The sequence below is a fragment of the Gossypium arboreum genome, chromosome 4 (genome assembly GCF_025698485.1).
Source record: "Gossypium arboreum isolate Shixiya-1 chromosome 4, ASM2569848v2, whole genome shotgun sequence".
Lineage (NCBI taxonomy): Eukaryota > Viridiplantae > Streptophyta > Magnoliopsida > Malvales > Malvaceae > Gossypium > Gossypium arboreum.
The window spans coordinates 84,818,260-84,890,348 of NC_069073.1; the positions used below are offsets into that span (position 1 = coordinate 84,818,260).

General features: G+C 38.3%; 1 non-coding gene across 1 annotated transcript; it reads left to right on the forward strand.

The window, feature by feature from the left end:
* Window positions 1-23,455: 23,455 nt before the first annotated feature.
* On the forward strand, window positions 23,456-23,562 carry LOC128292489 (small nucleolar RNA R71). The gene has a single exon (XR_008282474.1). It is a non-coding gene; the product is annotated as a small nucleolar RNA R71 (small nucleolar RNA).
* The last annotated feature ends 48,527 nt before the right edge of the window (window positions 23,563-72,089 follow it).

Genomic DNA, 72,089 nt, shown 5'->3' on the forward strand with positions numbered 1-72,089 from the left:
AAACTTTTTAAACATCGTCATCGCCAGATGGTTCGCGAGGTGGTAGTGGCGATGAGATGTGAAGGTGCTGAGAAATCTGATGAAGAGTAGCATCAATGTGATCAAAACACTGAAAACACTGCTGCTCAAATCGAGTAAGGCACTTAGAGATGTCAGAGTATGAAGCTGCCGCCTGAACTGGACAATGGATGGGTGGTGGCTTGAGATGGTGGATCCTTATGACGTGAAGGGACATCATCAGTAATGTCCTCTAGGTCCTCCTCCTTGGTGGACTGGATGAGGCAGTACTGAGGAGGGTAGGTGCCACGTCATTTCTCGATCATCCTCATATATAGCATGCTTGAGATGCCCTATGAGGACATCTGGCCGATGAGAGTGAGGGAGGATGATTATGCCGCTGTGTTGAGGAGCCCGAAGTGCCGAGCCAATCGAGTCACATAGGGCCCGATAGAGATGAATCCTCTTCTATGTCACTCCGTCTGATGGCGGATGACGAGGGCAATGAAGTAGGCAAGGTCGAAGACATGCCCATTCGCCACACTCCACAAGAAATAGGCGTCGTGAGTGTTGATGACGTCTGTGCTCTCTCGCCGTCCTATTAGAGTGTAGGCCAAGATGGCGTGTAGGTATCGCAAGGATGGGGTGAGGGCCGATGCCTTAGAGCGACTAGGATCATAGGTGGTTGAGGCAGGGACGAAGTCCTTCCTGCACTTTGAGGGTGAGTAGTGGATATGCGATGGAGGGTGTCAAGTTCATTATCGTCTATGAACTCCTCCGTGTACATCCCAAGTGCAATTCCAAACTCCGGTATGCTCAACTGGCGCATTAGACCCCAAGGCAGAACTGGACCGTTCCAGGATTATCGAAGCTTGTCATGACGACTTAAAGATGAAAGGTCGAGCAGAGTTCCATTGTGAGCTCGAGGTATGTCAGCTCGATGATCTCAAAGAAGAGCCCCCACTATTCAGTCGTTAGGAGGACTCAGACCGTATCAGCCATCTGAATTTGTTCAAGTGTGGCCCAATCAATGCAGTGGCCCACACCTAAGGGTCGGGCCCGTAATATCTGAAGTAGCTCCTCTTGGGGTCCCAAGGGGAACTAGAGGAAAGGGTGATAGATCTCAGTGATAGGACCTGAGGAGGATGTTGCTCATTTCCTTTTCTTCGATGCGGGGATGGCGGTCTTCTTACCACGTGAGGTTGACATAGTATACCTACAATGGTAAGTTGAAATAAAAATAAAATTACTCCCCAACAATGGCATGTAAAAATATGCATGGTAAAACTAATAGAGATATTTCCTAGAAGTCAAGTACGAAAGAACAACTATGCTAAAAAAAATAAACCCAATCAGATAAATTATGTCATTACTATGAAAATGACTATGAGAGTAATGTTAACAGAAATATCTAGTGAATGAATGCATGTGGGTAAGCATGAAATCTATGGAAATAAGAAAAATGAATGAATGCAGCAAAATGTATTGACTAACATGGAAAATTTCTATCATGATAACTATGATTATTTGCTCAAAATAAAACAAAATATCATGAAATAAGTAAAAGAATGAATAAAATAGAGGGAAAAAATTAACAAACGCAAGAGGGAAGAGCTTTGGATCGTCGAAAGTGGTGTTGTAGTCAGTGCACTGGAGTGGCAGATAGGGCGTGTGGAGTTGTAACAACTAGGGTTAGGGATTTTGGGGAAGGGGATGATGAATTGTGAGGGGTTTATATAGATTTTGGGGCACACGGCCGTGGCGCATGCCCGTGTGCCCTAATTTTTGCCCATGTGTTTCGTAATTCTTTAAATTTGGGGGCGTTTGAGACTCGCTCACACCCGTGCTCTTTAGGCGTGTTGGTGCACACGGCTGTGTCACACGACAATGTCCTACTTTGTTCGCTTCTCCCACACCCATGCTCCAATACGCACGCCCGTGTTGTTTTATCAGTCTTGAGCACAGGTGGTAGGCACGCGCGTGTCGAACGCCCATGTTAAATTCTCAGTTTCAACCACGATTTATAGACACAGGCGTGTCGCACGCCCGTGTTGGTTTGACAGACTCACCCACTGTAACTCCCCAAATTTTGGGCCTAGATGAATTGGGCTTTGGGTTTGGGTTTCATAAAATTTTTAAGTGAGCAAGAAAATGACAAATGACATGTTGGCTTTAAGGGTTTAAGGAATTTGAAGTGTCTAGATGTGTTGGAGAAGTTCTGGGTTCTTTGTGGTGGAGGAATTTTAATTAAATTATTAAAAGAACCCTAATGGCAAGTAGTTGGGCTTTTAAATAATGATAGGGGAGAATGGCATCAAATAGCCTTGTGGAAGAGTGGCTAAGTACGCCATTTAGGGTGTAGGGAGGTGGCTTTAGTAGATAGCAAGGAGTTCGGAGGTTCGAATCCTAGCTTAGTATTTTTTTAGGAGTTAATTTTTGCCTTCTAAAAGGTTGGAAGTGGCGTGAGGATGGAGTCTAAGGGGAGTGTTCAGAAGATAAAATTTAGGAAATAGATTGGGGAGTTATCAGGGAGAAAATCGAGGAGATGAGAAGGGGGAAGTGATGAGCCGAATTGGGAATTGAGGGTCAGGAAATTTGGCTAGAGGCTATGAATATGTGCTGAGTTTGGGATCCTAGGCTAATGCCAAATTCTTCATTTTTTTAGTGGCGATTGGCTTTTCCATCTTTGCTGGCTGATTCTTTTGCCATTCTTTCTCTCCTCAAATCTCTTTTGATTTACCCTTTAGGTTAGCGAATTCTTTCTTCTACCCTTCTTCTTTAATTTGTGCCAAATAAACCTTATTCACCATATTAGTTTGAAAGCCAAAAAGCCGAATCTTCCTTGGGCCAATTACTCTTTTGGGGTAAGTACCTTATCTCTTTTCAGCTAGTAATAATGGAAAAATTACCAAAATGCCCTTAAGGGCAAAGATGACCAAAATACCCCTATGTGTTGAATATAAGTTTTATGGATATGACATGCATATCTGCTGCATACATATGATATTCTGCTTAGGTTGCATATGGGTTGGGAAATATGGAACAGAGGACGTATATGAGGATCGCATGGTTGCTTGATAATCGTGGATCCACCGATGGCTTTTAAGCCCAATGTATAAATAAAGGTAGTTTCGGAATAGGGCTACCATGGATGTGTAACGATTGGGTGGGTCAATATTTATATCCCCACATGATGTGTATCGGGGGACGGGGTTGGTGTGTAGCAGATGGATTATTGGGATTGGATTGCACTGGATTGCATTACATGTTTGATGTATGGTGTTTATTGAATGCTTGTTACTCGTCGAGGGTTGTACACACTGAGTATGCGAAAACTCACCCCCTCTTTTATTTTATTTTCAAGTGATGCTCAGTAGAAGGTTTGATGTTTGGAGGGACTCTGGGTGGCTATCTAGCAAGACAACCTTGTCTTGTTTTTCTTTTAAAAGCTTATAAGTTTCTATTTTATTATGTACTTTTCAGACCGGAATGTAATAAGACTTCCATTTTGTTATTACTTGGGTTATTATTTTTTTGCATTATATGAGAAATTGAACATAGACTTCCCAAATCATAGTACATTTTCTACGTTTCCGCGACTAAATTTTGAAATTACAGGTTTTCATAAAATCATATGTTATAAACAGGTTTTTATGATTGGAAAGAGAGTTTAATAAGTTTATTAAGGTTTCATATATTTTTTCAAGGAAGGGTTTTCAATGAAAATAAGGTTTTCACTAAAACACTTCAATATGATGTGCCAGATCCAGCCATAACGTCCAGGCTGGGTTTGGGGTGTTACATTTTGTGGTATCAGAGCTCGATTCCAAAACTTGGGCTGTGAAGTGGGCCTTATTATTATTTTTGTAACTAAATTTTGAAATGACAGGTTTTCATAAGCTTTCGGAAAATCATATGTTATAAACAGGTTTTTGTGATTGAAAAGAGAGTTTAATAAGTTTATTAGGGTTTCATATTTTTTTCAAGGAAGAGATTTAAATGAAAACAAGGTTTTCGCTAAAACACTTCAATGTGATGCGTCAGATCCAGCAATAACGTCCGGGCCGAGTTTAGGGTGTTACATTTTGTGGTATCAGAGCTCGATGCAAAACTCGGGCTGTGAAGTGGGCCTTATTATTATTTGGTTTCTTTTTTAAAAAAAAATCTTGGAATACACCGTTTTGGAAAAAAATCTTGCTGAGCGACACACCGTGTCTCTGACGTCGAGCTAAGTAAGTTCTTTTGTTCTTAAGCTTGTTTAAATTGTTATATAGTAGATAGTTAGAGGGCTACTTTAAATGATGTTGTTAGAGTGGAACCGAAGCCCGTAGGATCTTAAAACTGTAGAGGATTTTCGAAAAAAATCTTCTCTTTAAATATTTTCATAAAACATCAATTTAATTATTAAACTAACTAAAACCTCATAAAATTTCTAATCCAGAAATACACGAATTGACGATGAGTGCTAGAAGAGGTGCAAGGGGCCGCAGAAGTGTTAGGGCTACATCGTCAGCATCGGGCCATATGCCCGATGTTGGAGTAGAAGAGGCTCCGACCTCACCTATGGCTGGGAGTGGACCATATGATCGGGCTGTGGGAGAAGATGCATTGTCGCAAGCAATGCTGAGGATTTTGGAAAGGGTTGCTGGACCCAATAATGGCACAGGGAATCGAAGGTCCATTCCGGAGCGATTTTGTGCAAATGGGGCTGAGATCTTTAAGGGCGTGGCTCGTGTGGCTTCTAATGTGGCTGAATACTGGTTGGAGGTGGCGGAAAGGATAATGGAGGATTTGGACTGTTCACCTGAACAAAAGCTGAAAGGGGCGGTGTCACTACTTTGGGAAGAAGCTTACCAATGGTGGTTAACAGTGAAAGAGGGCACCCAACCTGAGTGGGTCACGTGGGAATTCTTCAAGGCGGCATTTCAGGGGAAGCATGTAGGTGCGAGTTACGTGGACGCTAAAAGGAAGGAGTTCCTGAACTTGACACAGGGAAACAAATCGGTGGCGGAGTATGAAGCGGAATTTCTATGCCTTAATAGGTATGCAAGAGTTATGGTGGCAACGGACTATGAGCGTTGCTTTAGGTTTGAGGATGAACTAAGAGATAGCCTCAGGGTATTGATAGCTCCACAAAGGGAGCGAGTTTTCTCGGAGTTGGTAGAGAAAGCAAAGATAGCATAGGAGGTGAAGCGCGCTGAGCACCTGAATCAGGAAAAAGAAAGGGGTAAAAATAAAAGGGAGGCTGAAACTCCCGGTATTGGAGAGAGGCCTAGGGCTAGGGTTAGAGATAATGGGCCAATTAGAATAGGGCCTCCTGCTATTAATCCAAGGGTGGCACCTTGTGCTGATTGTGGGAAAGGTCATGTAGGCGAGTGTTGGAAGAGGACGGGAGCTTGTCTAGCTTGTGGATTTATGGAGCATAGGATCAAGAATTGCCCTAGAATGCCAGCTCAGGTGCCAGGCTTAGGTAGAGGTGATGTACAGCTACTGAGGGGTGGTCAGCAGTCACCTAGAGGCCATGGTCAGGCTAGGGGTGGAAACGGCTTGGGCCATGGAGCACCAGGCAGAAGTGCTGGTCATGCTGAGGCGAGACAGCCAGCATTGGTCTAGACAGCACATCATCGAGAGTATGGAGAGGCTCTAGAGGCGAATATTGGTACGTACTTTAACCATAATGTGTTATTTACTTAGTTTGGAAATAGAGTACGCAAGGGGAGCGTGGTGTGGTAGTCTATGAGTGCACAGCGGGAGCGTGGTGTGGTTGTCTATGTTATGCAGTTGTACTAATAGTTAGAAATATTGAGGACGAAATTTGTTTTAGGGGGTAGAGTTGTAACGCCCTGAATTTTGGGCCTAGATGAATTGGGCTTTTCGTTTTAGGTTTCATAAAAATTTTAAGTGAGCAAGAAAATGACAAATGACATGTTGGATTTAAGGGTTTAAGGAATTTGAAATGTCTAGGTGTGTTTGAGAAGTTTTGGGTTCGAGTTTTGTGGTGGAGGAATCTTAATTAAATTACTAAAAGAACCCTGATGGCAAGTAGTTGGGCTTTTAAATATGTGTTGAGTTTGGTATCCTAGGCTAATGCCAAATTCTTCATTTTTTTTAGTACCGATTGGCTTTTCCATCTTTGCTAGCTAATTCTTTTGCCATTCTTTCTCTCCTCAGATCTCTTATGATTTACCCTGTGGGTTAGCCGATTCCTTCTTCAACCCTTCTTCTTTAGTTTGTGCCAAATAAACCTTATTCACCATATTATTTTGAAAGCCGAAAAGCCAAATCTTCCTTGGGTCGATTACTCTTTTAGGGTAAGTACCTTATCTCTTTTCAGCTAGTATTGTTAATACCGATTACTCCCCTCCCTCACTCTTTTTAATCAACGTTGGTAGGGAATTAGTATCGGATCTTAGATGTTAGCTCTCTACCGAATTGCTCCTTAGGTGTTCTGCAGTTTTGGTAAGTGTTCCTTTCTTATTGCCTAAGGTTAGCCGAATGGTCTTAAGTGAGATAAGGGGGTAAATTATGTTGGATGCTAGTCCCCTAGTATTTGGTTTTAATGAGTAAGATTAATGCAGATCTAGGGAGTACGTGATCAAGGAAAAGCTATTAGGGATTGGTGTTCAAGGTAAGGTTAAGGTGAGGTTTCGGTTTTTGGGTAGAATATGTATTAAGCATGCGATTAATTGAAGGGTGATATCGATTGTAGGTTTACGGCTAAGGAAATCGCAGCACGCTTTATTACTAGGTGCAGCACACTTTATTACCAGGTGTGTACATACACTGCGCACACAAGTAGATCGGCAAAAGTCCAAATGCCGAAAAGCCGAAAAGCCAAAAGTTTGGCTGCGGTAGTCTTGCAAGTGCACGAACACTTGTGAGGAGGAAACCGATAGGTTGTCTGAAGCCCATGGGCGATTCCATGGACTTGGGTTATGATCTGGCCAACTGGGCCAGAATAGACTTAATGGGCCCGATGGGCTGTTGGGCCCACAATAGGAAAAAATTGATAATTGATGCTATGTGATAGAAAATTTGTGTGTGAGCATGAATATAAGGTGATTTGGGCCTAACGGGCCATATAATGGTGATTTGGGCCTAATGGGCCACATAAATGTCAATTGGGCCTGATGGGTCATATAAATGAGATTGGGCCAAGTGGGCCATATGCATGTATGTAGGGGTTTTGGGCCTAGTATATGATAACTACATAAAATTTAATTAATATATTGTGACCGTGAACAAGTTATAGGGTTTAGGTGTGGCAATGGGTATATGCATGTCTAGGATTGGATCTAGAGAGAGCTTAGTACTTAAGCGGTCTTAATGACTCACCTCCTATTCTCTGGAATCCTACCTGGTGCATAGTATTCGTTCATCTTAGCTCACGGGATTTGCTAATGGGCCAAGCTAATTGAAAACCGTAATAATGAGAAAATTATCCAAATGCCCTTAAGGGCGAAGATGACCAAAATACCCCTATGTGTTGAATGTAATTTTATGGACATGACATGCATATCTGCTGCATACATATGATATTCTGCTTAGGTTGCATATGGGTTGGGAAATAAGGAACGAAGGATGTATATGAGGATCACATGGTTGCTTAATAATTGTGGATCCACCGTTGCCTTTTAAGACCAATGTATAAATGAAGGTAGTTTCGCAACTGGGCTACCATGGATGTGTATCAATTGGGTGGGTCGATATTTATATCCCCACATGATGTGTATCAGGAGACGGAGTTGGTGTGTAGCGGATGGATTATTGGGATGGGATTGCACTGCATTGCATTGCATGTTTGATGTGTGGGGATTATTGAATGCTTGTTACTATCGAGGGTTGTACACACTGAGTTTGCGAAAACTCACCCCCTCTTTTATTTTATTTTCAGGTGATGCTCAGTAGAAGGTTCGATGTTTGGAGGGACTTTAGGTCGCCAGCTAGCAAGACAACTTTGGCTTGTTTTTTTTTTTTAAAAGCATATAAGTTTCTATTTTATCAAGTACTTTTAAGACCGGAATGTAATAAGGCTTCTATTTTGTTATTATTTGGGTTATTATTTTTTTGCATTGTAATTACGAGAAATTGAACATAGACTTCCCAAATCATAGTATGTTTTCGACGTTTCTGCAACTAAATTTCGAAATGACAGGTTTTCATAGGTTTTCATAAAATCATATGTTATAAACAGGTTTTTGTGATTGAAAAGAGAGTTTAATAAGTTTATTAAGGTTTCATATATTTTTTTCAAGGAAGGGTTTTCAATGAAAACAAGGTTTTTGCTAAAACACTTCAATGTGATGCGCCAGATCTGGCCATAACATCTGGGCCGGGTTTGGACCCACGGCCACATCGCACGCTGTGGCCACTTATCGCATCCTGTGTTAAGGAAAATTTTACCCTATTTTCATACGGCCGTATCACACAGCTATTTCTCCTTTCGTGGTGTTAGCATGGCCTAAGGCACGCCCGTGTGCCCGGCCGTGTGGATTAGAAAACCTATGTTTCAATTACTCAGTTAGTAATTAGATGTTAAAAACTAAAATTTTAAAGAGGTTAACATCGTTAGTGCTCGGGTTGCCTCCCAAGAAGTGCTTATTTATAGTCTAAGCTCGACTTACCTTTCTGGTGCATGGTCATGGTGGTGCGAGGAGTTTACACTCCTCATCCCTACTATCAATTTTATCAAGATAAGGTTTAAGATGAGCATTGTTTAACTTAAAAGTGCCAAATTTGGGATAAATTACCTTGATTGTACCATATGGGAAAATACTGAGTACCGTAAGAGGGATTGCTCCGTTAGGTTCAAAAGTGGCAATACGAGGGTCTGCTACATCTAGTAGTACTTTGTCTCCAACCTTAAGTTGATGTGGTGTGACATTGAGCTCGTCATGACGTGGTTTTAGTTTATTGTGTGTCCTCAGTTTATGTGTCTGCCATTCATCTAGTTCGTCAATTTTTAGCCTTCGTTCTTCATAGATAGGTCCTTTGTTAGTGCTTGAACATGGCTCATGTAGGTTCTTCGAACTTGTTTCCTGCAAAGTAGGTTGCATCACTTGGTTAGTTTTAGTAGAATGATTTATTCAACCATCTTCAATTTTTGATGTGTTACTCGTATTACGAGCTTGAAGGGTGATTGTTTCGTCTCCCATAAAAAGTGTGAGTTCACCTGTGCCAACATCAATTATTGTTTTAGCGGTTGCTAAAAAGGGCCTCCCTAAAATTAAAGGAACGTTACTATCCTCATCTATGTCTAGAACAACGAAATCAACTAGGAATATAAATTTGTCAATTTTAACGAGTAAATCTTCAATAATCCCCCTAGGAAATCTCATTGTTTTATCGGCTAATTGAATACTCATCCTAATTTGTTTGGGTTTCCCAAGAACTAGTTGCTTAAACATTTTGTAAGGCATGACATGGATACTAGCCCCTAAATTAGCCAAAGCATTAGTAACATCTATGTAAGAGTATGCCCAAAGATCAGTCACGAGATGGTCGTAATAACATACTTGGTTTATCATGTTTATTAATATAAGGCGTTGCCATTATTATTTCAGTTTCTTTTTTGTGTGCATAAATAAACTGTTTTATAATAATGTCCTGAGAATAATATGATTATTCTTAAAAGATCCTTAGTCAAGTATTATTGTTGGCTAGGACAATAATAATGTATTAAGACTCACATGTAGTTGATTGATGATAAAGAGTTGTCATTGATATGGAGTGTCAGAATCAATGCATGAATATGCGTGTTAGAGAACAACATATTGGACTGACCCGCTATGAGTATGTTTCTTGGATTATTATGTAATTGTCACAATATTACTCATAGTGATTAATATGTATATGATCCTCATACTTGAGATCATCTTTATCCCAACATCGTGAGTTGTATATTTTGATACAGTCAAACAAACATTGTAACTGGTTGTTCTATAAAGACTGATGTTAGATATACCACAATCTATGTTGAGGGATATAGTTGATCAATATAGGATAAGTCCCTCCTACATAATGGGAGTAATATCTCAGGCCACTTGATTGAGTGATGCTAGAAATGCATGGCAATGCTCAAATAAGTTTATATGAGATGTCATACTTATTTGTGTATCATAGTCTACTCAAGGTATCAAGAAACATGGGATGGACTATGCAAGTGTGACTATTCCATGACTTGTGTCAATTCCAAAGATATAGGACTTAAGGATTAATGCATGAAAGGTTAATCATAAAAGGTTATGTCGAATCATGACTTCTTGTAACTTAGGTAGCATTGATTCATTGCTAGATGCCACTCATTGTTTGTAACATTAGATTCGTTCTAATATTACTGCTAACGTTATAAGAACCTATAGGGTCACACCTTATGTTTGAAATGAACAAGGTAAAATATAGTTGGTATATTGCTTGGTTGTCACATGAATTAAACTAATTATAGAATTAATTTAATTGGGCAATCAAATTGTTGAATATACTATATGTACAAGGATGTTGTGTGACATCCCTAAATTGACCCTAGCCGGAAAGTGGTTTCGGGACCACTAAACCGAGTCATAAAAATAATTAACCATCATAATTGATGCTCATTATATGTATACATGCATGTGTGAAAATTTCATGTTTGGATTTTGTTAATTGTAAGTGAATTTTTATCAAATAGGACTTATGTGAGAAAATTTAGAAATGTGCTAGGCAAATGTAAGGTGGCCTATTAATACATGTGGGAAGGTGTTGTCCTTGCATGTCAAATTAGCCAAAATGAAGCAAGATGGCCGGCCATGCTATGGGTGGAAACATGTCTCCAACATGTTAGACTAGTGATGCATGTAGGAAACAATAAAATAAGAAAGTTAGCATTAAAGAAATGGAAAAAAGGAAAATGATGATAACAAAAAAAAAAAAAAAAGAGTGTGGATGCTTTCCCCCCCCCCCTTGCCGTACATGAGAGAAACAAAAGCAAAGAAAGAAAAAAAAAAAAGTTTTGTTGCTCATCCTTGGTGTCTTGGCGAATAGAAGAGGGAAATTGATAAAGGAAGAAAGGAGAAATTTGGTTATGTTTTGTTCTTCTTGTCAAGAACTAAAGGAAGAGAAAAAGGGGAGAAGAAGCTAGGTATTCGGTCTTCTACTTGTTTGATTGAGGTAAGTTTTAAGTAAATTCTTTGAGATTTCATAAAATTTAGTTGATGGATAGGTCTTTGATTGAGCCCATGTGTGTATTTAGATCCTTGTGGTGATTTGGCCATTCGGCTAAGGTAGGAAACTTAGAAGATGATTTCTATTCCTTGTGTTTTGTGAGTAGGGAGCTTAGATTAAAGTTGAATAAGGGGAATATGTGTATTGAGGATTTTGGTAATATGGAAATTCGGCTATGAGAGTGGGCATGTGGTCACTTGCGAATGTGGGTGTTAAGGTTAGTAGGTTGGCCTAATTCTTGCATTAGAAACTCATGAACTTGATTTAAATACTTTAAATTTATGGTAGTTAAATGGAATTGAAAGGATCTATTCGACCATAGTAGCTATTGAGGGTTTAAGTTTGTGATTCGTGTTAAATTTGATGATAGGAAGAAAAATTGGCTTGTGTATGTGTAGTTGCCGAATGTGAATTTGGGTAACCTTTCTTGTAACATTAGCATTTTAAAAGTGGCTAATAGGGATTTTTAATGAAAATTATGCCAAGGCCGAATGTATCATGAAATGAATAAAATGCTACATTGAGCTTATATGTATATTCGCCAAGGAAGCATGATATGAAGCTTGATAAGCTTGAAAGGCGAATGACCGAATTAGCTATAGGTCATGTAAGGGTTAATTTTATGCATACGTGAGTGTGTGGCATTAGTAGTTAATGGTATTCGGCATTATTTAACTAAGAATTTAAAATGAATGTTTGAAAGTTAAATAGGTCACCCAAGTGACCGAATGTGTTAAAAGCAAAATATGGTTGCCGTATGTGTGTGTTTGATTGAGAAGTAAATTTGTTTGATTTAGCTCAAGAACTCAAAGGATCAAAGTTGGACAAGGGAAAGACAAAGTAATTGAATAGCCGTTGAAGGCGATGCGATAACATCCGAGTAAGTCATAAAGCATATATTTGGTATTGATTTAAATGATCATAATATATATGCAATTGTGTTTAATGAATTGATGTGTAAGTGGAAATGTATGTGTATGGAATGATGCCATCGTTGAATGTATAAAGGTAGTAAAATGCATAAAGTATTGGTCTTGGCACTAAGTGTGCGGGTATAAATGGACACGGTGACAAGATTGGCACTAAGTGTCTTGGGTTTAAAATTTGTACAGCACTAAGTGTGCGAATTTGATTATATAGCACTATGTGTGCGAGCTGATTATATAGCACTAAGTGTGCGGACTTATTATATGCTTTTGCATCACTATTGGCACTGAGTGTGCGATATTATCGAGTTGATCACGGACAGCGGATCGGGTAAGTACCTCGAGCTCATGACGAATAGAGAATACGTTCATGCTTGGGGTTGAATTCGGTAAGCCTTAAATCTATGTGATGATTGAAATTGTATGGTTGTGCTGGAAATTGAGTTAATGTGTAAAAATGCTTGATTATCTTGTTGTGTAGAATATGAAATGTGGATGTATGAATTGGTACGAGATTGGACCGAAAGGTTCGAGGTATTATGGTATAGATTCGATATGGACGAGTACCTAGTTTCATTTGTTGTACATGTAGTAGTAATTTTATCAATGGATTGACGAATGCTTATGACTTACTGAGTTGTAAACTCACTCGGTGTTTTCTTGTCACCCATTTTAGGTCTCTGGGACTCGTACTGTTGCGTGCTCGGAACCGTCGTTGAAGTCATCACACCGGCTGAAATCTTGTGGTATTGCTTTTTTTTTGTTGTTGAAGAACATTTGGCATGTATAGGCTATTATATTTTGTCGATTTGTGGGATTGTAAACTTTAAGCCATGTGAAAATGGCCTATGTGGTCGTCGAGTGGGATGCTAGAACCTATAGCCACGAGTCTTAGAAACTCAAATTTTGTTAAGGTGGCCATAATTTGTGTCATGTATGATGGATGATTAAGGCCAAGGAAAAATTCATGAAATTGGCATAGTCTACTGCAGTAACTGTTGCGGACAGCAGCAGTGAGATGAGATTGAAAAATCACTAAAAATAGTAGAAGTAGAATTAAATAGTGAGTAAATTATGGAACTGAACCTTGATGAATCTATTTTTATATGGACGAAACGAAACGACCATATGAGCAGTATACCGGGAATTATTAAAGTTCTCATGAGACAGGGCCAGAACGATTTCTGGGTCCCCTGTCGCGACTTTGAAAATTACCATAAATTATCCAGAAAGAATTAGGAGTCATGCCTTATATTTACAGAGTCCATTTTGAGTCTAGTTTCATTAGAAACAAACGGCACCAGTATTAAAGCCCTGTACAGAAAGATATTCAAGTTGTAACGCGCGGAGGTCAGAGCAGTCGATCCCTGTAACATGGGTGACTTTAACTAATAAACTGTACCAATTGGCCCAACCAAAATTCTAAAATAAATCCATGGATGGATATATGAGTCTAAATTCAGGAAAATTTACGAAACCAGTTTCGAGTTATGGAACTCGAGATATGATTTTTAAGGCGACGGTGACGCAGCTTTCCAGCCTGTCCAGAAATGCCAAATTGGTCGGTACTTTTAGAGGATTTGTCTCGTTAACCCTCGTGTCCGACACGGCGTCGGCCACGAGTTAGGGTGTTACAATTTTATTGGTATCGAGCCATGGTTTAGTCGGTTCTAGGACTACCATAGCGCGTGTGAGTCTAGCTATACATGCCAAATTGTTAGCACTTAATAATGTGATGACTTGACGGTTGGAATTTTTGTTTTGATTAGCAATGGAACCCGGGTAGAGAGACCCTTGGCGGATGACGTTGAAAGTGTAGCGGCTGCTCTGCGCAAGGGACACCGCCCGTTGAGCCTCGATCATCCGCGAATAATCAAAATGAAGGCGAAACAAGCCTTCTTCACCATGATGAATGAGTGGGTCGCATAATATGCCCGAACCAACCCGGCTGTCCAACCATTCCCGAATTTAAATACTCCACCCCAAGAGCCGCAATGCCTCCGATTCTGATCTGTGAGGCTGAGTAAACCACCTGTGGACTTGATTAGAAAGCGTGGGGCGAGGAGTTCAAGGCCATAGTTCTTGATGATGCCGAAAAGGCCGAGTTCGCTCGATAACACCATTAGAGTGTTAGATGGTATCATGCACACCGACGAATGTCTTAAGTGTGCTATATCCTTGTTGCGAGACTCGACTTACTATTGGTGGAGGACTTTAATTTCCATAGTCCCAAATGAGCGAGTTACTTGGGATTTCTTTCAATCCAATTTCGAAAGAAATACATTAGTCAACAGTTCATCGATCGAAGCGTAAGGAATTCTTGGAACTCAAGCAAGGCGGATGGCCAGTATCGAATCTGAACATGAGTTCGTAAGACTTAGTCGGTATGCTCGGAGTGTGTGGCTGATGAGGTTGCGATGTGCAAAAGATTTGAAGAAGGATTGAATGAAGAGTTAAAGTTACTAGTGGGAATTTTGGAGATAAAGGAGTTCGTGACACTAGTCGAGCGAGCTGCAAAGCGGAAGAACTTGGGAAGGAGAAGAAGAAGGCTGAATTTGAAGCAAGAGATTACCGTAAAAGATCGACGAGTAAAGCTCGTTCTCGGCTGTAAAGAGGTTCGGGGAGGACACCGATGAAGTCGAGGACGATTGCGGGAATTTCCATTAGAGCAGACCAGCAGCGGACTCGAGCTACTTGATAGCTAGTGTGGGCAATAATCGTCAAGAGAGACTGAATGCCCCAATGTGGAAGACGACACCTAGGTGAATGTTGGGGTAAGTCATTAATAGGGCTGTTATGGATGCGGTTGAAGGACCACTTCATTAGGGATTGCAGAGCTAGATGAGAAGAATAAGATGCAAGGTGCGAGATCTAGTGGGCGACGACTAGAGGTAGACCCCGAGGGTTTCAGGAGGTAGGGGTGGTAATCGGAGGAGCCACCGTCTGGTACTGATTCGATCCGAGACCGAGCTCTGCTAGAGCATATGCCATCCGCGCACGAGAGGAGGCATCCTCCTGACGTTATCCTTGGTACTTTTACTCTCTTTGATACTAGTGTGATTGCATTGATTGACCCGGCTCTACTCATTCATATGTATGTGAAACTTTAGCATCGATAAGACTCTACTGTTGAGTCTCTTGAGTTCGTAATTCAGTGTCAAACCCTTTGGGTCAATCGTACTCGTTGATAAAGTGTGCAAGAGATGCCCCTAATAATTCGAGAATCTTGTTTTCCGCCGATCGATGCTTTTACCATTTAATGAATTCGATGTTATTCTTGGTATGGATTGGTGACCGTACATGATGCGATGGTGGACTGCAAAGGAAAACCATTGATTTGAGGAGTGCAAATAATGAGGTAGTCCGAGTCGAGTCTCTTGATTTAAAAGGGCGCCGGCGATAATATCTTCTATGACCGCTCGGAGGTATGTGAAAAAGGGTGTGAAACATACCTTGCGTATGTGTTTGGAAGTAAAGAGACGGAAAGGAAACTCGAATCGGTACCGGTGGTTTGTGAGTATTGGATGTTTTTCACGAGGAGTTCTGGGATTGCCACCGGTTCGAGAAGTGGAATTGACATCGAAGTTGTACCGGGTACTACGCCGATTTCAATAGCCCGTGTCGTATGGCATTAACGGAATTAAAGGAATTGAAGGTTCAATTGCAAGAATTGACGGATAGAGGTTTCGCTCGACCGAGTTTTTCTCCATGGGCGCTTTTGTATTGTTTGTGAAGAAGAAGGACGGAACCATGAGGTTGTGCATCGACTATCGTCAACTCAACAAAGTGACGATAAAGAATAAATATCCATTGCCACGAATTGACGATTTGTTTGATCAATTAAAGGGAGCCTCGGTGTTTTCAAAGATAGATTTGAGGTCGGGTACTATCGGTTGAGGTCGAGAATCGGACATACCAAAACCGCTTTTAGAGCGAGGTATGGTCACTCTGAATTCTTGGTGATGCCGTTTGGGCTCACTAATGCCCTACGGTGTTTATGGATTTAATGAATAGAATTTTCAGGCCATACTTGGATCGGTTCGTAGTTGTATTTATCGATGACATTTTGGTCTATTCGAGAGATGGCCGAGCATCTTGAACACACGAGGTTAGTGTTGCAAATCTTACGAGATAAGCGATTATCGTAAAGTTCGATAAAAGTGAATTTTGGTTGAAAGAGGTTAGCTTTTTGGGGCACGTGGTGTCGCATCGGTGTCGAGGTGGACCGAACAAAATTCAGCCATAGTCGATTGGAAACCACCAAGGAATGTTACGAAGTTAGGAGCTTTTGGGGCTTGCGGTTATTACCGACGATTTGTAAAGGTTTCTCGACGATAGCCACGCCAATGACAAAGCTACTCCAAAAGGATGTTAAGTTTGAATGGACGGAGAAATGTCGAGAAAAGTTTCGATCAAGCTGAAAGCTTATTTGGTGAAGCCCCAATTCTAGTGCAACCGAATCGGGCAAAGAGTTTGTCATTTATAGTGGCGCATCCCTACTTGGGTTGGGTTGTGTATTGATGCAAGAAAGGCGAGTTGTGGCCTATCGTCGAGGCAACTAAAGCCACATGAGAAAAATTATCCGACCCATGATCTCGAATTGGCGCCATCGTATTCGCCTTAAAGATATGGCGACATTACTTATTTGGTGAGAAGTGCCATGTGTATTCGGATCACAAAAGTCTCAAATATTTGATGACCCAAAGAGACTTAAATCTGCGACAAAGCGATGGCTCGAGTTGTTAAAGGATTATGAGCTCGTCATTGATTATCACCGGGAAGGGCTAATGTGGTTTGCGGATGCCTTAAGCGGAAATCACTATTTGCTTTATGACGATGAATGTACACTTGTCTATCCTACCCGACAATGTGTTAGTAGCTGAATTGAAAGCCAAACCATTATTGATCGTCAAATTCGTGAAGCTCGAGAAAGTCGACGATGAGTTGGTTGCAAAGCGGGATGAGTGTGTTCGAACAAGGACTCGAATTTCAAATCGATGATGACGATTGTTTGAGGTTCAAAGGTCGTCTGTGTGTCCCAAAGAATTGAACTTATTCCAATAATTTTGAACGAAGCCCATTGTAGCCGAATGGCAATCCACCCGGAGTACGAAGATGTACAATGACACAAGCGCCAATTTTGGTGGCCCGGTATGAAAGCGAGACATTTCGAATTTGTTTCAAGGTGTCGATATGTCAACAAGTGAAAGCGGAACATCAAGTGCCATCGGGATTACTTGACCGATCATGATACCCGAATGGAAATGGGATCGAGTAACAATGGACTTTGTATGCGGGTTACCATTGACTCGAATAAGAAAGACTCGGTTTGGGTCATTGTTGATAGATGACCAAGTCGCTCATTTTATCCTGTCGCACGGATTTTACGCTCGATAAGTTGGCGAATTATCGTCTCCCAAATTGTTCGATTGCATGGGGTACCTATTTCTATCGTGTCGGATAGAGACCCAAGATTTACGTCGCGGTTTTGGAAGAAATTGCAAGAAGCTTTGGGTACCAAAGCGCATTTTAGCTTGCTTTTCACCCCCAAACCGATGGTCAATCCGAACGGATAGTTCAAATACTCGAGGATATGTTAAGATGTTGCATCCTTGAGTTTAGCGGTTCATGGGAACGATATCTGCCTTTGATTGAATTCGCATACAACAATAGCTTTCAATCAAGTATTAAGATGGCGCCTTCGAGGCTTTATACGATCGTGATGCCGTACCCCATTATTCGGACCGAACTTAGTGAAGGAAAAATCTTGAGGTTGATTTGGTTAAGGATGCCGAGCAAAAGTTCGAGTAATTCGTGAAAGTTTGAAAGGCGCCGGATCGCCAAAAGTCGTATCGGATTTGAAAAGAAAAGATATTGAATATCGGGTTGGAGACAAGGTATTTCTCAAAGTCTCACCACGGAAGAAAGTGCTTAGATTTGGCCGTAAGGGCAAATTGAGTCCGAGGTTCATCGGTCCATATGAGATATCCGAGCGAGTCGGTCGATCGCGTATCGTTTGATTTTGCCCCGAGCTCGAAAAGATTCACAATGTTTTCATGTCTCAATGCTTGACGATATAGGTCGATCCATCGCGTAATTGCTCCATCCGAGATTGAGATTCACCTAATTTGAGCTATGAAGAGGAACAGGTTCGCATTATGATGCGTGAAGTAAAAGAGTTACATAATAAGAAAATCCCGTTAGTGAAGGTGTTGTGCCATAAACACGGAATTGAAGAAGCCACTTGGGAACTTGAGGACTCTATGAAAGAAGCGATACGAGCCTATTTACGGTAAGATTTTGGGACGAAAATTTCTTAAGTGGGGAGAGTTGTGACATCCTAAATTGACCCTAGCCAGGAAAGTGGTTTGGGACCACTAAACCGAGTCATAAAATAATTAACCATCATAATTGATGCTCATTATATGTATACATGCATGTGTGAAAATTTCATGTTTGGATTTTGTTAATTGTAAGTGAATTTTTATCAAATAGGACTTATGTGAGAAAATTTAGAAATGTGCTAGGCAAATGTAAGGTGGCCTATTAATACATGTGGGAAGGTGTTGTCCTTGCATGTCAAATTAGCCAAAATGAAGCAAGATGGCGGCCATGCTATGGGTGGAAACATGTCTCCAACATGTTAGACTAGTGATGCATGTAGGAAACAATAAAATAAGAAAGTTAGCATTAAAGAAATGGAAAAAAAGGAAAATGATGATAACAAAAAAAAAAAAAAAAAGAGTGTGGATGCTTCCCCCCTTGCCGTACATGAGAGAAACAAAAGCAAAGAAAGAAAGAAAAAAAAAAGTTTTGTTGCTCATCCTTGGTGTCTTGGCCGAATAGAAGAGGGGAAATTGATAAAGGGAAGAAAGGAGAAATTTGGTTATGTTTTGTTCTTCTTGTCAAGAACTAATGGAAGAGAAAAAGGGGGGAGAAGAAGCTAGGTATTCGGTCTTCTACTTGTTTGATTGAGGTAAGTTTTAAGTAAATTCTTTGAGATTTCATAAAAATTCAGTTGATGGATAGGTCTTTGATTGAGCCCATGTGTGTATTTAGATCCTTGTGGTGATTTGGCCATTCGGCTAAGGTAGGAAACTTAGAAGATGATTTCTATTCCTTGTGTTTTGTGAGTAGGGAGCTTAGATTAAAGTTGAATAAGGGGAATATGTGTATTGAGGATTTTGGTAATATGGAAATTCGGCTATGAGAGTGGGCATGTGGTCACTTGCCGAATGTGGGTGTTAAGGTTAGTAGGTTGGCCTAATTCTTGCATTAGAAACTCATGAACTTGATTTAAATACTTTAAATTTATGGTAGTTAAATGGAATTGAAAGGATCTATTAGACCATAGTAGCTATTGAGGGTTTAAGTTTGTGATTCGTGTTAAATTTGATGATAGGAAGAAAAATTGGCTTGTGTATGTGTAGTTGCGAATGTGAATTTGGGTAACCTTTCTTGTAACATTAGCATTTTAAAAGTGGCTAATAGGGATTTTAATGAAAATTATGCCAAGGCGAATGTATCATGAAATGAATAAAATGCTACATTGTGCTTATATGTATATTGGCCAAGGAAGCATGATATGAAGCTTGATAAGCTTGAAAGGCGAATGACCGAATTAGCTATAGGTCATGTAAGGGTTAATTTTATGCATACGTGAGTGTGTGGCATTAGTAGTTAATGGTATTGGCATTATTTAACTAAGAATTTAAAATGAATGTTTGAAAGTTAAATAGGTCACCCAAGTGACCGAATGTGTTAAAAGCAAAATATGGTTGCCGTATGTGTGTGTTTGATTGAGAAGTAAATTTGTTTGATTTAGCTCAAGAACTCAAAGGATCAAAGTTGGACAAGGGAAAGACAAAGTAATTGAATAGCCGTTGAAGGCGTGCGATAACATCCGAGGTAAGTCATAAAGCATATATTTGGTATTGATTTAAATGATCATAATATATATGCAATTGTGTTTAATGAATTGATGTGTAAGTGGAAATGTATGTGTATGGAATGATGCCATCGTTGAATGTATAAAGGTAGTAAAATGCATAAAGTATTGGTCTTGGCACTAAGTGTGCGGGTATAAATGGACACGGTGACAAGATTGGCACTAAGTGTTGGGTTTAAAATTTGTACAGCACTAAGTGTGCGAATTTGATTATATAGCACTATGTGTGCGAGCTGATTATATAGCACTAAGTGTGCGGACTTATTATATGCTTTTGCATCACTATTGGCACTGAGTGTGCGATATTATCGAGTTGATCACGGACAGCGGATCGGGTAAGTACCTCGAGCTCATGACGAATAGAGAATACGTTCATGCTTGGGGTTGAATTGGTAAGCCTTAAATCTATGTGATGATTGAAATTGTATGGTTGTGCTGGAAATTGAGTTAATGTGTAAAATGCTTGATTATCTTGTTGTGTAGAATATGAAATGTGGATGTATGAATTGGTGCGAGATTGGACCGAAAGGTTCGAGGTATTATGGTATAGATTCGATATGGACGAGTACCTAGTTTCATTTGTTGTACATGTAGTAGTAATTTTATCGATGGATTGACGAATGCTTATGACTTACTGAGTTGTAAACTCACTCGGTGTTTTCTTGTCACCCATTTTAGGTCTCTGGGACTCGTCTTGTTGCGTGCTCGGAACCGTCGTTGAAGTCATCACACCGGCTGAAATCTTGTGGTATTGCTTTTTTTGTCGTTGAAGAACATTTGGCATGTATAGGCTATTATATTTTGTCGATTTGTGGGATTGTAAACTTTAAGCCATGTGAAAATGGCCTATGTGGTCGTCGAGTGGGATGCTAGAACCTATAGCCACGAGTCTTAGAAACTCAAATTTTGTTAAGGTGGCCATAATTTGTGTCATGTATGATGGATGATTAAGGCCAAGGAAAAATTCATGAAATTGGCATAGTCTACTGCAGTAACTGTTGCGGACAGCAGCAGTGAGATGAGATTGAAAAATCACTAAAAATAGTAGAAGTAGAATTAAATAGTGAGTAAATTATGGAACTGAACCTTGATGAATCTATTTTTATATGGACGAAACGAAACGACCATATGAGCAGTATACCGGGAATTATTAAAGTTCTCATGAGACAGGGCCAGAACGATTTCTGGGTCCCCTGTCGCGACTTTGAAAATTTACCATAAATTATCCAGAAAGAATTAGGAGTCATGCCTTATATTTACAGAGTCCATTTTGAGTCTAGTTTCATTAGAAACAAACGGCACCAGTATTAAAGCCCTGTACAGAAAGATATTCAAGTTGTAACGCGCGGAGGTCAGAGCAGTCGATCCCTGTAACATGGGTGACTTTAACTAATAAACTGTACCAATTGGCCCAACCAAAAATTCTAAAAATAAATCCATGGATGGATATATGAGTCTAAATTCAGGGAAAATTTACGAAACCAGTTTCCGAGTTATGGAACTCGAGATATGATTTTTAAGGCGACGGTGACGCAGCTTTCCAGCCTGTCCAGAAATGCCAAATTGGTCGGTACTTTTAGAGGATTTGTCTCGTTAACCCCTCGTGTCCGACACCGGCGTCGGCCACGAGTTAGGGGTGTTACATGTTGTACACATAATCAGAACATAATTTTATTGATATATGAATTTAGTTCGTATATAAGTTTAAATAAATATAGTTCTTGAAATCTTTATTATAATTAATGTAATTATAATTTTTCGGTTAAACATTATTATATTTATTTGAATGATAATTATTATGTTCGGATTAATTTTAATGAATTAAAATTCATTATAAATATATACCAATTAAGAGGGAGTTATATATAGAAAGGGTAAAAACCCTAAAAAGTATATATAAAAACTATCCCGAAAATATTCAATGTGGTCTAGCAGCCATTTAGCAAAATACTCTCTGAAAATAGTTTTCTGGGATTTCCACAGTTCATTGTCAATCGGGTGGACTACGTAAAGGCCGACATTGGAAAAGGTTGCGGCTTGGTTCGATAGTGGTTCAGCATTCCTGTTGCCTAGGCGTCGCTATCTACTCAGATTGAAGTTTTGGTAATTTCGAAACCCTTTTTATCACCCCGATTCGTTCCTTACACATGGATCCTTGGTTTGGATCGCCGGAATGTTTTAATTATTTTATTTTTTCCGCTGCACCTTGGAGGCACCGGCGTTCCAACAATCTAGGCTACCAATTAAACAGGGAATCGTAAAACTCCCTGGATCTTTTAATTTTTTGGCAAGCTTATTATGTAGTATGGTTGAGTAAACTGCATTTAGCTCCACATGCGATGCCTCATCCAACTTCCACTTATTTGTTAAAAGCTCCTTTAAGAATTTGACTGCGTTTGGCATCTGCAAAAGAGCTTCAATAAACGGTAAGTTAATATGTAACTTCTTTAATAATTTAAGGAATTTATTGAATTTTTTGTCTGTGTGGTCTTTCTTTATTGCGTTGGGGTATGGCAGACAAGGTTTGTACTCTTTACTTACGGGTTTCTAGTCATTGTGGTTCATCTCACCTTTACCTTTACTTACCACATTTTCTTGCCTCAATTCTGGTTTAGGTGCAACTAACCCTTCCTAATCTTGAATGGTAATTGCATTGAGTTGCTCTTTTGGGTTAGATTCAGTGTTACTCAGTAGGCTACCTTGTGGTCTTTCAGAAATTAATTGAATGAGTTGACCTATCTGAGTTTCGAGCCCTTGGATCAAAGCTTTTTGATTTTAAAGTGCTGTCTCGGTATTCTGGAAATGAGTTCTTGACACCGAGATGAATTTTGTTAGCATCTCCTCAAGGTTCAGCTTTTTCTCTTGTTGGTAAGGTTGTTGTTGGAAGCCTGGAGGTGGTGGTGGTCTCTGATTCCCTTGGCCTCCCCATGAGAAATTTGGGTGGTTCATCCATCCTGCATTGTAAGTATTACTATAAGGATTATTTTGAGATCGAGGATTATTAACCATGTAATTTAGCTGCTCGTCCTCCATGTTGTGGCCATAGGGTGGGTATTCTGAATTGCTGGATCCACCTTCATTTGCTTTGCCCTGCATTACTGGGTGAACCTGTGAAGAACCAAGAAAATTGTCAATTTTTCTATTCAAAAGTTCTACCTGATTAGAGAGCATGGTGATGGAATCGACGTTAAAAACGCCGGCTGTTTTCGTTGGTTTTATCCTTATGACTTGCCACTGATAATTATTCAGTGACATCTCTTCTATAAATTCATAAGCATCGTCAGGTGTCTTATTATTGATAGTTCCACCAGCGGCTGCATCAATCATCTGTTGAGTCGAAGGATTCAAGCCATTGTAAAATGTTTGAACCTGTAGCCAAAGTGGTAACCCATGGTGAGGGCACCTTCACAAAAGCTCCTTGTATCTCTCCCATTCATCATAGAGTGTTTCTAGATCCATCTGCATAAAAGAGGAGATATCATTACGTAATTTGGTTGTTTTAGTCGGCGAAAAATATTTTAATAAAAACATTTCGATCATTTGTTCCCAAGTAGTGATTGACCCTCGAGGTAACGAGTTCAACCACTGTTTAGCTTTGTTCCTCAATGAAAAAGGAATAACTGAAGGCTAATAGCATCATCAGAAACACCATTGATTTTAAAAGTGCCGCAAAATTCTAAGAAATTCGCCAAATGAGCATTGGGATCCTCGTTCTGCAAACCATCAAACTGAACAAACTGTTGGATCATTTGAATGGTGTTAGGTTTCAGTGCAAAATTATTTGCAGCAACAGCAGACCTAACTATGCTCGATTCAGTTCCTGTTAAAGAAGGTTTAGCATAATCATACATAGTATGTGGAGCAGGATTCTGATTAGCAACAATTGCAGGAGGTAGCGGATTTTCTTGGATTTTAGCCATCTCCTCGGTTGTGGTTGAAATATCGTCTTCTTGCTCTTCCTCTCTGAATCTTAAGCTTCACCTTATTTCTCTTCGGTTTCTGCGAACTGTGCGATCGATCTCACTATCAAACAGTAATGGTCCCGAGGGGTTTCTTCTAGTCATACACTATAAAAACCTGCCAAGAACGAATAAAAGAAAAAGTAGAAAAGAAAATAAAAATTTAAATTGCAAATAAAGTAAAATGGCTAAAGTAATAAAAATCGAATGTTCCCAATATCTTAGTTCCCCAGCAACGATGCCAAAAACTTGATACGTGATATTCGCGACAAGTTTTAAAGATTTATAATTAATCGTTCTTGAAACTAACTATTATCACGATGAAGGCAAGTGTACCTATCGAACAGTAGTATAGCTTTAGCAAGACTGAATTGTCGAACCCAAAGGAACCAAGAGTACTAGTAATTACTTCCTTTTTATTATCTAGCCTAAAAATTAAGGGGTTTGTTAAGGATGCACAGAGAGAAATTGGGGAAAAAGCTTTTGGAAAAACTAGATTGATTTAAAATAATACACAAGGAAAAATCCACCTAGACTTCACTTGTTATTTGACTCTGAATTAGACGATTTATTCATTTGACTTGGTCCGTAGAAATCCCTAAGTTATACTATTATCTCTCTTTTGACTAATAACGTCTAACCCTAGGTTGATTGATTGAAATCTCTTTCTATTTAATGCCCTAGTGTTGCATTAACTCGATCTATGGATCCCCTTATTAGGTTTCACCCTAATCCGGCAAAATCTTATCACCCTATCTCTAGGCATGCAATCAACTCCGTTTAATTATGACAAATTTACTCTTAGACAGGGTCTTTTCGTCCTCTGAATAAGAGCATTAACTTGAATCAATATCCTGGAATATTAAAACAAGAATTAAGAACAAGTCAAATATTTATCATACAACTCAGATAATAATAACAAGATATGTCTTAGATTTCATCCCCTTAGGTATTTAGGGAGTTTAATTCATACTTGTCAAAGAAAACATCTAGAAAGAATAAAGATAACAAAACATAAAGAAAACCCAAAACCCCTAAATGGAAATTGAAGGGAGATCTTCAGTCTTGTTGATAAATCCGGCTTCTGAGATGGATCAATCGACTTCACTTGAGTAATTCCTTGCCTTCTACTTCGTGTGTGTGCTCTAAGTGCCTCTTCAAGTATTTAAATAGGCTTTAGAATGCCTAAGAGCCCTCAAAAGTGGCCTTTTCCAAATAGGACTATACTTGGGCTCGACGGGAACACCTCCTGTAACACCCCGAACCCGAGACCGTTGCCGGTGTCGGACACGAGGGGTTAACAAGCCAAAACCACTTATGGCACCGACCAATTTGACATTCCCAGGCAAGCTGGAAAACTGCATCACTGTCGCCTTAAAAAGCATATCTCGAGTTTCACAACTCGGAAACTTATTCTGTAAATTTTCCCTGAATTTAGACTCATATATCCATCCATGGATTTGTTTCTAGAATTTTTGGTCAGGCCAATTGGTACAGTTTATTAGTTAAAGTCACCCATGTTACAGGGGTCGACTACACTAACCTTCGCGTGTTACAACTTGAATATCTCTCTGTACAGGGTTTCAATACTGATGCCATTTATTTCCAATGAAACTAGACTCAAAAAGGAATCTGCACATATAAGGCATAACTTCTAATTCATTCTGGATAATTTATGGTGAATTTTCAAAGTCGCGACAGGGGACCCAGAAACCGTTCTGGCCCTGTCTCACGAGAACTTTAATATCTCTCGGTATACTGTTCATATGATCGTTTTGTTACTTTCATATGAAAATAGACTCGTCAAGGTTCGATCAAATAATTTATTCACTATTTAACACCATTCCTACAAATTTTGGTGATTTTCCACATCCACGTCACTGCAGCTGGCAGCATCTGTTTTTAAGGTAGGCTTTACCTATATTGTAGTTCCCATGAACCAACTATAGTCTAGTCATACTTAGGTCCACATATGATCATATTTAGCCATTCCAATGGCTGATCATGTGACCAACTCTCTCATTCCAAACCATAATCACATCATGAAACCAAATATAATTACAAACCACGAATGGTCTAATTCCATACTCCACTATTACGAACCATTTTCGCATGGCCGTACACATATACATCACAAGTACTTAAAAACAACCGAGGGTAGTCCTATACATGCCATATCCAAAACTCAACTAAAGGAGTACCAAAAAGGGCTTTGATAGTGTGGTTGACTTCAACTTCTATGATCCCGAATCCGATCGCTAACGAGCAAAATCTATAAGCAGAGAAACAAAGAAAGCGGAGTAAGCAATTTATGCTTAGTAAGTTTGAGCCATAATATACACACAACCAAAGCATAGCATTCAAGTAGCTAAACAATAATTCATATGCACAATTTCTCAAAGACATGCTTACTTCACAATCCCAACTCTTATATTCATACACAAATAACGGCCTAGTTAATGCCGATAGCTCATTTATCATTAGAGCGAATATTAAATGCGCATTTACTCATAGAGTGCAAAGCACACACAAAACATACCTTGTTGTTGGGAATTTCACAAGTGCATTAACTGAAAATTTTCCAGCAGCTTATAAATTTCAAATCACATACCTTGAGTTTATCCGGATATAGCTACTCGTTCAAAACACCTTGGGACATAGCCGGTTATGGTAACCCGACAAATGCCTTGGGACTTAACCGGATATCACAACTCGACAATTGCCTTGGGCTTAGCCGGATATCATAGCTCGCACAATTGCCTTGAAGCTTAGCCCGGATATCTGGTCGCACAATTGCCTTGGGCTTAGCCGGATATCTGGTCGCACATTCATTCACATCTTTGTTTCAATTTCATAACAAACTTTTATGCACATTTTACTTAATCAAAATATCATTTCGGCTCAATGGCCATATACAAGGGCAGAATTTCGATTGCTTATTACTTCATTCAATCGAATCAAAATCTAAGTTTCGATACTCGAAAACTTACCTCGGATGTTGTCGAGCGATTCCGATGGCTATTCGACTACTTTTCCTTCCCTTTATCGGATTTGGTCCCCTTTGCTCTTGAGCTTAACGAATACAAGTAGAAGTATTCAATATTTCTATCAATAATGTTTACTAGTAAATCACATTCGCATCTCATATCATCTCACTTTATTATAATTTATCATTCAACCTTTGAACCAAAACGCCATTATATGGCCACATATACATACATCCATATATTTAAGCTCAAGAATTTTAACATAACATCAAGTGCTCAAATTACTCATGTGGCCGATTACACATGGTCATAAATACACAAAATCAAAAATAATTTCAAGGTTTTTCACACTATACATGCACTAGGCTGAATGTACATGCAAATTTCACAACATTCTTCAACAAATTTCTTCTTTAAACAAACATATTTATCACTTTCTTCATAATCAAAATATCATGTGCAAACATATATACACATATAGGTGCATGGCTGAATCTCAAGGTGTTCATAACCCTCTAAAACACAAATTTTTACCAATCAAGTAACAAGCATAAATCATGCTCATGAATGCATCATGGCCGAATACATCACGATCATACCCCATTGAACTTTGGTCATGGTTAAACAAAGAACTCAATGTCTTACTCAAGATTGCTACAAAGAAATTTCAAGAGTAGTCAATCCATCATTGCATGCATCATTAGCAAGCTTCACATTTAGCATGCAATGGCTTTAACACAATATCAACCTTGGCCAAATACCATTTTTCATGGCATAGCAAGGATTTGAACCATGGCTAACATGCACATCAAGTTAGTAACCAAAACAAGCATGAATCTCATGACACAACCTCATACATACCTTAATCTTGATACAAGTTTAGCCAAATCTCCTTCTAGATCTCTTCTAAACAAAGAAAATGAAGCAAAATCTCTTCTTCCTCTTAGGAATTTCGGCCAAAGGAAGGAGGGAAAAGATGAACAATTTTTTGTTTTTCTTTCTTAGTCTTTGCTCAAAGAAAGGATGAATGACAACTTTTTTTCTTTCTTTCTCTCTAGCTACTGGCACTATGGGGGCATCCATGCTCATTTTTTCTTTTCTTTTTTTCATTTCTTAATTCTTTCTACATAATGCACTAACTAAACATGTTGGAAACATGTCCCTTGCCCATAATCTAGACATGGTCCACTCATCCAAAATAAATGGAGTATTTGACATGCAACTCCATTTATTTTGCTTCATTCCTTTATTAACCTCTTAAAATTAGCTACATATTTTTAAATCCTTTCACATGAGTCCTTTTTCTTTCAATTCACAATCAAATTAACTAAATCAAAGAATTCAAAATTCACACATGCATTTTCCCATATTCTAGACAATAAATATTACGTTCGAGCATGTCGGTGACTCGGTTTAGCGGTCCCGAAACCATTTCCCGACTAGGGCCAATTTTGGGATATCACACCTCCGTGTGACACACCCATGTAAAATTGCTCCAACCCGTGGTCAAGGCTGTTGAATAGGCTCGAGCGTATAGTCTACCCGTGTAAGTCGTGCTTCGATCCTACCAAATGGACACGACCGTGTGACATGCCAGTGTGAAGAAGTCCAGGCCGTGTTGATTTCCCATGTGGGTCCATTTTCTCCATTTTCGGCCCGTTTCTCGCTCTTTTTACTCTTCTATGCTCACCTAAGTATAAAACATGAAATTAAAGAATTAGAAGACCGAGTTCACCAAACCTAAGGAGAAATCATCCATAAATGTGTTAAGCATGGGATAAAAATATGTATAAATTACGGTTTATCAGACTACCCCAGGGGACACATGGCTGTGTAACAAGAACGTATGCCACACACAGCTGAGACACACGCCCTTGTCTCTGCCTGTGTAGAGAAAAATAGGCTACTTGAAAAGCCATTTTTCCAACCTATATACATAAGCTTTTAATACCACATTTAATAACCCAATATACAACCAAAACTTTTCCAAAACAAGCATCACTCATACTTCAATATCATTAATCATTTCCATACATAATTTCTACTCAAACATACTAATTCCATGTAACTAATTCATACCTTGAACACATGATTCATATCACATTTATAACCATTTCAACCACAAAACTAACTCACCAAAAAAATTTACATCACATATCATATACCAAAATCAAACCGTAAGTTCAACCATAATTAAGCCTTATCTCATGGCATCATATACCCATCTTAAAACATACCATATTAATTCTAGTCTATACATGCCATACTTTGATATATATATTTTCAAAAGGTACCAAAATAATATTTGATAGTGTGGTGATGATCCTTGACAATCCCCAAGCTTCTAGTAGCTTCGATTTCTATAACACAATGCAAACACACACAAAGTAAGCTTTCAAAAACTTAGTAAGCCATATACAAATAAACTTATCATTTGAAGCATATAAGCATCATAAAATACATATACTCCATAGCCAAATACTATCACAACCCACATAGTTCATATACATTTCACATATTCCCAATTCATTTGCACATATAGCATATTTTCTCATATTTATATCACATATCATCACTTGCACTTATACTTACTGCTCATTAACAAAATTTGAACACGTCTCCACGTACTTGAATCGGTTAATTATTCATTCAATCACGTATTTCTTAGAATGCCCGTTGAACCGTACGGAATTAAATAGGATATGCGGATAGCTCAGAAAGATCGTACAATGCCAACGTCCCAGACGTGGTCTTACATGTAATCAAATATCGATGCCACTATCCTAGATAGGGTCTTACATGAAATCAAATACGATGCCGATGTCCTAGACATGGTTTTATACGTAAATCTCAAATCGATGCCAACGTCCCAGATGTGGTCTTACATGAAATCACATATCTAAAACCTATGTCATGACATATGTATCCTGACTATTCCTATGGTTCGTACGAGACTTTTCAGACGTCGTTACATTATCAAAACTTTCTCGTATTTCTCATATTCAACACAAATAGCCATTCATCACTAATCATTAACATATAAGCAATAATAATTCAATTCAAACAAATTTATTTGTATATCGACTTACTTCGTACTGGAATGAATAGAAACGAATGGCTAATCAACTACTTTCGTTTACCCCCGATTTAATTTCATTTTCTTTGGTTCTTTATCTAAACACATTCAAATTTGACTTATTAAATCTCACATTCATTCAAATCAATCCATAAACATATAGTTAGGGCATTTTACAAATTAGTCCTCACATTTTCACATTTTAACACTTCAGTCCTTAATCACAAAAATCACAAAATATACAAAATTTCTATATACACATGCTTAGCCAAATTTTCCCTTAGCTCATATAAGCCCATGTAATGCCCCGTACCCGAGACCGTTGCCGGAGTCGAACACGAGGTGTTAACGGACTTAATTCATTTACTTACACAGTTCATTTCGAAATTTCCAGGCAAGCTGGCTAACTGCATCACAGCCACTTTAAAAATCATATCTCGAGTTCCAAAACTCGGAAACTGATTCCGTAAATTTTTCCTGAATCTAGACTCATATATCCATCTAAAAATTTGTTTCTAGAATTTTTGGTCAGGCCAATTAGTACAGTTTATTAGTTAAAGTCTCCCCTGTTTCAGGGTTTGACTACTCTAACCTTCATGCATTACGACTTAGATATCTCCCTGTAAAGAGATTCAATACTTATGCTGTTTGTTTCTAATGAAACTAGACTCAAAAAGAAATCTGTACATATAAAGTATGACTTCTAATTGTCTCTGGTTAATTTATGGTGAATTTCCAAAATCAGAACAGGGGATCCAGAAAACGCTCTGGCCCTGTTTCACGAAAACTTAAACATCTCATAAAATACAGCTCATATGGTCATTTCGTTTCTTTCATATGAAAATAGACTCATGAAGATTCGATTACATAATTTATTCACTATTTAATTCCATTCCTACTATTTGTAGTGATTTTTCAAATTCACATCACTGCTGCTGTCAGCATCTATTCTAAGGTAAATTTTACCTATTTCATAATTTTCCATGAATCAATTAGTAAATTGACATACATTATTTTCAAGTATAATCACTATTAGCCATGACGTACGTAGCACCAATAGGACCATGATTGGCCATTCCAATGGCTGATCATTACCAACATTTCCGCACCACTTAATAACGATATCATAAGACCATATATACAAAATGACCATAATGTTATACTCAAAATATACAAGCCATTTTCGCATGGCTATACGAATATACATTACCAAAAGATACTTAATTAACAACAAGGGTCAGCCCTATACATGCCATTATCAAAGTTCAACTAAAGATATACCAAAAGGGCTTAGATAGTGTGGACGACTTGACTTTGACACTCCAGAGTCCGATGGTGACGAACAAAATCTATAAAGCAGAGAATTAAAGCAACGAATAAGCATTTTGATGCTTAGTAAGTTTTAAGTAATGAAATTATTTACAACTAAGGTATAGCGTTCGTATGACTAAATGAACAATTGCATATACGCATATTCCCAAAATTATGTTTACTTCACGCTTCAACCATTATATTCATACACTCAGGATCAAACCTGACTAAAGGCCGGAAGCTTGTTAATCAATTGAGCAAATACTATTTAAAAGGAATCAACCTTTCCAATGCATATACGAAACATACCTTATCGTTTGGATTTATGAGCGTATTAATTGAAGTTATTACAGCAAGATCGCTCATTTCCAAACCCAAGTACCTTTGGGATTTAGCTGGATATAGCAACTCGCACAAATGCCTTCGGGACTTAGCCCGGATATAACCACTAGCACAAATGCCTTTGGGACTTAGCCCGGATATAGTCACTAGCACAAATGCCTTCGGGACTTAGCCCGAATATAGTAACTAGCACAAATGCCTTCGGGACTTAGCCCGAATATAGTCACTAGCACAAATGCCTTCGGATCTTAGTCCGGTTATCATCCGAATAATCATGTACATATATCAATAAATCATAACACATTTATATTTCATTTTCATTACTAGAACTCAAACACAAGACACTTATCAACCTTTACCATTTTCGGCTCAATAGCCACATACAAAGAGCATGATTTTGGTTGGCTTTGTAACATGATCTCTATACACATTCGGCTACCAATCATAAGTATAACTAATTACCTCGATAAATAATTCAAGTAGAATCATTATATCACCGTTTATTTATTATGCTTATATGTCATGACTTAATCAAATCATAAACTAAGTTCCATTACTCAAAGACTTACCTCGGATGTTGTCGAACGACTTCAACGGCTATTCGATTACTTTTTCCTTTCCCTTTCCAACTTTGATCCTCTAAGCTCTTGAGCTAAATCAAACAATTTACCTCTCAATCAAACACAATCATACGGCATTCATATACATTTTAGAACCAATTCATTTGAATCAATTTACCACTTAAGTCTATCACCATTTCGCTTTCAAATTTGTGTACTTGGTAAGTCACATTAAACTACTACAAATATAACTTTAATACATATTTATTTTCGAAGGTCTCAATGACACAAGGTGTATACATAAGGCACTAACATACATATAAGTATATATATATATACTTATGTGGTGTTCATATTTTAGTCGATTACTTAAGTTATGCACAACCATGTATTTAAATACACTCTCATATTCATTATTATGAATATTGCTGAATACTTAACACAACTAAGATAAAAATTTACCCAATATCATCTTAATTAACTTCTACTTATACATCAAAATTTCCAATACAAAGTATTTAGCACCTATGCACTTAAACCGGATTAGCAAACACCCATAGACCATGACCGAATGCCATTTAAACACAAGTCAACAAGATCTCATGATTTCAAATCAAACTCTTAACAAGAATGCACAATGCCGAACCCTTAGATGATTAAACATCTAATTTAGACAATTTTAGAACATCTAAACGGCACTTGTTCAAAACATTAAACAACTACATGTTCGGCTATTACCATAGGTGCATTAGAAATTTATACTATCAATAAGCTCAACTTCTTGCAACAACAATTTCTTCCTCAAAGCTTAAAGGCTAAAATCAAATTATCTCCTCATTAACCATAACCGAATGTGCCATACATCCATCAAGATTCAAGATTTTTGGCATGGGCTAAGTAAGAAACAAGATGATTAACCTAAAACAAGCTTGAATTTCAAAACAAATCTAACACCTTTCACTAACCTTTCTTCTCCTTCCTTGACCGAAAGTCTCCCCCTTCTCTTCTTTTCAATTGGCAAGGAAGAACAAAGATGAACTTTGTTTTCTTCACCCCCAATTTTATTACTTTATTACTAACCCTTTTATTTTATTATTTTTAACACAAAATATTAACACAAAATATTTATAATATGTTTTAACCCATAGCATGGCGGCCACTATCTAAAATTTGGGTAATTTGACATGCAAGTACAAGCATTTTCTAACATGCATTAATAGGCCACTTTGACATTTGCCTAGCACAATCCTAAATTTTCTCACACAAGTCCTATTTGATAAATTTCACATACTATATACAAAATTTAAGCATGAAATTTTCACACGTGCATGTTCATATATAATAAGCATTAAATATGATAGTTAATTATTTTCTTATGGCTCGGTTTCGTGGTCCCGAAACCACTTCCCGACTAGGGTCAATTTAGGGCTGTCACAGCCCACATATTTCATTTATTTCACATTTTAACCCTTCAATTTCTCATTTTTACAAATTAGCCCAATATACTCAAATTCACCAAAAATCCAAACACAAAACATATTAATACAACACATATATTTCATTTTTCATCTACTATCATCACAAAGCTCTCAAAAAAATCAATGGCATAAGTCAAAATCATCATCAAATTTTGAAATTTAAGCATGGGCTTGATAAAACACAGAGCAACAATCACAAAAACGTAAAAAATCATTAAAAACAGAAGAAAAACGAACCTTGAATCAAGGTTAGACCATGGCTGAATATTCAAAGCTCAAGAACCCTATTTCTTTTCTAATTTTCAATGAGAAGATCATGAATAACGGTTTTCATTTCTTTTTTTTTTAATTAATAATAACATATTAATCAATTTCCAATTTTACCCTTAATGCTAGTTCATGGAAACTCATTAATACATGCCCATAATGGTCCACTCATTCTGAAAATGGTCTATTCACAACATAAGGACCTCACAATTAAAATGCCATAGCAAATAGGCACTTTAAACAAATAACAAGTCACTTTTGCACTTTACGCGATTAGGTCCTTTTTCTAAATTAGGCACACAAATGATCAAATTTTTATATGAAACTTTCACACATATTAATTCACATATTATAAGCACAGAAAATAATATTAAAATATTTTTGACTCGAACTTGTGGTCCTAAAACCACTATTCTGACTAGGGTCTAAGTCGGGCTGTTACAACTCTCCCTCTTAGGAATTTTCCTCTCTAAAAATCTTACCATTGAACAGAGTAGGATATTGCCGTCTCATAACATATTTGGGCTCTCACGTAGCCTCTTCAACATTGTGTCGATGCCACATTACTTTTACTAATAGAATTTTCTTATTTCTCAATTCTTTAATCTCGCGAGCTAAGATACGGATCGGTTCTTCTTCATATGGCAGATGTGTAACAGCCCGATTTAGACCCTAATCGGAACGGTGGTTTCGGGACCACGAATACTAGTCAAAAAATATTTAAAAATTATTTTCTATTTTTATTTTGTCTGAATTTATATCTGTTAAATTTTCGTGATTTAATTTTGTCGTTTAGGTGTCCGATTAAATAAAAGGACTTAATCGCGTAAATTGAAAAGTGGGTAGTTTATTTTGTAAAGGGATTATTTTTTAATAGCTTTCTAAGTGGGGGTATTTATGGTGAAATTATCCCATTATATATATGATGTTGGACGGTAGTGGATGATTTTATAATATATTAACAAAAGTTAAAAAGAAAGAAAGAAAAAAAAAGGTAACATAATAATAAGTTAATGTATGTTATGATATTATAAAATAAAAAGCCATATCCATGTTATTTCTTCATCCTTGCACCGAAACTAAAAAAAAGAAAAAAGAAAGAAAACAAAGTAGGGTTCGGCCTTGTTCAAGCTAGATTAAGGTAAGTGTTCATTTCGCTTTTTGATAATTTTACGTTTTGAGATCGTTTTTGAGTACTACAAAACCCATGCTTAAATTTTTATTTTGATGAATATTTTGAGTTGTGCCATTGTTGATAGCTTGTGATTTTTGTGGTTTGATGATGAAAAATGAAAGATATGTTGTACCTTAACATATTTTGTATTGGAATTTTTGATAATTTTGAGTAATTAGGACTTAATTGCAAAAATAATAATTTGAGGGACTAAAATGTGAAATTAATGAAATATATGGACTCGTATGGTATTGGGTAAGATTTGGCTAAACATAGGTAATTGGAAATTTTGTGTATTTTGTGTTTTGTGCAATAAGGACTAAATTGTAAAAATTATGAATGTTAGGGGTAAAATGGTAATTTGCCTATTTATGTGTTTTTGGACTAAATTGAATGAAAATATGTGATATAACTGCATAAACATGAGATGTGAAATGTTTTCAAATTTTAAGAGTTGTGTTAGTTTATGAAATAAATTTGACCAATCTTCAGAATTTATTCATGTATATATATATATATATATATATATATATAACTGTTCGTGTAACACCCCAAACCCGTGACCGTCACCGGATTTGAACACGTGGTGTTATCGGGCTTACTTCCCTTATTACTCTTTTAGAAACATTTGTTTTCTGTTCTAGGCAGGCTAGCTAACTGCATCACTGTCGCCTTAAAAACCATATCTCGAGTTTCAAAACTCGGAAACTGATTCCGTAAATTTTTCCTGAATTTAGACTCATATATCCATCCATGGATTTATTTCTAGAATTTTTGGTCGGGCCAATTAGTACAGTTTATTATTTAAAGTGACCCATGTTACAGGGGTCGACTACACTGACCTTCGCGCGTTACAACTTGAATATCTCTCTGTACAGGGCTCTAATACTGGTGCCGTTTGTTTCTAATGAAACTAGACTCAAAATTTAATCTTCACATATAAGGCATGACTTCTATATCTTTCTGGATAATTTATAGTAAATTTTCAAAGTTGAGACAGGGGATCCAGAAAGCGTTCTGGCCCTGTCTCACGAGAACTTTAATATCTCTCAGTATACTGCTCATATGGTCGTTTCGCTTCGTCCATATGAAAATAGATTCATCAAGGTTAAATTTCATAATTTATTCACTATTTAATTCTACTTCTACTATTTTTAGTGATTTTTCAATCTCATATCACTGCTGCTGTCCGCAACAGTTACTGCAGTAGACTATGCCAATTTCATGAATCTTTCCTTGACCTTACTAATCATCCATCATACATGACACAAATTATGGCCACCTTATCAAAATTAAAGTTTCTAAGACTCGTGGCTATAGGTTCTAGCATCCCACTCAACGACCACATAGGCCATTTTCACATGGCTTAAAGTTTACAACCCACAATTCAACAAAACATAATAGCCTATACATGCCAAATGTTCTCCTAGTTCAACTACGAAGACAATACCAAAAGATTTCCAGGTGGTGTGATGACTTCAACGACGGTTCCGAGCATGCAAACAATACGAGTCCAAGAGACCTAAAAGGGGTGACAAGAAAACACCGAGTGAGTTTATAACTCAGTAAGTCATAAGCATTCAACCACCATCCATTAATAAAGTTATCACAACATGAAACAATAAACGAGGCTAGGTACTCATCCATACCGAAACTATACCATAATTCCTCGGACCTTTAGGTTCAATCTCATACCAAGTCATACATCCACATTTCATATTCTACACAATAAGATATTTGAGGCATTTTCACACACTAACTCATTTTCACCACAATCACACAATTGCAATCATCACATAGATTTAAAGCTTACCAAGCTCAACCCGAGCATGAACATATTGCCTATTCGTCATGAGCTCAAGGTACTTACCCGATCCGCTGTCCGGGATTAACTCAATAATGTCGCACACTCAGTGCCAATTGTAATGCAAGAGCATATAGTGAATCCGCACACTTAGTGCTATATACATTCAGCTCGCACACTTAGTGCTATATAATCAAACTCGCACACTTAGTGCTGTACAATTTTAAACCCGCACACTTAGTGCCAATCTTGTCACCGTGTCCATTTATACCCGCACACTTAGTGCCGAGACCAATACCTTATGCATTTTGCTGCCTTTATACATTCAACAATGGCATCATTGTAACACCCCGAACCCGAGACCATCGCCGGTGTCGGACACGAGGGGTTAGCAAGCCAAGTTCACTTGTTTTGCCCATCCATTTGACATTTCCAGTCAGGCTGGAAAACTGCGTCACCGTCGCCTTAAAAATCATATCTCGAGTTTCAAAACTCGGAAACTGGTTTCGCAAATTTTCCCTGAATTTAGACTCATATATCCATCCATGGATTTATTTCTAGAATTTTTGGTCGGCCCAATTGGTACAGTTTATTAGTTAAAGTCACCCATGTTACAGGGATCGACTTCTCTGACCTTTGCGTGGTATAACTTGAATATCTCTCTACACAGGGCTTTAATGCTGGTTCCGTTTGTTTCTAATGAAACTAGACTCAAAATGGAATCTGTACATATAAGGTATGTCTCCTAATTCTTTTTGGATAATTTATAGTAAATTTTTAAAGTTGCGACAGGGATCCCAGAAACCATTCTGGCCCTGTCTCACAATAGCTTTAATATCTTTTAACATGTAACTCCTATGACCATTTCGTTTCTTCCATATGAAAATAGACTCATCAAGGTTCATTTACATAGCTTATTCACTATTTAATTCCATTCCTACGAATTTTGGTGATTTTTCAATCTCATCTCACTGCTGCTGTCCGCAACAGTTACTGCAGTAGACTATGCCAATTTCATGAATTTTCCTTGGCCTTAATCATCCATCATACATGACACAAATTATGGCCACCTTATCAAAATTTGAGTTTCTAAGACTCGTGGCTATAGGTTCTAGCATCCCACTCGACGACCACATAGGCCATTTTCACATGGCTTAAAGTTTACAACCCACAATTCGACAAAATATAATAGCCTATACATGCCAAATGTTCTTCAACAACAAAACAATACCACAAGATTTCAGCCGGTGTGATGACTTCAACGACGGTTCCGAGCACGCATAACAATACGAGTCCAAGAGACCTAAAATGGGTGACAAGAAAACACCGAGTGAGTTTACAACTCAGTAAGTCATAAGCATTCCTCAATCCATCGATAAAGTCACTACTACATGTACAACAAATGAGGCTAGGTACTCGTCCATATCGAATCTATACCATAATACCTCGGACCTTTCGGTCCAATCTCGTACCAATTCATACATCCACATTTCATATTCTACACAACAAGATAATCAAGCATTTTTACACATTAACTCATTTTCCAGCACAACCATACAATTTCAATCATCACATAGATTTAAGGCTTACCAAATTCAACCCCAAGCATGAACGTATTCTCTATTCGTCATGAGCTCGAGGTACTTACCCGATCCGCTGTCCATACTCAATTCAATGGAGACACACCGTCCATATATATAGCGTACGCACACACAGTGCTTACTACTCGATTTCGCACACTTAGTGCCACGCAATTTAAGCCCGCACACATAGTGCCATACCCTTCGAGCTCGCACACCCAGTGCCGTATTTTTCCAGCATGCACTTTTAGTGCCATATATTTCCAGCACGCACACTTAGTGCCATATATTTCCAGCACGCACACTTAGTGCCAATCTCGTCACCATACACACGTATTGCCAAGACACATAGTGCCGAAAGCAAACTTTCTACACATTCCACTATTTCTTTTACATTCAACAATTATCCTCATTCCATACACATACGATTTCATTTATACATATATATAGCATTCCTTTAAACACAATTGCATAGATTTCCCAATCATTTAAGCAATATCAAACATATGTGTAATGACTTACCTCGTGTTGGGTAAAATAGTTCCAAGTCGGCTACTCGATGACCTTCGTCTTTCCTTGCTTGATTCTCCTTCTTTAACTCCTTGAGCTTAATCAATAAATCACTAGTTTAACCATCTTGCTAAACATTCATAATTCAACTACACATGCATATGTATGCTTGTATATTCGGCAACCATTCTTACTAATCGCCCATTTGGTCGATTATACACCTAACCGAATATGCACCAAAAACTTGATTCAACATTATCTTCATACTCACTTTAATGGCCGAATATATATATATATATGTACAATGTCAACTAACATCTTTTAATCACCTAATTTCATCTCATGAACATTTAATCAAATTTTCCCAATCTAGCATATATTTTCACACCCATTTGTAACATCATGTACAAACACATATACACATATATCAAAACACAAACTTTTACCTATCATGCAACAAGCATAAATCGCACTTATGAGCATGCCATGGCCGAATACATCCCACACCATCCCCCTTTCAATTTTTGGTCATGGTTAAACAAAGAAAACTCCATGTCTTACTCAAGAATGCTAAAAGAAATTTCAAGAGTAGTCAATCCATCATTACATGTATCATCAACAAGCTTCACATTTAGCATGCAATGGCTTTAACACAATATCAACCTTGGCCAAATACCATTTCCATGGCATAACAAGGATTTGAACCATGGGCTAACATGAACATCAAGTTAGCAACTAAAACATGCATGAATCTCATGACACAACCTCAAACATACCTTAATCTTGATGCAAACTTAGCCAAATCTCCTTTTAGATCTCTTCCAAACCAAGCATGAAGCAAAAATCCTCCTTCTTCCGTAGTTTTGGCTCAAAGAAAGGATGAACAAAATTTTTTCTTTCCTTCTCTACAACTCACGGCAATGGGGGATTACCATACTCACACACATTTTTTTTTCATTTTTTATCACCCATACACCTTTGTTTATTATTTCACCCTAATGCACCAACAAAACATGTTTCATGACATGTTTAGCCCATCCTCCTTGTCATGGCTGGCCACCACCTATAAAGGGGGAATTTGACATGCAAGTCCATTATTTTGCATGCATGCTTTAATTAGTCATCACACATTTCCCTATCATACTTTCAAAGTTCATTACTAAGTCCTTTCTTGTGGAATTCACCCTTATAACACTAAATCAATCATCATAAAATGTCATACATGAGCACACACATATTATAGGCATCAAAATAAATTTTTAATTATTTTTATGCCTCGGTTTTGTGGTCCCGAGACCACCTTCCGACTAGGGTCAATTTTGGGCTGTCACAATCATTCCATACACATACATTTCCATTTACACATCAACTCATTTAAACACATTTGCATATATATTATGATCATTTAAATCAACACCAAATATATGCCTAATGACTTACCTCGTGTTGGGTAAAATAGTTCCAAGTAGGCTACTCGATGACCTTCGTCTTTCCCTTGCTTGATTCTCCTTCTTTGACTCCTTGAGCTTGATCAATAAATCAACTAGTTTAACCATCTTGCTAAACATTCATAATTCAACTACACATGCATATGTATGCTTGTATATTCGGCAACCATTCTTACTAATCACCCATTTGGTCGATTATACACATAACCGAATATGCACCAAAAACTTGATTCAACATCACCTACATACTCACCCTAATGGCCGAATATACTTGCAATTTTACAAACATTCTCCAACAATTTATTCTTTAAACAAACACATTTATCATTTACTTCATAACCAAAACATCATGTGCAACATATATACACACATAGGTGCAAGGCTGAATTTCAAGGTGTCCATAACCATCCAAAACACAAATTTTAACTATCATGCAAGAAGCATAAACCATGCTCGTGAGCATACCATGGCCGAATACCTCACACACCATACCCCTTTTAAATTTTTGGTCATGGTTAAAACAAAGGACTCAATGCCCTACTCAAGAATACTAAAAAGAAATTTCAAGAGTAGTCAATCCATCATTACATGCATCATTAGCAAGCTTCACATTTAGCATGCAATGGCCTCAACACAATATCAACCTTGGCCAAAGACCATTTCCATGGCATAACAAGGATTTGAACCATGGCTAACATGAACATCAAGTTAGCAACTAAAACATGCATGAATCTCATGACACAACCTCATACATACCTTAATCTTGATGCAAGTATAGCCAAATCTCCTTCTAGATCTCTTCTAAACCAAGAAATGGAGCAAAAATCCTTCCTTTTTCCCTTAGTATTTTCGGCCAAAGAATTTAGAATGGATGAACAAAATTTTTTTTTTCTCCTTTCTTTTTCCTCTACTCACGGCAACAAGGGGGGGCATCCATGCTCATTTTTTTTTGTTCATTTCTTTAATGCTAGTCTTTATTTTATGACTTCCTACATACACCACTAGCAAAACATGTTGGAAACATGTTCCCTTGCCCATAACCTTCTTCCATCCCGTGTTTATGCCACAACACCTTCACTAATGGGATTTTCTTGTTTCGTAGCTCTTTTACTTCACGCATCGAATGCGAACGGCTCTTCTTCATAGCTCAAGTTAGGCTGAATCTCAATCTCGATGGAGTGATTACGTGCGACGGTCGACCTATATCGTCAAGCATCGAGACATGGAAAACGTTGTGAATCTTTTCGAGCTCGGGGCAAAATTAATCGATATGCGATCGCCCAACTCGTTCGGATACTTCATATGGCCCGATGAACCTCGGACTCAACTTGCCCCACGACCAAATCTAAGCACCTTCTTCCAAGGTGAAACTTTGAGAAAGACCTTGTCTCCAACCCGATATTCAATGTCTTTTCTTTTCAAACCGCATACGACTTTTGGTGATCCGGCGACTTTCAAACTTTCACGAATTACTCGAACTTTTTGCTCGGCATCCTTAACCAAATCAACCCCGAAGATTTTTCCTTCACTAAGTTCAGTCCAGAATAATGGGATACGGCATTTACGACCGTATAAAGCCTCGTAAGGCGCCATCTTAATACTTGATTGAAAGCTATTGTTGTAAGCGAATTCAACCAAAGGTAAATACCGTTCCCATGAACCACTAAACTCAAGGATGCAACATCTCAACATATCCTCGAGTATTTGAATTACCCGTTCGGATTGACCGTCAGTTTGGGGGTGAAAAGCAGTGCTAAAATGCAGCTTGGTACCCAAAGCCTCTTGCAATTTCTTCCAAAATCGAGATGTAAATCTTGGGTCTCTATCCGACACGATAGAAATAGGTACCCCATGCAATCGAACAATTTGGGAGACGTATAATTCTGCCAATTTATCAAGCGAAAAATCCGTGCGGACAGGAATAAAATAAGCAGACTTGGTCAGTCTATCAACAATGACCCAGACCGAGTCTTTCTTATTCTGAGTCAATGGTAACCTGCACACAAAGTCCATTGTTACTCAATCCCGCTTCCATTCGGTATCGTGATCGGTTGAAGTAATCTCAAGGCACTTGATGCTCCGCTTTCACTTGTTGACATATTAAACATCTCAAACAAAGTCGAGATGTCTCACTTCATACCATGCCACCAAAACCGACGTTTCAAATCGTTGTACATTTTCGTACTTCCGGGTGGATTGCCATCGGCTACAATGGGCTTCGTTCGAATTATCGAAATAAGTTCAATTCTTTGGAACACACGACGACTTCTAAACCTCAAACAATCATCATCATCGATTTGAAATTCGAGTCCTTGTTCGAACACACTCATTTGCTTTTGCAACCAACTCATCGTCGACTTTACGAGCTTCACGAATTTGACGTATCAATAATGGTTTGGCTTTCAATTCGCTACTAACACATTGTCGGGTAGAATGCAGACAAGTGTACATTCATCGCTCGCAAAGCAAATAGTGATTTACGACTTAAGGCGTCCGCAACCACATTAGCCTTTCCCGGGTGATAGTCAATGACCAGCTCATAATCCTTTAATAGCTCGAGCCAACGTCTTTGTCGCGGATTTAAGTCTTTTTGAGTCATCAAGTATTTGAGACTTTTGTGATCCGAATACACATGGCACTTCTCACCAAATAAGTAATGTCGCCATATCTTTAAGGTGAATACGATGGCAGCCAATTCGAGATCATGGGTCGGATAATTTTTCTCATGTGGCTTTAATTGTCTCGACGCATAGGCCACAACTCGCCCTTCTTTCATCAATACGCAACCCAACCCAAGTAGGGATGCGTCACTATAAATGACAAACTCTTTGCCCGATTCGGGTTGCACTAGAATTGGGGCTTCAGTCAAATAAGTTTTCAGTTGATTGAAACTTTTCTGACATTTCTCCGTCCATTCGAACTTAACATCTTTTTCGAGTAGTTTCGTCATCGGTGCAACTATCATCGAAAAACCTTTTACAAATCGTCGGTAATAACCGGCAAGCCCCAAAAAGCTCCTAACTTTGGTAACATTCCGCGGAGGTTTCCAATCGACTATGGTCGAAATTTTGTTCGGGTCCACCCTGACACCCGATGCGGACACCACGTGCCCCAAAAAGCTAACCTCTTTCAACCAAAATTCACATTTACTGAACTTTTCGTATAACTGCTTATCTCGTAAAATTTGCAACACTAGCCTCAGGTGCTCAGCATGTTCGGTTTCATCTCTCGAATAGACCAAAATGTCATCGATAAATACAACTACGAACCGATCCAAGTATGGCCTGAAAATTCTATTCATTAAATCCATAAATACCGCAGGGGCATTAGTAAGCCCAAACGGCATCACCAAGAATTCGTAGTGACCGTACCTAGTTCTTAAAGCGGTCTTGGGTATGTCCGATTCTCGGACCCTCAACTGATAGTACCCCGACCTCAAATCTATCTTTGAAAACACTGAGGCTCCCTTTAATTGATCAAACAAATCGTCAATTCGTGGCAATGGATATTTATTCTTTATCGTCACTTTATTGAGTTGACGATAGTCGATGCACAACCTCATGGTTCCGTCCTTCTTTTTCACAAACAATACAGGTGCGCCCCATGGAGAAAAACTAGGTCGAGCGAAACCTCTATCCGTCAATTCTTGCAATTGAACCTTCAATTCCTTTAATTCCGTTAATGCCATACGATACGGGGCTATTGAAATCGGCGTAGTACCGGTACAACCGATGCGAATTCCACTTCTCGAACGGTGGCAATCCGGTAACTCCTCGGAAAAACATCGAATACTCACAAACCATCTGGTACCGATTCGAGTTTCCTTTCCGTCTCTTTACTTTCAAACACATACGCAAGGTATGTTTCGCACCCTTTTCACATACCTCCGAGCGGTCATAGAAGATATTATCGCTGGCACCCTTTTAAATCGATGAGACTTGACTCGGACTACCTCATTATTTGCACTCCTCAAATCAATGGTTTTCCTTTTGCGATCCACCATCTGCATCATGTACGGTCACCAATCCATACCAAGAATAACATCGAATTCATCAAATGGTAGAAGCATCGATCGGTAGGAAAACAGATTCTCGAATTATTAGGGGCATCTCTTGCACACTTTATCAACGAGTGCGTATTGACCCAAAGGGTTTGACACTCGAATTACGAACTCGAGAGACTCAACAGTAGAGTTTTACTGGATGCTAAGGTTTCACATACATATGAATGAGTAGAGCGGGGTCAATCAATGCAATCACACTAGTATCAAAGAGAGTAAAAGTACCGGTGATAACGTCGGGGAGGATGCCTCCTCTCGTGCTGCGGATGGCATATGCTCTAGCAGAGCACGGGTCTCGGATCGGACAGCCAGATTAGAGGCTTCTCTCGATTACCACCCCTACCTCCAAAATTCTCTGGGGCCTACCTCCACCGTCGTTCCACTAGGTCTTGCACCTTGCGTCTTATTCCTCTCATCTAGCTCCGTGCAATCTCTAATGAAGTGGTCCTTGAACCGCATCCATAATGAGCCCTATTAACAGACTTACCCCAACATTCACCTAGGTGTCGTCTTCCACATTGGGGCATTCAGGGTCTCTTGACGATTATTGCCCACACTAGCTACCAAGTAGCTCTGGAGTCCGTCAACGATCGGGCTCTAATGGAAATTCCCGCGATCGTCCTCGACTTCATCGGTGTCCTCCCCGAACCTCTTTACAGCCGAGAATGGAGCTTTACTCGTCGATCTTTTACGGTAATCTCTTGATTCAAATTCAGCCTTCTTCTTCTCCTTCTCAAGTTCTTCCGCTTTGCAGCTCGTTCGACTAGTGTCACGAACTCCTTTATCTCCAAAATTCCCACTAGTAACTTTAACTCTTCATTCAATCCTTCTTCAAATCTTTTGCACATCGCAACCTCATCAGCCACACACTCCGAGCATACCGACTAAGTCTTACTTAACTCATGTTCAGATTCGAGATCTGATCATCCGCCTTGCTTGAGTTCCAAGAATTCCTTACGCTTCGATCGATGAACCGTTGACTAATGTATTTCTTTCAAATTGGATTGAAAGAAATCCCATGTAACTCGTTCATTTGGGACTATGGAAATTAAAGTCCTCCACCAATAGTAAGTCGAGTCTCATAACAAGGATATAGCACACTTAAGACATTCATCGGGTGCGCATGACAGTTCATCTAACACTCTAATGGTGTTATCGAGCGTAACTCGGCCTTTTCGGCATCATCAAGAACTATGGCCTTGAACTCCTCGGCCCCACGCTTCCTAATCAAGTCCACGGTGGTTTACTCGGCCGCATGTGATTAGTAATGCTGGAGGCATTCGGGCTCTTGGGTGGGGTATTTGAATTCGGGAATGGTTGGACACCGGATTGGTTCGGGCATATTGCGCGACCCACTCATTCATCATGGTGAAGAAGGCTTGTTTCGCCCTTCATTTTGATTATTCGCGGATGATCGAGGCTCAACAGGCGGTGTCCTTTCTTGCGGAGCAGCCGCTACACTTTCAACGTCATCCGCCAAGGGTCTCTCTACCGGGTTCCATTTGCTATCAAGACAAAAATTTCAACCGTCGAAGTCATCACATTATTAAGCACTAACAATTTGGCATGTATAGCTAGACTCACACGCGCTATGGTAGTCCTAGAACCGACTAAACCATAGCTCGATACCAATTAAATGTAACACCCCAAACCCGTGACCGCCACGGATTTGAACACGTGGTGTTATCGCTTACTTCCTTATTACTCTTTTTGAAACATTTGTTTTCTGTTCCAGGCAGGCTAGCTAACTGCGTCACTGTCGCCTTAAAATCATATCTCGAGTTTCAAAACTCGAAACTGATTCCGTAAATTTTCCTGAATTTAGACTCATATATCCAATCATGTATTTATTTCTAGAATTTTTGGTCGGGCCAATTAGTACAGTTTATTAGTTAAAGTCACCCATGTTACAGGGGTCGACTACACTGACCTTCGCGCGTTACAACTTGAATATCTCTCTGTACAGGGCTCTAATACTGGTGCCGTTTGTTTCTAATGAAACTAGACTCAAAATGGAATCTTCACATATAATGTATGACTTCTAATTATTTCCAGATAATTTATAGTAAATTTTCAAAGTCGAGACAGGGGATCCAGAAAGCGTTCTGGCCCTGTCTCACGAGAACTTTAATATCTCTTAGTATACTGCTCATATGGTCGTTTCGTTTCGTCCATATGAAAATAGATTCATCAAGGTTAAATTTCATAATTTATTCAGTATTTAATTCTACTTCTACTATTTTTAGTGATTTTCAATCTCATATCACTGCTGCTGTCCGCAACAGTTACTGCAGTAGACTATGCCAATTTCATGAATCTTTCCTTGACCTTACTAATCATCCATCACACATGACACAAATTATGGCCACCTTATCAAAATTAAAGTTTCTAAGACTCGTGGCTATAGGTTCTAGCATCCCACTCAACGACCACATAGGCCATTTTCACATGGCTTAAAGTTTACAACCCACAATTCAACAAAACATAATAGCCTATACATGCCAAATGTTCTCCTAGTTCAACTACGAAGACAATACCAAAAGATTTCCAGCCGGTGTGATGACTTCAACGACGGTTCCGAGCACGCAAACAATACGAGTCCAAGAGACCTAAAAGGGGTGACAAGAAAACACCGAGTGAGTTTATAACTCAGAAGTCATAAGCATTCAACCACCATCCATTAATAAAGTTATCACAACATGAAACAATAAACGAGGCTAGGTACTCATCCATACCGAAACTATACCATAATTCCTCGGACCTTTCGGTTCAATCTCATACCAAGTCATACATCCACATTTCATATTCTACACAATAAGATATTTGAGGCATTTTCACACACTAACTCATTTTCACCACAATCACACAATTGCAATCATCACATAGATTTAAAGCTTACCAAGCTCAACCCCGAGCATGAACATATTGCCTATTCGTCATGAGCTCAAGGTACTTACTCGATCCGCTGTCCGGGATTAACTCGATAATGTCGCACACTCAGTGCCAATTGTAATGCAAGAGCATATAGTGAATCCGCACACTTAGTGCTATATACATTCAGCTCGCACACTTAGTGCTATATAATCAAACTCGCACACTTAGTGCTGTACAATTTTAAACCCGCACACTTAGTGCCAATCTTGTCACCGTGTCCATTTATACCCGCACACTTAGTGCCGAGACCAATACCTTATGCATTTTACTGCCTTTATACATTCAACAATGGCATCATTCCATACACATACATTTCCATTTACACATCAACTCATTTAAACACATTTGCATATATATTATGATCATTTAAATCAACACCAAATATATGCTTAATGACTTACCTCGTGTTGGGTAAAATAGTTCCAAGTAGGCTACTCGATGACCTTCGTCTTTCCCTTGCTTGATTCTCCTTCTTTGACTCCTTGAGCTTGATCAATAAATTTACTAGTTTAACCATGTTGCTAAACATTCATAGTTCAACTACACATGCATATGTATGCTTGTATATTCGGCAACCATTCTTACTAATCACCCATTTGGTCGATTATACACATAACCGAATATGCACCAAAACTTGATTCAACATCACCTACATACTCACCCTAATGGCGAATATACTTGCAATTTTTACAAACATTCTCCAACAATTTATTCTTTCAACAAACACATTTATCATTTACTTCATAACCAAAACATCATGTGCAACATATATACACACATAGGTGCAAGGCCGAATTTCAAGGTGTTCATAACCATCCAAAACACAAATTTTAACTATCATGCAAGAAGCATAAACCATACTCATGAGCATACCATGGCCGAATACCTCACACACCATACCCCTTTTAAATTTTTGGTCATGGTTAAACAAAGGACTCAATGCCCTACTCAAGAATACTAAAAAGAAATTTCAAGAGTAGTCAATCCATCATTACATGCATCATTAGCAAGCTTCACATTTAGCATGCAATGGCCTCAACACAATATCAACCTTGGCCAAAGACCATTTCCATGGCATAACAAGGATTTGAACCATGGCTAACATGAACATCAAGTTAGCAACTAAAACATGCATGAATCTCATGACACAACCTCATACATACCTTAATCTTGATGCAAGTATAGCCAAATCTCCTTCTAGATCTCTTCTAAACCAAGAAATGGAGCAAAATCCTTCCTTTTTCCCTTAGTATTTTCGGCCAAAGAATTTAGAATGGATGAACAAAATTTTTTTTTCTCCTTTCTTTTCCTCTACTCACGGCAACAAGGGGGCATCCATGCTCATTTTTTTTGTTCATTTCTTTAATGCTAGTCTTTATTTTATGACTTCCTACATACACCACTAGCAAAACATGTTGGAAACATGTTCCTTGCCCATAACCTTGTCATGGCCGGCCACTCCTCCTTAGGAAGTGGATTATTTGACATGCAACTCCACCTTTTGTTAACATGCACTAATAAGCCATTTAAAATTAGCCTATCATATTTCCCCATGTTTCACATTGATCCCTATTTAATAATTTCTCATACAATTGGTAAAATTAGAGAATGAAACTTCCACATATGCATGCACACACATAGTAAGCATAGAATATAACAATTAATTGTTTTATGACTCGGTTTAGTGGTCCCGAAACCACTTTCCGACTAGGGTCAATTTAGGCTGTCACAACTCTCCCCACTTAAGAAATTTTCGTCCCGAAAATCTTACGAGTAAATAGGCTCGGTATCGCTCTTTCATAGAGTCCTCAAGTTCAAGTGGCTTCTTCCATCCCGTGTTTATGCCACAACACCTTCACTAATGGGATTTTCTTGTTTCAGTAGCTCTTTTACTTCACGCATCGTAATGCGAACCGGCTCTTCTTCATAGCTCAAGTTAGGCTGAATCTCAATCTCGGATGGAGTGATTACGTGCGACGGGTCGACCTATATCGTCGAAGCATCGAGACATGGAAAATGTTGTGAATCTTTTTGAGCTCAGGGGGCAAAATTAATCGATATCTGATCGCCCAACTCGTTCGGATACTTTATATGGCCCGATGAACCTCGGACTCAACTTGTCCTTACGACCAAATCTAAGCACCTTCTTCCAAGGTGAAACTTTGAGAAAGACCTTGTCTCCAACCCGATATTCAATGTCTTTTCTTTTCAAATCCGATACGACTTTTGGCGATCCGAGCGCTTTCAAACTTTCACGAATTACTCGAACTTTTGCTCGGCATCCTTAACCAAATCAACCTCAAGATTTTTCCTTCACTAAGTTCAGTCCAGAATAATGGGATACGGCATTTACGACCGTATAAAGCCTCGTAAGGCGCCATCTTAATACTTGATTGAAAGCTATTGTTGTAGCGAATTCAACCAAAGGTAAATACCGCTCCCATGAACCATTAAACTCAAGGATGCAACATCTCAACATATCCTCGAGTATTTGAATTACCCGTTCGGATTGACCATCGGTTTGGGGTGAAAAGATTGCTAAAATGCGACTTGGTACCCAAAGCCTCTTGCAATTTCTTCCAAAATCGCGATGTAAATCTTGGGTCTCTATCCGACACGATAGAAATAGGTACCCCATGCAATCGAACAATTTGGGAGACGATAATTCGCCAATTTATCAGCGAAAAATCCGTGCGGACAGAATAAAATGAGCAGACTTGGTCATCTATCAACAATGACCTGCATCGAAGTCTTTCTTATTCGAGTCAATGGTAACCTGCACACAAAGTCCATTGTTACTCGATCCCGCTTCCATTCGTATCGTGATCGGTCAAGTAATCCTCAAGGCACTTGATGCTCCACTTTCACTTGTTGACATATTAAACATCTCAAACAAAGTCGAGATGTCTCATTTCATACCATGCCACCAAACCGACGTTTCAAATCGTTGTACATCTTCGTATTCCGGGTGGATTGCCATTTGGCTACAATGGGCTTCGTTCGAATTATCGAAATAAGTTCTAAATTCTTTGGAACACACAGACGACTTCTGAACCTCAAACACTCGTCATCATCAATTTGAAATTCCGAGTCCTTGTTCGGAACACACTCAGCCCGTTTTGTAACCAACTCATCGTCGACTTTCTGAGCTTCACAAATTTGACGTATCAATAATGGTTTGGCTTTCAATTCTGCTACTAACACATTGTCGGGTAGAACAGACAAGTGTACATTCATCGCTCGCAAAGCAAATAGTGATTTACGACTTAAGGCGTCCGCAACCACATTAGCCTTTCCCGGGTGATAGTCAATGACCAGCTCATAATCCTTTAACAGCTCGAGCCAACGTCTTTGTCGCGGATTTAAGTCTCTTTGAGTCATCAAGTATTTGAGACTTTTGTGATCCGAATACACATGGCACTTCTCACCAAATAAGTAATGTCGCCATATCTTTAAGGCGAATACGATGGCAGCCAATTCGAGATCATGGGTCGGATAATTTTTCTCATGTGGCTTTAATTGTCTCGACGCATAGGCCACAACTCGCCCTTCTTGCATCAATACACAACCCAACCCAAGTAGGGATGCATCACTATAAATGACAAACTCTTTGCCCGATTCGGGTTGCACTAGAATTGGGGCTTCATCAAATAAGTTTTCGATTGATTGAAACTTTTCGACATTTCTCCGTCCATTCGAACTTAACATCTTTTTGGAGTAGTTTCGTCATCGGTGCAACTATCATCGAAAAACCTTTTACAAATCGTCGGTAATAACAAGCAAGCCCCAAAAGCTCCTAACTTTGGTAACATTCGCGGAGGTTTCCAATCGACTATGGTCGAAATTTTGTTCGGGTCCACCACGACACCGATCACGGACACCACGTGCTCCAAAAGCTAACCTCTTTCAACCAAAATTCACATTTCTTGAACTTTGCGATAACCTGCTTATCTCGTAAAATTTGGAACACTAGCCTCGGTGCTCAAGATGTTCGGTTTCATCTCTCGAATAGACCAAAATGTCATCGATAAATACAACTACGAACCGATCCAAGTATGGCCTGAAAATTCTATTCATTAAATCCATAAATACCGAGGGCATTAGTAAGCCCAAACGGCATCACCAAGAATTCGTAGTGACCGTACCTCGTTCTTAAAGTGGTTTTGGGTATGTCCGATTCTCGGACCTCAACCGATAGTACCCGACCTCAAATCTATCTTTGAAAACACCGAGGCTCCCTTTAATTGATCAAACAAATCGTCAATTCGTGGCAATGGATATTTATTCTTTATAGTCACTTTATTCAGCTTGACGATAGTCGATGCACAACCTCATGGTTCCGTCCTTCTTTTCACAAACAATACAAAGCGCCCATGGAGAAAAACTAGGTCGGCGAAACCTCTATCCGTCAATTCTTGCAATTGAACCTTCAATTCCTTTAATTCCATTAATGCCATACGACACGGGGCTATTGAAATCGGCGTAGTACGGTACAACTTCAATGCCGAATTCCACTTCTCGAACCGGTGGCAATCCCGGTAACTCCTCGGGAAAAACATCTGAATACTCACAAACCATGGTACCGATTCGAGTTTCCTTTCCGTCTCTTTACTTTCAAACACATACGCAAGGTATGTTTCGCACCTTTTTCACATACCTCCGGCGGTCGAGAAGATATTATCGCCGGCACCCTTTCAAATCGAGAGACTTGACTCGGACTACCTCATTATTTGCACTCCTCAAATCAATGGTTTTCCTTTTGCGATCCACCACCGCATCATGTACGGTCACCAATCCATACCAAGAATAACATCGAATTCATCAAATGGTAGAAGCATCGGATCTACGGAAAAGCAGATTCTCGAATTATTCGGGGCATCTCTTCACACTTTATCAACGAGTACGTATTGACCCAAAGGGTTTGACACTCGAATTACGAACTCGATGAGACTCAGCAGGTGAGAGTCTTCTTTGGATGCTAAGGTTTCACATACATATGAATGAGTAGAGCGGGTCAATCAATGCAATCACACTAGTATCAAAGAGAGTAAAAGTACCGTGATAACGTCGGGGAGGATGCCTCTCTCGTGCGCGGATGGCATATGCTCTAGCAGAGCACGGGTCTCGGATCGGACAGCCAGTATTAGAGGCTCCTCTTTGATTACCACCCTACTTCTAGAAATTCTCGGGGCCTACCTCCACCGTCGTTCCACTTAGTCTTGCACCTTGCGTCTTATTCCTCTCATCTAGCTCGTGCAATCTCTAATGAAGTGGTCCTTGAACCGCATCCATAACAGGCCCTATTAACAGACTTACCCCAACATTCACCTAGGTGTCGTCTTCCACATTGGGGCATTCAGGTCTCTCTTGACGATTATTGCCCACACTAGCTACCCAAGTAGCTCGAGAGTCAAATCAACAGTCGGGCTCTAATGGAAATTCCATGATCGTCCTCGACTTCATTGGTGTCCTCCACGAACCTCTTTACAGCCGAGAACGAGCTTTACTCGTCGATCTTTTACGGTAATCTCTTGATTCAAATTCAGCCTTCTTCTTCTCCTTCCCAAGTTCTTCCGCCTTGCGAGCTCGTTCGACTAGTGTCACGAACTCCTTTATCTCCAAAATTCCCACTAGTAACTTTAACTCTTCATTCAATCCTTCTTCAAATCTTTTGCACATCGCAACCTCATCAGCCACACACTCCGAGCATGCCGACTAAGTCTTACGAACTCATGTTCAGATTCGATATCTGATCATCAAGCCTTGCTTGAGTTCCAAGAATTCCTTACGCTTCGATCGATGAACTGTTGACTAATGTATTTCTTTGAAATTGGATTGAAAGAAATCCCATGTAACTCGTTCATTTGGGACTATGGAAATTAAAGTCCTCCACCAATAGTAAGTGAGTCTCATAACAAGGATATAGCACACTTAAGACATTCATCGGTGCGCATGACAGTTCATCTAACACTCTAATGGTGTTATCGAGCGAACTCGGCCTTTTCGGCATCATCAAGAACTATGGCCTTGAACTCCTCCCCACGCTTCCTAATCAAGTCCACGGTGGTTTACTCACCGCATGTGATTAGTGCTTGGAGGCATTGCGGGCTCTTGGGGTGGGGTATTTGAATTCGGGAATGGTTGGACAGTAGGATTGGTTCGGGCATATTCGCGACCCACTCATTCATCATGGTGAAGAAGGCTTGTTTCGCCTTCATTTTGATTATTCGCGGATGATCGAGGCTCAACAGCGGTGTCCTTTGCGCGGAGCAGCCGCTACACTTTCAACGTCATCCGCCAAGGGTCTCTCTACCGGGTTCCATTTGCTATCAAGACAAAAATTTCAACCGTCAAGTCATCACATTATTAAGCACTAACAATTTGGCATGTATAGCTAGACTCACACGCTATGGTAGTCCTAGAACCGACTAAACCATAGCTCGATACGATTAAATGTAACACCCCAAACCCGTGACTGTCACCGGATTTGAACACGTGGTGTTATCGGCTTACTTCCTTATTACTCTTTTTGAAACATTTGTTTTCTGTTCCAGGCAGGCTAGCTAACTGCGTCACTGTCGCCTTAAAAATCATATCTCGAGTTTCAAAACTCGGAAACTGATTCCGTAAATTTTCCCTGAATTTAGACTCATATATCCAATCATGTATTTATTTCTAGAATTTTTGGTCGGGCCAATTAGTACAGTTTATTAGTTAAAGTCACCCATGTTACAGGGGTCGACTACACTGACCTTCGCGCGTTACAACTTGAATATCTCTCTGTACAGGGCTCTAATACTGGTGCCGTTTGTTTCTAATGAAACTAGACTCAAAATGGAATCTTCACATATAATGTATGACTTCTAATTATTTCCAGATAATTTATAGTAAATTTTCAAAGTCGAGACAGGGGATCCAGAAAGCGTTCTGGCCCTGTCTCACGAGAACTTTAATATCTCTTAGTATACTGCTCATATGGTCGTTTCGTTTCGTCCATATGAAAATAGATTCATCAAGGTTAAATTTCATAATTTATTCAGTATTTAATTCTACTTCTACTATTTTTAGTGATTTTTCAATCTCATATCACTGCTGCTGTCCGCAACAGTTACTGCAGTAGACTATGCCAATTTCATGAATCTTTCCTTGACCTTACTAATCATCCATCACACATGACACAAATTATGGCCACCTTATCAAAATTAAAGTTTCTAAGACTCGTGGCTATAGGTTCTAGCATCCCACTCAACGACCACATAGGCCATTTTCACATGGCTTAAAGTTTACAACCCACAATTCAACAAAACATAATAGCCTATACATGCCAAATGTTCTCCTAGTTCAACTACGAAGACAATACCAAAAGATTTCCAGCCGGTGTGATGACTTCAACGACGGTTCGAAGCACGCATAAACAATACGAGTCCAAGAGACCTAAAAGGGTGACAAGAAAACACCGAGTGAGTTTATAACTCGAGAAGTCATAAGCATTCAACCACCATCCATTAATAAAGTTATCACAACATGAAACAATAAACGAGGCTAGGTACTCATCCATACCGAAACTATACCATAATTCCTCGGACCTTTCGGTTCAATCTCATACCAAGTCATACATCCACATTTCATATTCTACACAATAAGATATTTGAGGCATTTTCACACACTAACTCATTTTCACCACAATCACACAATTGCAATCATCACATAGATTTAAAGCTTACCAAGCTCAACCCCGAGCATGAACATATTGCATATTCGTCATGAGCTCAAGGTACTTACCCGATCCGCTGTCCGCGATTAACTCGATAATGTCGCACACTCAGTGCCAATTGTAATGCAAGAGCATATAGTGAATCCGCGCACTTAGTGCTATATACATTCAGCTCGCACACTTAGTGCTGTACAATTTTAAACCCGCACACTTAGTGCCAATCTTGTCACCGTGTCCATTTATACCCGCACACTTAGTGCCGAGACCAATACCATTTTGCTGCCTTTATACATTCAACAATGGCATCATTCCATACACATACATTTCCATTTACACATCAACTCATTTAAACACATTTGCATATATATTATGATCATTTAAATCAACACCAAATATATGCTTAATGACTTACCTCGTGTTGGGTAAAATAGTTCCAAGTAGGCTACTCGATGACCTTCGTCTTTCCCTTGCTTGATTCTCCTTCTTTGACTCCTTGAGCTTGATCAATAAATCAACTAGTTTAACCATCTTGCTAAACATTCATAATTCAACTACACATGCATATGTATGCTTGTATATTCGCAACCATTCTTACTAATCACCCATTTGGTCGATTATACACATAACCGAATATGCACCAAAAACTTGATTCAACATCACCTACATACTCACCCTAATGGCCAAATATACTTGCAATTTTTACAAACATTCTCCAACAATTTATTCTTTAAACAAACACATTTATCATTTACTTCATAACCAAAACATCATGTGCAACATATATACACACATAGGTGCAAGGTCAATTTCAAGGTGTCCATAACCATCCAAAACACAAATTTTAACTATCATGCAAGAAGCATAAACCATGCTCATGAGCATACCATGGCCGAATACCTCACACACCATACCCTTTTAAATTTTTGGTCATGGTTAAACAAAGGACTCAATGCCCTACTCAAGAATACTAAAAAGAAATTTCAAGAGTAGTCAATCTATCATTACATGCATCATTAGCAAGCTTCACATTTAGCATGCAATGGCCTCAACACAATATCAACCTTGGCCAAAGACCATTTCCATGGCATAACAAGGATTTGAACCATGGCTAACATGAACATCAAGTTAGCAACTAAAACATGCATGAATCTCATGACACAACCTCATACATACCTTAATCTTGATGCAAGTATAGCCAAATCTCCTTCTAGATCTCTTCTAAACCAAGAAATGGAGCAAAAATCCTTCCTTTTTCCCTTAGTATTTTCGGCCAAAGAATTTAGAATGGATGAACAAAATTTAAAATTAGCCTATCATATTTCCCCATGTTTCACATTGATCCCTATTTAATAATTTCTCATACAATTGGTAAAATTAGAGAATGAAACTTCCACATATGCATGCACACACATAGTAAGCATAGAATATAACAATTAATTGTTTTTATGACTCGGTTTAGTGGTCCCGAAACCACTTTCCGACTAGGGTCAATTTAGAGCTGTTACAGTTCGGAATTGTGTTATCATTCTGTAATGTCTTATGACCCTATTCTGGTAACGGATACGGGTTAGAAGTGATACAAGATGAGACTAAATTTCTATTTCAGATGGAGAAATCACATGCGAGGGATCGGATCTGTATTGTCAAAGCATTGATATGTGAAATATATTATGAATCTTTTCTAACTCAGGTGGTAATAGCAATCTATAAGCAACCGGTCCGACACACTCTATGATTTCATACGGTTCGAAGTATTTTCTTCCAAGGAGATACTTTTAAAAACACTTTGTCACCAATCTCAAATTAAATATCTTTTCGTTTCAAATCTGCATGTGATTTTTGACTATCAGAAGCTGCTTTCAGACTATCTCGGATTGCTTTTACTTTCTGTTCAGTCTCTTTAATCAAATCAACCCCGTGAATCTTATTTTCACTGAGCTCAGTCCAATACAAAGGTGTACGACATTTTCTATCATATAAGGCTTCGTACGATGCCACTTTAATGCTCGATTGAAAACTATTATTATACGCAAATTCAATCAACAGCAAGTACTATTTCCACATACCTTCAAACTCAAGAATACAACATCTTAACATATCCTCAAGAATCTAAATAATCTGCTCGCATTGACCATCCGTCTGCGGGTGAAAAGCAGTACTGAAGTGCAATTTCGTACATAAAGCTTCTTGCAGTTCCTTCCAAAAGCACGAAGTGAATCTCGGATCTCTATCTGACACTATAGATAATGGCACCCCATGCAATCTCACAATATCGAAAATGTATAACTCAGCTAATTTATCAAGCGAGTAGTCAGATCGTACCGGAATAAAATGAGCTGATTTCGTCAATCGGTCAACCATAACCAAAATTGCATCTTTCTTTTTCAAAGATAGGGGCAAACCCGAAACAAAATCCATTGTTACTCTATCCCATTTCCATTTGGGAATTATAATCAGTTGTAGCAAATCGGATGGCACTTGATGTTCAGCTTTAACTTGCTAACGATCAAACATTTCAAAACAAAGTCAAAGATATCTCTTTTCATCCAGACCACCAGTAATGATGTTTCAGATCATTATACATTTTCGTACTGCCCGGATGTACAAATAAACGACTATTGTGAGCTTCGTTCAAAATCATCTGAATTAACTCTGAATTTCTTGAAACACAAATCTAACTTTGGAATCTCAAACAATCATCATTATCAATTCGATATTCAGAATCAAAATTCAAATCACACTGAGCTCGTTTCGCTATTATCTCATTATTAACTTTCTAAGCATCAATAATCTATTGTAAAAACAATAGTCTTACTTTCAATTCGGCTAAATTGAACCATCATTCAATAGAACTAAATGAGTATTCATCGTACGCAATGCAAACAATGATTTCTGACTAAAATCATCAGCAACAACATTTTCTTTTCCTGGATGATAATCAATAACAAGCTTGTAATCTTTTAGCAGTTCTAGCCATCTTCTTTGTCTCAGGTTCAAATCTTTCTGAGTCATCAGATCTTTCAAACTTTTATGATCATAATAAACTTGACATTTTTCACCAAACAGATACTGGCGCCAAATCTTCAAAGAAAACACAATAGCCACCAATTCCAGATCGTCTGTCAGATAATTCTTTTCGTGCGGTTTTAACTGTCTTGAAGCATAAGCTATAACTTTGCCTTCCTGCATCAAAACGCAGCCCAGACCATTCAATGATGCATCACTATATATTTCAAATTCTTTACCCAATTCTAGTTGTACTAACACCGAAGCTTCTGTCAATAGGGCTTTCAACTGATTAAAACTTTTCTGACACTTTTCAGACCATTCAAATTTCACAACATTCTGAAACAATTTTTTCAATGGAGTAGCAATCATAGAAAAGCCTTTTACAAATTGTCTATAATAACCGGCAAGTCCCAAAAAATTGTGGACTTCAAAAACATTTCTCGGTGGCTTCCAATCTAGGATAGCTGAAATTTTGCTCAGATCAACTCGAATACTTGATGTTGACACAATATGTCCTAGAAAACTAGCTTCACATAACCAGAATTCACATTTACTGAACTTCGCAAATAACTGCTTATTACGCAAAGTCTATAATACTATTCTCAAATGCTCAGCATGTTTAGTTTCATCACATGAATATATCAATATGTCATCAATGAATACAACAACAAATCGATCTAAATACGGTCTAAAATTTCTGTTCATCAAATCCTTAAAAACAGCAGGTGCATTCGTTAATTTGAAAGGCATAACTAAAAACTCATAGTGTCCGTACCTCGTTCTAAATGCAATTTTTGGAATGTCTGAATCTTTTACTCTCAACTAATAATAACCCGATCTGAGATCTATCTTTGAAAACACAGTGGCTCCTTTAAACTAATCAAACAAATCGTCAATTCTGGGGAGAGGATATTTATTCTTGATAGTCACTTTGTTCAACTAACGATAATCAATCCACATTCTCATCATACCATCTTTCTGTTTCACAAACAGAACAGTAGCACCCCAAGGTAAAAAACTCGGTCTTGCGAATCCTCTATCAGTCAACTCTTGCAACTGAGACATTAATTCTTTTAATTCTGTCGAAGCCATTCTATATGGAGCTATCGAAATTGGAGTAGTTCCTGACACTAATTCAATATCAAACTCAACTTCTCGTATTGGAGGTAATCCAGGTAATTCTTCAAGAAACACGTTAGGAAACTCACAAACAACAGACACTAATTAAATTTTCTTTTCTGTCACTTTCGAATCAATCACATAAGCAAAGTAGGCTTCACAACCCTTTCTCACATATTTCTAAGCTAACATCGAAGAAATCACTGCCGGTAAACCATTCAGATCATTAGACTCAATCCAAATAATCTCATCATTCTGACAAAGGATATACATAGAATTTATCTGCTTTGTTTAGTGTTATTGTGTGCTTATTTTTCTGCTTTAATAATTTTTTTTTCAAAAAATGCAAAATTTTTTGTTTGATTGTATGGTGCTCGAGCTTGTAATTTTGGATGTGATTAGTTATTGGTATGACAAAATTTTTGAATTCTTTTGAGCATATAAATTTTGTATGATATTAGAAGAATTTTATACTTTTAGAGTTAGACTAGTTATTTTATTTTATTACAATAACAATAGGTGAGGGACAATCATTGTAGGTTGAAATTCATGACATGTGATAACTAATTGTATTGATGAATGTGATATACATGTTTGGAACTTTAGGTTATTCATGGAATCATTAGAAAAGGATGTGTTGAATTCATAAGTGTTGAAATGTGTAGGGATGACCTAAGGCTTTATTTGAATAGCTAGTGCTTAAATGAACTTACCTTTATGCTACGCTACCCCTAACACCTTGTTTTGAGACTCATTATACCTATTTTGTTGAACCTTCATCTTAGAGACCTTGAGTCGAAAATGTGAGTCGTTACTTAAACTTATTTCTCTATCCCATCTTTTATATGAACTAAATTGGATGTCGAGCCCTGAATATTGGGGTTAGGGAGAAACATATTGGTGGTCTTAAAAGAATTATTTTTGGGAGAATTAGTAGAGAGTCAATTCAATACCATAAGTAGAAATCCTTGTCTTTAATGTGCATAATGGAAAATGTTGAGGAAATAAAAGTAGAGAAGAGGATAAAAGCATAGTGTAAACTTGATATTATATAGGATTTTTCTAGCAATTTTACCACCTTCTAACTTAATAATTATATTAATATTGATTAATTGTTAATAAATTAAGTGGATTTTGTTTAAATGTTAATATTGGACATGAAATTATAAAATATGTGAAATTCTGCATTATTACATGATTTTTGGGCATAAATTATATTATTTTCATGTTAATTATTAATATGTTAATTTTTATTATGTAGTGGGTCCATGGAAGATGAGATTACCATAAAGATTCATGGACATGAACACATCCACCTTACTTGGACAGTAATACCATGCAAAATTGGGTCACAAGGATGCTAATTTGACCCAATTAAAGTTTGTTAGTGGACATGTCTGATTAATTTTTGGATCATGAAACCATCCAACAAGGGGGAGTTAAGCCCAATTTCAACACAAGCATATGACTGCCCAAGAATCAGCCTCGGGATATTTCATTAGAAGTCCCTGTAGTTGCAATTTTATCAGTAATTAGCACACAAACTACGCTTTTGAAATCGTCCACTCTATGCTAATTATAACATGATTTTATGTTTGAAATAATCAACCAAACCACCTCATTTTCCATAATTTGTGGCCGACCATGAAATGGAGAAGATGGGGGGATTTTAAACTCTATTTTTAGTAAACTTCACCCTCACCTTCACTTATAAATACCACACTACTCATCCCTCATCCAACGTCCCTTCATTCATAATAAATCTCTCATTCTACATTCTTTTCTCTCATTCCATTCCTCTTTCCTTTTTCCCCATGCCTAGCCACTCCATTTTCCCTTCCATTCTTGTAACGACCCAAAAATACATGTTTATGTTTTTATTATTATTTGAAAAATCTGTATCTAGTTCAATGGTTAAGTGTTTTGGGTGTATGTGTGAGGCCCCAAGTTCAAGCCTTGACTTGGGAAAAATTTGAAATTTTTAAATGATTGAAGCCTTAGCCTTGCTTAAAGGGTTTAAGTAGATTTGTTTGTAAAATAATGTCAGAATGGGCCTATTGGTCTAATGGCTAAGTGGAGTATTGGTGTGAGGGAGGTCTTGTGTTCGAGTCTGTACTTGGGCATTATTTTTGCTGCTAATGCCGTGTGGGTGTTTGACAGGGACTGGAATACTGAAGTAGTTGAAATGGATGTGCTTTAGTAGGAGCAAGATAGGGGATTTGGTAGTTACCTAGTTAATTTTTCTTTTCTCCTCCAAAAATTCGCTACCATTTCCCTCTCTATTTTTTTCATTTGCTGCTGAATTCTACTCTCCCTTTTGCTGAATCCACCTTTTTCCTTCCTTTCCCTTTCCAACTTTGTTTTCAATTAGTCATATTACGCAACATAGGGTCACACTCGCTCGGCAAGTGATGATGTGCTTTAAAATTTTGGTTTTTAAGTTATTAATGAGGGAACCTTTGTTTAACTGTGTTGACAGCCAAAATTCAGGTGTGAGGGGTGTGCTGGTGCCGAGTTATAGAGGGAAGTGTCCGTAGTTCGTAAGGTAAGGGTTTTTTCGCTTGGAAGAGGATTTTTCTGTTTTAGGGTTAAGTTTAATTAGAGTGTTTAAGTGACTAATTGAGCAAAATGTTTGTCAATAATAGGTTTCTGGAGTGCTCGTGGTGGCTTTAGCTTCGAATCGAAACCAGATGTGTACTCGATTGCACAAAAAATGAGGTTTCGATGAAAATCAAAAACCTTATTGTTGATGCCACACGAGCGTGTGGTCGCTCGTGTGGTAGGTAGTGTGCCCTAACAAGGCGTGTGATCAACGAGGCCAAGCCGTGCACACTAGACACAGCCATGTGATGGCTAGGTAGGTCGTGTGCGACACACGGGCTCGACCAATTTGGACCGTATGGGCCATATGGGCGTGTGGGCCCACACGGGCATGTGTGATTCTGGGCCAAGCCACGTGATCCACACGGCCAAGGACAAATTGGGTCTTGTGGGCCACACGGGCGTGTGAGCCCATTTTCACTACTTTGTTGGTAAAGTTGCACGGGTCGCCTAAGACAACTGTGAACCTACTGTACGGTCGGTAAGCTTACCTAGACCCTCAATTGAATAAAATGACTGTATGATTGATTTATATGTATACATGTTATCGAGCATGATGATGTTTCATTAAACTAATATTGTATGTACTGTTACCATGTTATAGCATGTCATAACTATATATTGCATTGCATTGGGTTAGGGGTTGATTTTGTTCAGAGGATGTGTACTGAAAGGCCTTGAGCCTAATTTACTGGCAGCTCAACTGTAAATTACTATCTAGTGCCGCACTTGATACTTCTTGGAGTGTAGGGATGGTTGGGTTCATTATATCCCTACATGGAGTGTAGGGTTGGACGAAGATGGCGTGTAGAGGCTGGCTGGGTAGGATTTTGTGATTGCATACCTATTACTGCTACTGATACATTGATGGGCTAAAGCCCAACTGTATGACTGATTCTATGTTAAGATGGGCAAAGGCCAAACTGAAACAGATACGGTTATTGATAGGGCTTAGGCCCAGATTGTGATCATGTGCATACTCTCTGTTTGTTTATAAGAGGATTACACACTGAGTTACGTAAACTCACCCCTTCGGTTTAATTTGTACAGGTAATCCCTAGACCTGACGAATTGGTGCAGCAGAGGACTCGATAGTGGCCACACGACCCCTTTGGCACTGTTCCATACTTATTTATGATTTTAAAATTTTATTTGGGTATTTCATTGTAAATATGGCCTCTATGGAGTTTTATTTTAGTTTGAGATTTTTATTGGTTATGTTTTTTAACTGTTAGTATTAGGATAACCTGGGTTTTCAAAAGAAGCAAAAATTTTAACAAAATACTCACAAATGTGCAAATCGTTTTAAAAGCTTTTGGATTGAATAAACGCTTTAAAAACTTTCGACTAAATAAATAATACGATTTTAGAATTAATAAGTAATAATAAAAAGTTTCTAAACGAAAATTGTTTTAAGTAAATTTACGGTTCTCAAACACAGTACCATGTGACATCTCCCCATCCGACTATAGTGTCCAGGTTAGGTTTGGCGTGTTACGTTTAGTGGTATCAGAGTCAGGTTGCAAAACTCAGCTGTGGATGTGGGTTTTTAAGACGTGATTTTTAGGAATCGATTTCTAAATGTTTTTACTGAAAGTGTGGTACACCGAGTCTCTAGCGTCGATCTAGTAAGTTTTCTAAAACTGCAAATTGATCTAAAATTGTTTTGATAATATATCCTGAAACTGTTATAGGTAGTATGTACTGAGACTGCTATAGATAGGCTATACTGAAAACACCCAAAATAGGGTATACTATGATTGTAGTAAAACTGATAGACATTGATTGACACTGCAATGTAAGAAACAAACTTTACACCTCTAATACTATTTTCATAAAATATCCGTTAATAAACACTGGAACTGTAAACTGATGCATAAAATTGTTAATACAGATAGAACGCAATTAGACTGTAACACCTCTAACCCATATCCGTTGCCGGACTAGGATAAAGCGGTATTACTGAACATATCTAAACATTTCGTATTCATTTTACAATCATCATAACAACAAAGTCACACATCATTATAGAGTCCCTTACGAAGATCAACGAGACCTTAATCATACTTTAGAAAGAGGTCAGGACTAAACCAAACTCATACAAAATTTTTTGAAACTTAAACATTTTTCAAAGTTATATAGGTCACATGCCCGTGTGAACAGGCCATGTACTTCACACGGCATTAGACACACCCGTGTGTCTAAGCTATCGTAAAACAGGGCATACATACTAACTTCACCACACGGGCATAAGACACACTCGTGCGACTTGGCCATGGTCGAAACTGACTTGGGTCACATGGCCAACCACACGCACGTGTGTCTAGCCCTTGTACCATTCAAAATGGCCACACATGCCCATGTGCCAAGGCTGTGTGCCTCACACGGTCACCAGACACACCTCTGTGTCTAGGCAGTGCTAAAGACTGACTTGAATAATTAAATTACAACAGACACACGATCGAAACACACTCTCGTGTGCTTAACTGTGTGGGGTGAAATTAGGCTTTGTTTAAGCCTCATTTCCCACCTATCTCAAGCACACCACATCTGCAACATTTTTCCATCATTTCCATACATTTATAGGCAACCAAATCATACATATTCCATGCCATTCAAATATCATCCAACTCATTATCGAATTTCACAACCAAAACATACCTAATCAATGTACGAAAATATCACAACTACATAAGTTTCAAATACATAAACTCATCATTTTATCACATACTTTATACCACAAAACTTGCCAATTCAACATTCCATATTCTAACAATCACATGAACATTATATACATCAAACGATTTACCTATCAAGCACATTATTTAAGCCAACTTAAAAGGCCATACATACCAACATTTATAAGCCAAATCTCGTGGCTAATAATCACAACACAAAACATACCAAAATGACACTAGCCTATACATGGCATATACCAGGTATACAACTCTCAAAATAGTACCAAAATAGATGTCCGATAGTGTGATTGATGTCGTTGACTATCCCCAGATCCGAGCTAGCTTTATAACACTGTAAAACAGAGAGCATTTCACACAGTAAGCTTTAAAGGTTAGTAAGTTTGTACCATAAATAATCAGCAGTTTATATTATACGAAACATTAACTAATAAACACTTAGTACTTCACAATTCATCCATAAATTCTATTCTATCTCATTTAATAAGTTCATACAAATTCATCAAGCTTCATACACACAGTATCATCTACCACATAGCATCGAACATACCTGAACTTTCTCGTATTTATTCATTTCATTCTCACCTCTCATTCAAATACATAAATCCATTCGTAAGTCTTTCCATGCTTTAAGATTTCGCACACTTAGTGCATCAGTGATTTACCGAAGTCGTAACAATCTCACACACTTAGTGCCAATTCAATAAACCGTAGCTATCTCGGTATTACACACTTAGTGCCTCATATAGCCAAAGCTATTCCAACTCGCACACTTAGTGCCATTTATAGCCAAAGCTATTTCGAACCGCACACTTAGTGCCAAACATAGTCAATTATCATCATGCTCAAACCGTAGTCAATGTTTATACAATTTATGCATTATCAGAGCATTTAAACATAACTATAACATCATTTATCACGTACGAACTTACCTCGTACATAGAATTGATGATTCAGACCGTTTACTCAATAACCTTTGACTTCCCTCGGTCTAAATCTAAATTCCTCTTTTATTGATCTATATGTATTCAAAATTAACCTTTTTATTCAACAAACCATGCAATTTAATTCATAAACACATATTTAGGGCATTTTACAAATTATCCCTCACATTTTCACATTTTAACATTTTAGTCCCTATTTCAAAAAAACACAAAATACACATAATTTCAATGAACCCATGCATAGTCGAATATCATAAGGACCTCTAGGAGCCCAAGACTTTCATTTATTTTACAATTCAACCCCTCAATATACATTTTTCATAATTTAGTCCAAAATACTCAAATTCTACAAAAATCGCAATACAAAACATAGTAATCTAACACATATCTTCCAATACTATCATCAAACTTCATAAAACTCACATTATCAAGAATGACTCAACTCAAAATTATCAACAATTTCCAAAATTCATACATGGGCATGATAGAATACAGAGCAACAATCACAAAAACGTAGAAATTATCAAAAATTAAACAAAACTCATACCTTAATTGATGCTTGAACTAATCAAACCCTAACTATATCTTTTTATTTTCTTTTTCTTTGATTTTCAGTAAATGATGAACACAAATGGCCTTATTTTCATGTTTATTTTGTTATAACACATTTAACTACGAAATACCAATTTTGCGATTTGTTTAAAATATTATAATTCATCCATTTTAAGGTCATTTATGACCAATCCCACTAATTATGGTCAAATTACAACATAAGGACCTCAAAATAATAAAGACATAACAATTATGGTCAAATTAGGCACTTTAACAAATAGAAGGCCACTTTTACATTTTATACGATTAGGTCTTTTTATCAAATTAAGCATACAAAAAATTAGTTTTTTATATGAAACTTTCACACATGCTTAACCACACACTGTAAACAAGGAAAATAATATTAAAAAACAATTTCTAACTTGAATTTGTGGTCCCGAAACCACTATTCTGAGTAGGGTGTAAACCAAGCTGTTACATAGATATTAAGCACCAGAGATACTCACGGACGGGGTACAAGAGGCAGTGGTAGAGGCCGTAGGGGTGCTCGAGTTGGGTCTTCATCATCTGGCAATCTACCTAATGTAGATACTAGTGAGAAACCAACTTCACTTGTGACTGAGACTAGGTCTTATGATTAAGTGGCTGGGGACGACGTACTGTCCCAGGCCATATTGAGGATTTTAGAGAGGGTCACTAGTCCCAATACTGGAGTTGGAGGTCGAGGGTTTGTTACGGAACGACTCTGGTCTAACAAAGCTGAGCTTTTCAGGGGTATTGTTGGAGTTGCCCCTAATGTGGTTGAGTATTGGATAGATGCCATCGAGAGGATTATGGACGATATAGACTATACCCCCGAACAGAAATTAAAGGGTGCTGTGTTGCTACTACATGATGAGGCATATCAGTAGTGGCTCACTGCTAAGGAGGGCACTCAGCCCGAACGACTGACCTAAGAGTTCTTTAAAACTGCTTTCTAGGGGAAGTGTAACGCCCTCACGCCCGAGACCGTCGCCAGAGTCGAGCTTGAGGTGTTACTAAACTTAATTTATCACTTAAAGAATTTTAAATCATTTATTCCAACTTTCGCAATAAACTATCAATCTGCGACACAGTAGCTTAAAAATTCATATCTCGAGTTCCGAAACTTGAAATTAAGATCCGTAATTTTTCCCTGAAACTAGACTCATATATCTAACTACTAATTTTTTCTATAATTTTTGGTTGGATCAATTAGTACAGTTTATTAGTTAAAGTTTACCCTGTTTCAGCATTTGACTGCTTTGACCCCTATTCACTATGAACCACTTTTCTCTTTGTACAGAGCTCCAAAGAATATGACGTTTGTTTTTATTAAAACTAGACTCAGTAAAGAATCTGTACATATACAGAATAACTTATAATTATTTTTGTACAATATTTGGTGAATTTACAAAGTCAAATCAGGGGATTCAGAAATCGCTCTGGCCCTATTTTGCAAAAAGTTAAATATCTTATACAATATAACTCATTTACCTATTTCATTTCATCCATATGAAAATAGACTCATCAAGCTTCGATTCCATAACTATTCATCATTTAATTTTGTTTTTAATATTTTTAGTGATTTTTCAAATTCACATCATTGTTGCGGCAATATTCTATTTTATAGCAAATTTTACTTTACTATAGATTTTCATGGACTAAATAGCATTTTAAACATACATGACATCAAATATGATTTAGATTGGCCATTTCAATGAATAATCATTTACAAACCCTTTTCTTACCAATCCATAACCATATCATAAGATCATTTACACAAAGTGAGTATAGTGCTATACATGCCACACTCAAAATATACAAGCCATTTTACCAATTTAGGTCCTCGGATAGTGTGATCGAGCCTTTGACCTATCCCGATTCTCAAGCTGGCTTGTCAAAACTACATTGAATGAAAAGGAAGGAGTAAGCATTAATGCTTAGTAAGTTCACATGCAAATAACAAGTAACATGATCATGTAATCCAACATAAACATCATTATGACACTCATATCATAAAAATACTTACTATCTTACCAAAATATTTGTCTTACCAAATTCTCAACCAAGGATTATATTCATACCTGTCCATTTTCACTTTTTCAACACATTCATCGTCGAATCACTTTCGGTTTAAGTACTCTCCCTATTCTCTTATGATTCTCCCGTTGAACACATCGAAATATAATTTCGGATACGCGGATAGTGTGCACGTAAGTGCTATACTCATAGCTAAACAAGCTCAATAGCTTTTGAAATCTATGTATTCAAGCTACCATGTAACCTGCCCATAAACAAACTCGGACTCAACTCAACGAGCTCGGGCGTTCGCATCCATAATGAACTCGGACTCAACTCAACAAGCTCGGATGCCTAGTTACATCTCACGAACTCGGACTCAACTCAATGAGCTCGAAACTCAACCATCCTAGTGACATGTCACTTGTACCCTAATCTATTCCCAAGGTTCAAACGGGATTCTTCTCAATTACACATTTTGATCACCTTCTTCGAAATATAGAAACCGATACTTGCTAGCATCTCATACTTATCAAGTTGTTCACATAATTTGCATATTACCAAACAATAATGCACAAAGCATAATATTTCATAATAATAAGTATCATATCATATATATAACATTAAATCACTTAAAATAAAAATTATGTTACTTTATTTACACATGAACTTACCTCGATACAAAATTTTAGCAATCAAGCCTATTCCTCGTAAACTTTGTTTTTCCCTCGATCACGACTTGAATCTTGTTTCTCTTGATCTATAATACCAAATTAATTTATTTAATACATACATTCATCAAAACAGCCCCTAGTACGACTTTGGAAAAATTACCATTTTGCCCCTAAACTTTCACATATTTTCACTTTTTCCCCAAGGCTCGTAAATTAAACCTCATCCTATTTTCTTATGTTTTATGACATTCTGATCATTTTTCCCTTCTATAGAACATCAAATTCACACTCTAACATGTACTTATGCATATTAGGTATTTTTACCGATTAAGCCCTTTTACTCGTTTTCACTTAAAACTGAGTAACACAAGTTGTCTAGCATAATTTCAAACCTTATATTCTATCATAAAACACCAAAATACACAAATTTCACCTATGGGTATTTTTCCAAATATGAACCCTAGGTTGAATTATTTCTAGCATAAGCTAAATCGAGCTACCGAGATTCCAAAAACATAAAAATCATTAAAAAAGGGGCTTGAAATCACTTACTATGAACCTTGGAAGTTGAAGAAACCCTAGCTATGGAGAGAGGTAAGGTTCGGCCAAGGTAAGAAGAAGATGAACACATTTTGGCCTTAATTTCCCTTTTAATTAATTTTAATTACCAAATGACCAAAATACCCTTAATGCCTTTCTTTGAAAATTTTCATGTACAAGCCCATTTTTGTCCAAAATTTTAGAAATTAGTCAAATTGCTATTTAAGACCTCCTCATTAATATTCCAAAGCAATTTCATTTTAAAAACTTTTCGAATGTAAGTTTTGCAAATTATTCGATTTAGTCCCTAATTTCAACTTAAGCACTTTATGCATAGAATTTCGTCACAAAATTTTCACACAATCATGAAATCATATCATAAAACTCAAAATAATTATAAAATAATTATTTCTATCTTAGATTTGTGGTCACAAAACCACTATTCTGATTTAGGCCCTAATTCAGGATATTACAGGAAGTATGTGGGGGCCAGTTATGTGGATGCTCGTAGGAGAGAGTTCCCTCACTCAAGGAGATAGATCGGTGGTCGAGTATGAGGCTGAATTTTTTAAACTGAGCCGCTATGCGTGAAGTATGGTGTAGACTGAGTATGAGTGATGTGTTCGCTTCGAGGATGGCCTCAGGGATAGTCTGAGGGTTCTGATAGCTCCACAGAGGGAGTGAGACTACGTTGCACTGGTTGATAAGGGAAAGATCCTTAAGGAAGTTGAACACAGTGAGCATCAGAACTGTGAGAGACGTAGGAGCAAAAGGGACTTGGAGCCCTCTAGTTCCGTTCAAATGTCTAAGAAAAAGGCCAGAGTTGATGGGTCGATCAGAGTTGGGGCTCCAATTAATGCTACTGGACAACCGCTGTGTACTAACTATGGTAGACGCCACCAAGGCGAGTGTTGGAAAAGAACTGGGGCTTATTTAAGGTGCGGTTCATTAGAGCACCGTATTAGAGAGTGTCTGTGGAGGTCTGATCAGATGCAAGCTTTGGGTACTGGTACTGCACCACCATCGAGAGCAACTCAGCAGCAATCGAGAAGCCATGGTCAGGTAAAAGGTGGTAATGGGTTGGGTCGTGGTCAGAGGGCACAAGGGAAAGGTGTTAGTCATACTGAGGCTAGGCAATCGGCTCTGGTTTATGTGGTACATCACCGAGAGGATGGAGATGCTCCGGATGTTATCACGGGTACGTTCTTTATTTATAATGTGCCTTGTACACTGATAGATATAGGATCAACTCACTTTTATATAGCTATACTGTGTCTGAGAACTTGGATATCTTGGTTGAGGGCACTGCAAGTGAGGCGACTCTACTGAGTCTACTAGGACAATCAGTAAGGGTGAATAAGTTGTTTAGAGACGTTCCCCTAGAGGTTCAAGGGGCTATTTTTCTAGCTGATCTGATGAAACAACCTTTTGGAGAGTTTGATCTGATACTGGGTATGGATTGGTTAGTTAAACACCGAGTGAGCTTAGATTGTGCAACAAAAAGGGTCGTACTAAGAACTGTGGAGGATAGCAAGGTGGTTGTAATTAGGGAACATCAGAATTACTTATCAAATGTGATTGCTGCACTGAGTGCGGAAAAGTTGGTTCGTAAGGGATGTGAGGCATATTTGACCTACATCAATGTTTCAGATTCTGGGAATTCTTTGGTTAAGGATATCATCATGGTTATAAACTTTTCGGATGTATTTCCTGAAGAGGTACTAGGGTTACCTCTAAATTGTAAAGTAGAGTTCGGGACTGTATCTGGGATCCACAGTTTTCTAGGACTGACAGGGTATTATCGGCAATTTGTAGAGGGTTTCTCATTAGTTGCAGCACCCTTGACTAAGCTGCTATGTAAGGGTATACCGTTTAACTGGACTGACGCGCAGCAACAAAGCTTTGAGAAGCTCAAAACTGTACTGACTGAGGCCCCTGTTTTGATACAGCCAGAGTCGGGACAAGATTTTACTATCTACAGCAATGCATCACATGTCAGTTTGGGATGTGTATTGATGTAAGAGGGTAAGGTGGTAGCGTATGCATCGTGTTAGCATAAGACTCATAATTCAAATTATCCAACGCATGACCTAAAGTTGGCCGCTGTTGTATTCGCACTGAAATCTGGAGGCATTATCTGTATGGTGAGAAGTGTATCATCTACACGGATCACAAGAGCCCCAAGTATCTCCTCACTCAGAAGAAGCTAAATCTTAGGCAGGGTAGATTTATTGAGCTGCTTAAGGACTACAACTATACGATTGAATCCCACCCTGGTAAGGCCAGTGTGGTGGCCGAAGCACTGAGCTGTAAGGTTATGACTAATTTGAGGGCGATGTTTGCTTGCCTCAGTTTATTTGATGATGGAAGTCTGCTAGCTAAGCTTCAGGTTAAGCCTACGTGCATTGATCAGATTAAGGGTAAGCAGTTGAAAGATGAATTGTTGGGTCTTCGTTTTCGACAGGTTGAGAGTGGGCTTACTAAGGACTTTGGACTGAATAGAGAAGGGGTACTCTATTCTGTGGGAGAATCTGTGTACCGAAAGACACTAAATTGAGGTAGTTGATACTGAGAGAGGCACATAGTAGCCCCTATGCTATGCATGCTGGCAGAAATAAGATGTACCAAGACTTGCGTGAG